This window comes from Pinus tabuliformis, chromosome 8 (genome assembly GCF_031772625.1).
Source record: "Pinus tabuliformis cultivar Carrire ecotype Pingquan chromosome 8, CPIR1, whole genome shotgun sequence".
NCBI classification, from domain to species: Eukaryota; Viridiplantae; Streptophyta; class Pinopsida; order Pinales; family Pinaceae; genus Pinus; species Pinus tabuliformis.
The window spans coordinates 1,805,561,269-1,805,633,357 of NC_142294.1; the positions used below are offsets into that span (position 1 = coordinate 1,805,561,269).

The 72,089-nt window shown below is 36.9% G+C and overlaps 2 protein-coding genes across 2 annotated transcripts; both read right to left on the bottom strand.

Annotated features, from left to right (window-relative positions):
- Window positions 1–32,281: 32,281 nt before the first annotated feature.
- Window positions 32,282–34,957, bottom strand: LOC149243455 (indole-3-pyruvate monooxygenase YUCCA1-like). Its single transcript, XM_089367814.1, has 4 exons — window positions 34,370–34,957; window positions 32,884–33,132; window positions 32,689–32,811; window positions 32,282–32,605 (listed from the first exon to the last, which is right to left on the bottom strand). The coding sequence occupies exons 1-4, from the start codon at window positions 34,832–34,834 to the stop codon at window positions 32,429–32,431; spliced, it is 1,014 nt and encodes a 337-aa protein (XP_089223940.1). The 5' UTR covers window positions 34,835–34,957; the 3' UTR covers window positions 32,282–32,428.
- A 5,924-nt stretch (window positions 34,958–40,881) lies between these two features.
- On the bottom strand, window positions 40,882–41,652 carry LOC149243456 (uncharacterized). The gene has a single exon (XM_089371217.1). The coding sequence runs from the start codon at window positions 41,650–41,652 to the stop codon at window positions 40,882–40,884; it is 771 nt and encodes a 256-aa protein (XP_089227343.1).
- Between the last annotated feature and the right edge of the window lie 30,437 nt (window positions 41,653–72,089).

Here is a 72,089-nt window from a genome sequence, read left to right on the forward strand (position 1 = left end):
CTGTCTCGACCTCAAATGGTTGTTGTAAATCTGGTAATGTGAGCACTAGTGCGATGCAGAGGCGATCTTTCAACTCTATGAATGCCAGATGTTGAGATTCAGACCAAAAGAATTTGCTTTCACTCCTCCCTTGGTGACTTGACTCAAGGGCCAAGTGACATGAGAAAACCCCAACACGAACCTGCGGTAGAAGTTGGCAAGACCCAGAAAGCTGCGGAGCTCTATCAGAGTGGTTGGAGATGGCCAATCCTGAATGAATTGGATCTTGGTTGGATCCACATGCACCCCTTGTTCATCAATAATGTATCTCAAATACTGAACCTAGGTAATGCCAAAAGTGCATTTCTCCAAATTGGTAAATAGGTTGTGTTTCTGCAGTGTTTGGAGAACCTGTCAGATGTGGTGGAGGTGCTCTTCCCAAATCTGGCTGAAGATCAAAATATCATCCAAGTATACTACTACAAATGAGTTGGTGAATGGCCGCAAGATGTCATCCATTAGCCTCATGAAGGTTGCAGGAGCATTCGTCAACCCGAAAAGCATAACCAACCATTCGAAAAGGCCCTACTTGACTTTGAAGGTAGTCTTCCACACATCAGAGGGCTTGATTGGTACCTGGTGATATCCTGACTTCAGATCGATCTTGATCAAATATGTTTCCCCCTTTAGTTGGTCCAGGAGGTCATCAATCCGCGGGATCGGGTACCTATTACAAATAGTGATCTTGTTCAGTGCCCGATAGTCAATACAGAGCCTCCAAGTCCCATCCTTCTTCTGTACCAACACAATCGGGCTCCCACAAGGTGATGAACTCGGACGGATGTGACCTTTTTGCAGCAGCTCCTGAAATTTCCTCTTGATTTCATCATTCTCCAGAAAAGAGCGCTGATAAATTGGTCCATTGGGTAGCGGCGCACCTGGGGTCAGATCGATGGAGTGCTTGACCTGACAGTGTAGAGGAACCCCTGCAGGGGAGGTGAAGATGTCCTCGTACTCCTCCATGACCTTTTCCATCTGTAGTTGTCATGCGGAGGGGCCCTGTCTAGAGGCCGTGGCCACCATCTTCTTCTTTCCTTAAGGGCGTATCATCAGGAAAACAAATTTCCCAGTTTTGGAAATGATCTTATTGCATTTTTTTGCAGTAATCAAAGAGATGGAGGTAGGTGGTACTACCTCTGGTATCCTGTACAACTTATTTCCCAATGTAATAATACAACACGGGGCCTTGATTCATACACAACATGTCGCTTCCACAAGTATGGTTGTCCTAATAATACATCACAAACTTCAAGGGGAGCAATGTCACACAATATCTCATCTGTGAAGGGCTTGATGTTGTATGGAAGGTGACACTGTTGGCTCACGTAAAGATCCCGTCCTTGGTGAAGCCACCTGATGGCATACGGTTGTGGATGCGTTGTGGTTGGTATGCCCAACTTCTTCATAACCTCTGCCGAAATGAGGTTCTTTTGGCTCTCGCTATCGACAATGAACTATAGCGGGGAGCCCTTTACCCACATTTGGGAGTGGAAGAGACGCTCCTCTTGTTGAGGGGAAAAATGCCTATGCAGGACGATCCTATCCACCTAAGGTGTGACAGTGCCTTAGCAACAAACAGAGACAACTATTCTAGTATTCTTCCTTTATGAATTAAGAATGAAGAGAGATAGATGGACTAACCGGTGTCTTCCGTTTGTCCCTCGATCCGGCTTCCCTTCTCTTGGAGAGTTCCCAGCTACTTGCCTTCTCGCTCGGCCAGCTTCAAGAGGTTTCTGCAAGATCACAAGAAGAGAATACTACACAAGACATGGATTCATATTCATAACTAGTTCAGGATTAGAAATAAACTAAACATACTAATGCAATCATACATCAAAGATACATCAGTATATAGGAGAAACCAAGATAGCTTTATTGATGAATAACAAGGTTCAGGAAGAGATACAACCCAGAGGGATCCAATCCAGCATCTCCTTCCCAGAAAATGGAATTCCTATCTTCACCCCCTTCAAAGCATTAAGAACCCAATGATTCCAATCTCAAACCAACAGCAATTCTTTGCAATAACAAAATTCCAGCCCCCAGATCTCATGGAGGAGAGATCCATATATAGATGTTTGGAGATAGGATGAGTCAGCTTGAGATCTGACTAGTTTCCTCTCCCTCTGTCAGTTGTTGATTCCACTTGGAGGTTCTTGCTTCCACTTGGAGATTTGGAACCTCTTACTCATCACCAGTCGAATTCCCTGAGGCAAGTGTCATTTTGGAAGCTTCCTGGGTTCTGACACCTTGAAAAATGCACTTGCCACATGTCCACTCTCGCTCAGTGTAGGTAGCCAGTGTTGCCTTTGACATTCAGCGCAGGTAGCCAGTGTTGGCTTTGACATTCAGCGCAAACAGCTAGTGGAGCCACTGAAATGATCCTGAATTGACTTGTTTTTTAGCAGTTTCTGGTGGAGAAATTCTGTGAATTGCTGTGGTTTGTTAGCCTTGTTCCTCTAGGGGTAGGAACAACATGTTTAGGGACTTTGGATCCCTTAGATTATGGACATTTCATGCTCAATGCTGTAAGGCACAAAAATGTCTATAACAGTTGCCCCCTAAAGTATGAGGTTGTTTATCGGGTGAAATGCTTTATCAGGGGGATCCGAAGTTCATCCAATGCTGGGAGGAGACCTGTAATAAGATACAATACAATACATTATTTTTCATACTGCTTTCATGATCTAGCTGAGACGGGCATTCCCATGCTCAGCTTTATAAATTCATTTTTCTGTACATAGAACAGACAATCGTCTGATGGTAGACTGATAATTTTGATGAAATTATCATCCTTTGAGTAGGATGATTATCTGCTGCAATGATGTACATGTCAATGTATTTATCTTTCCTGAATATATCTCGCAGCTCGGATGGATGAAACTAGATCCGGGGTCTTCAAACGTTCAATCTTCACTCTAAGTACAAGTCGATCCATGTGAGAAATGTTCTGAAGTCGAACATGGAAAGACATCGCTTGATTACCGGTCAATGATGTAAACCATTAACAAGCGCGAGAGGAATCACCGATAATGATAATGACCCTCAAGGTACTGCAGTACATTTCACGTGGTGTGAATAAAGGACTTGGCGTCGAACACCACACAAAATCTTTCAGTCGAAGGTCATTGATGTATACCTGTCGCTGGAAGTGAGAAACTTGCCATTGAGGCATGCAAGCTTCAAAGTACTGAAGGGGTTGTTCCTAGATCGACTTCTTCGATAATGAGCTGATGTCGACAAGAAGTGATCCGTCAAAGGAGGGCCTTAATGAATCCAACATCAGTGACACGGAACGGAGCTAATGATTTTGATGGAGGTGAAATCGATCTGTGACATATGATTCAGGGTGGCGGTCATGAAAGGATGAAGGATAATGTATGGCAGTGGATGGGACACGGTTGACTTTTCTGAACGAATTCTCTTGAACATATGGCGACACTGATGCGATGGATTGGTAGCATTACCCCAAATATGGATGGTATGGCGAGACCATGGATGTGACCGGTGAATGAAACAACCCAACCCGATTGTGGTACGGAGGAAAAGTGTCATGTTCAAGAGCGACTTGCTACCATCAAAGTTTTCTTGAGTTTCTCCCAATTTTTCCCCAGTCATTGCTGACCAGTACCTCTTTATTTTTGTCAAGCTTGAGGAGGATAACATATGCTTGTTCTATAACCTGCCCTTCGGGCAAGCCCATTGCTATGTTTTAACGAGCCTAGCAATAGTGAAACTCGTTCTCGTCTAAAGACAAGTTTGTCGCTATTTAATGATTTTAACGAGTCTAACGACAAAGATAACTCGGTCCTTTTCATTTTTAGAGAGTCTGAAAAGGTACATAAAGTTAACTCCAAAAGTCCTTTTTCGTCATCTAATCCCTTAAGTCCGAAAAAAGTATAAAACAATACAGAAGGGATGAGTTTTCAATAGTTTTAATGAGCCGAATAAAACAAGCGCTCGATCTTTTTGTGCAATAATCCCTCAGGTCCAAAAAGATTAAAATCTAGAGGAGGGATAGCACTTCCTGTCCCTTTAACGAGAAGGAAGGCCAAGGACTCGGCAATCCTTTCATATGTTACGAGTCAGTTGAAAAGAGCTTAAAGAAGACTCATCTTTTGAGGAACGAGTGATAAACAGGGTTAGCAGCTGATTCCAGGTATAGGTTGGAATTTTCCAATCACGGCAGTGTCACAAGGATGGCTAGTGAAATCACTCTTCACAGCTGTTCCTCAAAATGGGTAAACAATCATATGGAAGTGAACGGTCAGCCAAATGAAAAGTGGAGGTGACGGTGCAAACACGACCAAGGCTTTAATGGTTGATAAGGTTACATTCACAGTGGTTATTTACCGGGTAGGTTCATTTTTTATTTTAAAATGAGCTTAAACGCTGGTGGAAACACTTGCTCATTGCTTATGTTTATTTTTTAACGAGCACGAAGTCCGCGTTAAAACTGCTCGGATCTTGCGTTTATTTTTTAACGAGCATGAACTGTGTGCTAAAACTGCTCGAATCTTGCGTTTATTTTTTAACGAGCATGAATTGTGTGCTAAAACTGCTCAATGATAAGTTTGCATGCCCTCAGCATAACAACGCAAATCGAGGTGCATGCCCCCCAAGCTTCATTGCATTCAACTTGGTGTTTGGAATGAAGGTTTACCTTTGAGATTTGGAAAGGAGATTGTTTCATTTTTTAATGAGGTTGATACAGTAAAAGAACTATCCTCATGACTCCTTGTTTCATTTTTTAACGAGGTTGACACGAGATTAGAACCGTCCTCGGAGCCCACTGTATTTACAGTATTTCTATCAGGGCGATGATCCATGCTGACAAAATGTTTAGGAATCTTCCGAATCCATTAGATATAGAAGATTTCATATTGTAGGTTTCCACTGTGGCCACTCCCGCCAGATTACTTGCAGGCGGTAGCGCAAAAGTACCCATTAAGGCAGGGTCTTTTAGGAGACCTACTCCAATATTTTGAAGCAAATGATTACTTCCATGGATCATTGGAATGCTTCCCGTAACTTGTGAACTGTCGGGGAGGAAAGTTTGTTGGTCGATGACTGTAATTCCTCCTTGAAAGGGAAATGAAATCTTCCTGAAGTAGGTTGACACAACTGCGGCCATGGCATATATCCAGGGCCTTCCCAGTAGGATGTTGTAATCAAGGTTTCCATCAATTACTTCAACATCAATTCCTACTGTTTTGCCCCCTAGTTCAACTTGCAAGTTACTTAAAATCCCGTATGGAGTGTATGATCGTCCATCAAATGCTTTTAACGTCGTTGACGATCTCGACAAGGGTGGTGAGCCTAAATTATTCCAGCAACTCATCGACATAATACACGTAGATGCCCCCTCATCAATAATTGTTCGATGAACAGTTTTGTTGAGGGCTTTCACTTGAATAAGGAAAGCTAGTTGAGCTGGTAACTGAGGGTCATATCCTTTATGATCAAAGGCGACAAGATTGGAATCCCTTGGGCCAATCCCACCTATTGCTGATAATAAATCTTGCTCTTGGGAGGGGCAATTTTGCGGTACCTCAAGCGTCGACATAGCGGACGGCGATTGGGCCAGGTCCTCTATTATATTATAATTCTGTGCTATTTTTGCACGAGGATTAAATGTCGACTTGTACACTACTCCCTTTGGCGACTTTATCATTTGCTCAGGAATGGTGGGTGGCACAACTTTGGTCAAAGTTGTTGTCGAACTACTAGGTTGTTCATTAGCCTTGTTATTCGACACCTGTGGATTCTTGTAATCTTTATTCCTTGCCAAAGCATCATTTTGCTGCTTTGAGATAGACAACATAAGCACTTGGGATCGGGAAGCATTTTGATTAGCAACCAGTTTGGTACCCGGGCTTGGAAACAGATCAGTCCATATTGCCGAGGTTTTTGAACTCTTAAAGAGTTTCTTAACTTCAGCTATATGTGGACAATCTCTTGTCCAATGATCCTCATCGCATATATGACACCCCGCAAGGGGTTTCCTTTTTCTCCCTTTCTTTTTCTTCTTTCCCCCTGGTTTCTTCAGTTGTTTGCCCTTGTCGGTCGACGCGACATTTACTTCCGAGGCAAGAAGTTCCTCATTTGCATTTTGACTGGAAATCTTACGGGCCCTTTTAGATGTAGCCTTTGTCGATTTCGTGTCTGTCGTGCCAATCACGCCATCGATGGTATGAGAGTCATTGTTTGATTTAGGAGGTGGAGGAATTGAGAATTCCGGTCTAGGGGCGTCAGGTATTTTGTCGTAGAGCGTGCCAGATTGAGTATAGACCAAGTCCAAATATTGCGCATGAGCGATGACTTTCTCTTCCGTTACGACTCCCCCCTTTGTCACATCTTCCGTGATTGTAGGAAGTAAGGATTTGATAAACCATTCAGCTAATAGCTGATCAGGAACGTACATTTTTACCATCCTACGACGACGTCGCCACTCATGTATATGATCAGATATGTGAGTGGCCGTTGTCAGTTTGAAGTTGGTTAGGAGTTTCGTTCCCGTTTCATACCTTATCGGTAATTGAAAATGGGTTAAGAAAGTCGTGGCTAAGGTACTGAATTTGTTGAACGAAGCTCTAGGCAATTCAATATACCATTTTGCTGCTAGACTAGTTAACGTCCTCTGAAAAAGGCGAAGCCTAATTGAATCATCGTTTAGGGTGTTTGATGAACACCATAGATGAAAGGTCATCACGTGATTCGATGGATCTTCACCTGGATTTCCATTGAATTTAGGAATGTCAGATGGAAGTTTGTGAGGAATCTCTGGCCACCAAGGGGCGTAAGCAATTGGATTGTTTGTTAACCGGTGTAAATCGGGTAACTCTAAAGTTGCCACGAATGGTAACTGTTGATTCAGGTTAGGTGAAGCATACCCAGGGTATGATGGAATCAACTGAGCAGTGAGCCTTTGCGTACCAGCATAATGTAATTGATGTTGGTATGACTGATACGGTTGGTGGACTTGACCACTGTAAAGTGGTTGGTTTTGACCGTTTTAAATATATGGCTGTCCACTGTTCGTAAAGATTTGCTGCTCAAAACCTTGGTACACTTGCTGGAATTGTGGTTGTTGGTATTGCACCAGCCACGGTTGTGAAGCCATGTTCTGTTGTGCTATACTAACCGTTGGACCAAGGTGTGGGGTAATTGTACCTGTTTGGACTTGTGTCGCCCCACCAGTAGGCGATTGTGGTTGAGTCACAGGGTCAAGGGGCTGTTTCATTACAACCTGAGAAATCTGAGGTTGACATACAACAGGCGACGTTTGAACTTGTGACACTGTCACAATAGCCGGTGTGGTCGGGATGTTCGACATAGGTACACACTGTTGCATAGAATATACAACCCTCAGTTGTTGAGGTAGCATAGGTACCCAACCACTTGATGTAACTCCAGTATAACCTGAATACTGTTGTGAACTCCCGTACGAATACCCTCCCGGAGGGGGTAATGAAAGGGCATACTGCCCCCCATACGGTAGCAATCCGGAACTCAAGGGGATTGTTTGTCCTTGGGGACTGGATTGCCCAAATTGACCTCCAAATGGATCAATCTGGCAAGTTTCAACATAAGAGTTGCCGGATATTATTCCGGAGGAACAAACGGGAACAGACCACACTATCGAAATAGTCCCTGGGTGGACTCCTTCTAGCGGTTGTGAGCTAGTTGGGACAGATGGTATGCCGGCAAACATTGTCGGAGTGACGGTAGGTAGTTCTGCTGTCGCCGTGTCATTCGACACAGTCCTAGATGTTGACGGTTGTTCAGAAATTTTGAGTCTATCCAAGAGATTACCTAACGATTCTACAGGAACTTCCACTGGTGGTAGACTAACTTCTGATGTCGAAGGAAATAGAGTGACCCCGACTCCAAAATGTGTTGGAGTACTTGCTTGCGGATCCTCTACAATTTCCTCTATCGCAATCAAACCAGGTGGAAGGGGAAGACCGTCAGGTCCGTAAAATATTTCTGGTGCTGAAGAAGGGATTGAATCGACAACGACAGTTGTTTGAGGAGCAAGACTCTCTAAACCGGTCACAGATGGAACTGGTTCAGTAACGCAAGTATTTTCTCTCAGACTAGGATCAGTGTTACTGTTCCTCTGTGGCTGTTGAACTTCTTCTATAGAGGCAGGGTTTCGAGAAATGTTTGGAGTAACCGGAATCTCAGATGTCGTTGGAACACTTGTTCTAACTTTGATAGGAGATTTTGAACCGGTTAAACGAGTTCGCTTTGTCCGTACTGTTTTCGATTCCGGAGACAAAGACGGTTGACTCGTAAGCCTCCGCGAACGACGGGGTTTCAATTGACTTTCTTCCACGATTGCAGATTACTCGATCAACCAAAATACAAAAGGGGAAAATGTGTTTCCGAATTAAATGAATTTTTTAGACGCTTTTAGACACAACTTGCTTTTTCACTTTTAAAGAGTCGAGAAAAAGCTAAAGATGACTCTAGTCTCCTTCGATGTTTTAATGAGCCCGAAGTGACAAATGCTCAGATGGAATTTTTCTGTTATAGAGTCTGAAAAAGGCCAAAAGGAACTGCTCTGGAGTTCTAGGCAGAGGGTGTGCCAAACTTTTCGCAAAACCGCAGAATACTTTTTAGGGTACGGGCGGTCGATCTTCCTGAATGCTGTGTTCAGTGCATTGCGATCAGTAGGGCGGCCGACACAGCTTCCTAAGGATAAAGGTTTTATGCCTATAGGGGTCTCCCAATATATACTCGACGGTACGTGGGAGCACAATCCGTACTGGCGCTATCGTCCCTCAGGAGGAATCATCCACCATTAGCGAGATCGACAGTCACCAGGCTCTACGACGCCGGAACATGTCTCTAGCCTAGACCTCTATGTTGTGCGTTAAGTTACAAAGCGTTGTTAAGTTCATTCAATTTATTTTAGGTTGATCTTTCTTAGAAGTTTGCCTTTTTGGATCACCACGAGATGTATGATACAATTCCTAAATGCAGTCTAAAGATGATAAGCAAGCTTTTATATCTTTTCAACAATGAAAATCCTAGCTACAAAGGGAAAAGAAAGACACCATCTTTTCTCAAAGAGCAATCAGCACACTCTAAATGCACTTTTCCTAAATCAAGCATGCAAACTATCAAGATGCAAATGCACAATGCAGGTGTTTGTTTTCCGCTCTCTTAATATTGATGCCTAAAAAGAAAGCTTTTTGTACAACTTTGAATTTGCTTTTAAATGACAAATACAAACAAGTTTACTTTTTCGAAATCAGAAAGGGTAGAAGAGATTACAACACTTAACAATTTTCGAAATGAATACTTGTTTTGACACTCAAAAGAGACAAACTCAAACCAAAATAAAAAATGAATGTATAACCAACTGTAAACAGGCAATGAACTCTCTCCTAAGATCACAATCAACAGATCTGAATCAAGGGCTACAGGATGAATATTTCACTCTTGCAAAGGAAAACTGTAAACGACGCCACAAACACATAAAAACACTCACAGTCTTTTTGTACAAAAGGAGGCAGAATTTAAGCAGAGAAAAGGAGTTATCAGATAGGTACCTATGCTGGTTACAGGATGCAAAAAACAGAGATCAAAACAAGGCAAAACAGAGCAGAGAACCCCAGCTGCACAAGGCCTAACTGGATCAACGCACCCTCAACACAGAGGTTTTGACATTCAGCGCAGGTAGACTTCACGGGACCTGCGTTGAAATGCAGAACCTCTTCACAGGGTCTGCGTTGAAGGAGAAACGAGAGTTTCTCACTGGGTTCTGGGTCACAGTTTGCTGATTAATCTACAGTTTCAGGCCAAATCAAAGCAACAAGCAAGGTACAATCAAAGGGATGCTTTGAGGGAGGACTAAGATCTATCACAAAGGATCATCAAATCATTTGTGAGCCCATTGTTCAGATCATAGACAAATCCAGTGATTGGATCAAAGCATCAACTGTCTACTTTGCATCTGAGAATAGCAGATGCAGTTCAATTGTTGCTGTTGAGTCTATGAAACAAACAATGATAGAGATACAAATAAAATGACTAAGCAGATCTCCCCAGCGGAGTCGCCAATTTGTTGTGGGGAAAAATGCCTATGCAGGACGATCCTATCCACCTAAGGTGTGACAGTGCCTTAGCAACAAACAGAGACAACTATTCTAGTATTCTTCCTTTATGAATTAAGAATGAAGAGAGATAGATGGACTAACCGGTGTCTTCCGTTTGTCCCTCGATCCGGCTTCCCTTCTCTTGGAGAGTTCCCAGCTACTTGCCTTCTCGCTCGCCAAACTTCAAGAGGTTTCTGCAAGATCACAAGAAGAGAATACTACACAAGACATGGATTCATATTCATAACTAGTTCAGGATTAGAAATAAACTAAACATACTAATGTAATCATACATCAAAGATACATCAGTATATAGGAGAAACCAAGATAGCTTTATTGATGAATAACAAGGTTCAGGAAGAGATACAACCCAGAGGGCTCCAATCCAGCATCTCCTTCCCAGCAAATGGAATTCCTATCTTCACCCCCTTCAAAGCATTAAGCACCCAATGATTCCAATCTCAAACCAACAGCAATTCTTTGCAATAACAAAATTCCAGCCCCCAGATCTCATGGAGGAGAGATCCATATATAGATGTTTGGAGAGAGGATGACTCAGCTTGAGATCTGACTAGTGTCCTCTCCCTCTGTCAGTTGTTGATTCCACTTGGAGGTTCTTGCTTCCACTTGGAGATTTGGAACCTCTTACTCATCACCAGTCGAATTCCCTGAGGCAAGTGTCATTTTGGAAGCTTCCTGGGTTCTGACACCTTGAGAAATGAACTTGCCACATGTCCACTCTCGCTCAGCGCAGGTAGCCAGTGTTGCCTTTGACATTCAACGTAGGTAGCCAGTGTTGGCTTTGACATTCAGCGCAAACAGCTAGTGGAGCCACTGAAATGATCCTGAATTGACTTGTTTTTGAGCAGTTTCTGGTGGAGAACTTCTGTGAATTGCTGTGGTTTGTTAGCCTTGTTCCTCTAGGGGCAGGAACAACATGTTTAGGGACTTTGGATCCCTTATATTATGGACATTTCATGCTCAATGCTGTAAGGCACAAAAATGTCTATAACACCTCCTCCTTTGGATCTTTGGGTTCATTTTTCTGGATCTTGGCGGTAGCAACAGTGGCGGTGGGATCCACATCAATGATCTTCTTCCCTTTGTCATTCCCCTTGTTGGGTTCTGACTCTGAGTCGGAACATGCATCTGATTCTGAAACCTTTAGCTTAGCCACCAGTGACATTTTGGCCTGACACTCACTTGTGTTTTGAGTGGAGCTATTATGGAACTCACACCATTTTCCCGTGTCCTTTTTCGGCTTCGCGACACTGTTCTTTTCTTGCAGCTTCGGCGAGTTGTCTTAGGCTGCCCCGCCTTCACTTTGTCCTCTTTTCTGTGGTTTAGGGGCACCTTTCCCTTGCTTTGGATTCATAGATCCAAAGTCTCGCTTCTTTTGTTTAAACTTCTGCTAGACCTTGACGGCATATCGGTATGCTGTGCCAAGTGAGGAGATGTTCAGGAATTGTATTTCTTCTTGGATGTACTTGTGCAGGTAGCGGCGGTATTTGAGTATCAAATGTTGCTCTGGATCCTTGACACCCAACTTTTTGCGATGGGTATGGAAAATATTGGTGAACTCTGGCACGTCTTGGTCCCTTCCCTGCCGCAGCGTGGTCCACTTTGTGTATTCATCCTCATAGCTTCCGACAGGGTAGTATTGCTCCTTGATGGCATCCCTGAATGAATTCCAGGTGGGTGCGGTTGAAAATATTGAGCCGGTACTTTCATCCTTCTGCTCACAGTAGGTTTCCCACCATTCCTTGACGTGGGGGGCTTCTTTGAGAAGAGTGAAAACAATCTTTTCCTAACTCAAAAATTCATGAACAGAAAAATAACCCTCTAGTAGATTTAACCATTTATCTACAACCTCTACGTCTATCTAACCCTCGAATATGGGGATTTCAAAATTAACTTGTACCTTAAAGGGCGTGGCATTTCTACAGTAGCTGCTGGAAGCCGATGCATCGCTTCTGGGTAGCCGGTGAAGGATCTGGGCAAAGCTGTCCATCATCGTGTTTCGTTGTTGCTCGAGGGCTTCTTCGAGAAATATTTTGATAGGATCTCCTGCCCCCTCGTCTTTCTTCCCATCTGCCATGGGAAGCCGTCGAGATTTGCGAGGCTGGTATTGCAAAGGTTCGACCAGTTCAAGCCCTAACTCCTTATATCCCGACCGCGTTGGGGACATGCAAAGAAAAACAGAGAAAAAGAATACCGCTCTGATACCATTGATCCGGACTTAAACAGGAACACAACAAATTACAAGGATAACCATAAACATAGATATGCAGCGGAAATAATACTTCATTTCATTAATGTAAAATACTGAAATATACTTACAAACAGTAATGGATATAAACCAGCTAGGGCGATGGTAGCTTATCTCTGAGAAGAGATGTGGTTGCTACATGCCTTTGAACTATGTTACAATGAGGCTCGAAGGCCTGTTTATTGTTGAGAAACAATGGAAAACCCTTAACATTCCAAAACCTAACCCTAGAAGATGAAATGCCAAACTGTGGGCCTCGTTTGGGTAAATTGGTACATCAACTTCTCGAGGTCATAACTTTGGCATACGATCTCCGTTTGATGCGTACAATAGCTCGTTAGAAAGATCAATCCAAGAACTACCAATTTGGGAAGGGAAACAAAACATGGGTCGAAGGACCCATGTTACCCCCATATTTCCCAAAAAAGTGTCGTTTAGGGCCTCAAAAGGGCTCCAGAAGTTCAGGACCCGAAAAACTGCTAAAAATAGTAAGTTGTGCTACAATCAAGGAAACTTAAAATGCTGAGAGAAACAATGGTGGGGATCCATGTGGACTTGGCAGGTTGCCACCAATATCCACCTGGATCACTAGATCTACAATACTCCTGATATTTTGTAATAAAATCACTTTTCATTGCATCCCAGGAATTTTTATTACCTCCTCCTAACCCCATGAATCAACATAAAGCTTCCCCCTTGACGGTAGAAGGAAACAATTTCATCTTATGAGGATCAGTGGTGTAATAATACCATCTACAAAGAACATTGAACTAGAATAAGAATGCATCGGGATCTTCTGAAGACATCCCATGAAAATTTGGGATACTTTTTAATGGGATGGCTTTCATCAGAGCATTGGCCAATGGATCAACTATAGGATATTCTATGGCTGAGGTATAAGCTTGTGACACTTGGTTTTCCATTTGGTAATAAATTCACCAATATATTTTATGAATTTCTTGATCAAGAGTTACTGTTTGAGCATGGGGGTTTTCATTGATGTTCAACCCTTGAGGGGGCTTTACAACACTACTTAAATCAAGAATTTCATATGATTCTCTCTTAACAGGTGTCGTAAGGAGTCCAAGTCTAGGGCTTTGTGGATTTGTCTTAACATATCATAATTCTATTCCATTCTTTTCTCCCTCCCTTTCTTTCAAGTTATAAGAATGCCCCTCATATCTGTTAGAAGGACTGAAGTGTTTGATAGGCATATCTTGAAAGCTTTGTTCAAATCCTTCAATTTTATTATGAATCTCAGTGTGACTTGTAGTTGATGACTCTGCTACTTGAGGGGAAATGGTAGAGCCCTTCCTAGATATTTTTCGAGGACCTACTGATGTTTGAGATCCATATTTTCAAATGATTTCATCTATAAAGGTTGATCTCCTAAGGCTCACCAGATTTTCGTTTTTTCTGGGTTTCGATAAATAGTTGTGTTCTATATCTACTTGATTTCTATTCTTTTTCTTAGTCATACACAACTACATACTTTAAATGTATCATCCAAAGGTGGGCGCTGGCACAACCTCTTTACTTGGTGCATGTGTAGGTTCTTACCTCCAATCTTTAGTACCTAGCCCTTCAGAGACACAATCTATTACCTTTTTGACAACCTCCCCAGCATCGACACCAAATTTTTGGGTACTAATTTGTTCCTAAGGAATCAACTCCATCCTCTCTCCATGAATCTATCAACCTGAGGTCATATTTTTATTACAAGTCTATCACCATCGTCTACGCAAGAATAACACTTTAAATTACAGGAACATGTGTAAGACTACTACAAAGTAGAGGATAAAGAAGAATGTTGTTAGAATGATGACCAATTCACAAATCAAAGCTTTAGAATATATGATGATTTTCAATGGGAATTTACTAATTACTACAAGTACTCAGAAATGATAACAATAAATGGGAAATCACTTTGTTACGAGGAAATTATATAACTTCACATTGATAGATCATTACATAGTAAAAACTATTTATACAGAATAATAAACCTTAGGCATGCATATAGCTAAATCACACAACCAATCAACAAATTTAGGAATTTTCACAATGGAGTTGTAAATATCATAGCTTACAAAAATCACAACAATCATTCAACACAGAAAGGAAAAAATATTAATACTACAACAATCATTCAGTGTGGAAAGGAACGATTAATGATTCTACAACAATCATTCAATATGGAAAGGAACAAATAATAATAATAATAATAAAACGAATACAACAACTATAATAAATGGAATCCTTTGAGTTTTTATTAATGTCAGAGTTACAAAAAAGTTTGTAGAACCTTGAAGTAGTTCTGGTTTTCATGTTTTGCAGTGAATGAAAGTAATAATCATCTTCCCATCTTTTCTATTGAAGCTATCTATATATATATATATATATATATATATATATATATATATATATATATATATATTACAATGTAATTCTTATGATGGAGCTATCCTAAGAATCAAAAGATTCTCAAGATTTCTCATTAAACCATAAAATATTTCAAAATGGCGAATGATATCTTTTCTTTGACTATTTTTCTCGAGTAGGTACAAATCCTCAATTAGCATGCCAAAATTAGGCCAACGACTTGTCTGCGCTTGAGTTGTCTTCAACAATCCAGGGGAACAATAGTCATTCAACATATCTTTCTGCACATAAACTAACTTAGGTTATCGCTTTATGATATCTTAAATATCTAAATGAACTAATATTCTATTAACTTCTCTTCTAGAACTTCTACCTCTCGAATTATCATAAACTAAAAGTGAAAAGCTTTAAAAAGTCAATTACTAACTATCAAAATAAAGGGAAGAAACGTACCATTTCTATGGCCCCACACCTATAGGATCTTGTCATTATATCCCTTAGAACTCCTTATCTCACCCTTCAGGCTTCTCAATGTGTCTACCAAATTAGAAGCATTCCCTATGGCATGCTGCCCCTCTGACTCATATGGAGATTCTACGTAGTCTACCACCTTGCTAACCATTTCATGTCTTTCATGCAATGCATAATATGTCAGATAAACCAAATCATAATAAATCAACATACCTTAGTATAATTTCAGGAGATTACCTCGTCTGCAAGATAAACAAATTAGTGCAATACATGCACAACATAGTTATAACAATGAATAGATAAGTAACATCTAAGCATAGGACCATGAAACCTTCATTCTAGCTAAGGTCCAATCATTAATGTAAGGCCATATCAACAATGCATGCTATGACCCCATGCATGATAACAACCATTACTCCATTGTACACATTGCCACATGCAACTATCAACATGCATAAGAAATGCCAAATCAACTACACCTATGCATCAACACATGTAGTCGAGCATAAGTGATAAATTCTTCTAATATGTTATCCTCCATAATGTCCTAGGTTTAGGAGGAGATCAACTAATGTAACCTCCAACCACTTACAGTTCAACAGCTAGACCTATTAAACTAGAGAGGGACCTCTCTGTGAGTTCACAACCAAATATGGCTATAATGGGAAAGGATTTTAGGCTAGATATGTTAGGCTGAGGTAAGGTTTTGATTCTAGATAAGGGATAAGAACCAAGTAGCTAGGTCAAAGGATCAAGGGGTTATGACAGTAAAGATATATAAGAGCAAGGTAGCAATGCTTTTGTGATGGATTTATAGTTTGGTGGTGTAGTGTAGTCTTTGAAAGAAGAAAAAGGTTTTAATGAGCATGTGCACCATGAATTCATTAAGAAAGGAGGAAAATTACACAAAATGATATTCCCATCAAAAAATATCTTTATGCAAATAATTTGGCTTATAACCTTTAAGGAAAACCACTAAAGAAATAAGATATGAAAAGGAGAGATGTATATCATTCAAATAATACTAAAATAGAGAAAATACATCATCACAAACTCACTGCACATGAATTCCTAGATAATAGTTGCAAATTTCTCCTTTGATTTCCTAAATAAAGAGTTGAAATACAAGCTACAAGTGTTCCAAACTTTGATGTCCAACCTGTTCTATGACTGAGAAAATGATACATATAGACTGAAACAACACCTCCCTTTTCTCAAGGGTTGAATCCATGAGTCTAGGAATTGATAAATGAGGTGTTCCAACCAAACCCTAATATCTAGGGAGGTTAAAAAAACTTTTTCATTTAAAATTTGACTTAAACTACTCTAGTAAATGAGGCCTAAATTTACCTAAAAACAACTTAACAAGCCTATTTAACCTTAATTACATTGTAATTACATCAAAATAAAGTAATTACATCATCAAAGCATGAATCCAACTAATAAAACTGAGAAAAATCCATTATAGGCAAAATTCCATTGAAATGAGTCAAAAGTGTAGTGCAGTAGGAGAAAGCGCAGTGAATTTGGGAGAACTGATTTTTGAAAGCCTTCTCAAGGTCTAAATTCTGATATTGATGGCTCATTGGAAATTTGTGGATGTATTCTAAATTATGGAATATTCAAGAACTAGAAAAGTTTACTTCTATCCCCCTAAAACGGCATTCTCCCAGAGTTACTCTAAAATCGCAGCGTGCTCTTCAATAGGAGGGAAAAAGGGTGATTTTTAGGCAGTTTTTGGCCATTTCCACTTATCAAAATCTACTGAAGGTATTCTCCCAAAGGGTATATGTGATATAAAAGTCATGATAAATCTTAATATGTAAACAAAAATTCATTTGGAGCTCTCCATCAAAAGTGGAGCATGGGGCATGTTGCCTTTTTTATCTAATGACTATCTCAAAAATTGCAAAATATTCTAGGTTTTCTACAAAAATAGGGCTCAAATATGGAGCCATATCTATATAAAAATAACACATTTTAATAAAAGGAGAGAGGTTTTTATTATTTTTTTTGTTATGAACACAATGAACCTCCCGTTTCCAAAACTACATTACCATATGTTCATTACTAAAACTTTGATGTTTTTAGTTTGGCGTTTATCACTAAAAATTACAAAAGTGTAGCATGCTATGAGAAAAAACACATCGTGGTCTCTGAGAGGGTGTTTGGAGGCCTTCTTGGAGGGTGTTTGGAGGCCTTCCTAGAGGGTTTCTGGGCTACAATTGGTATGGATGGAAATATTATGATGTATTCTACACAATAGAGTCATCAAGAACTGCAAACTCTTTCTCCCAACCACCCAAAAATCCAATCTCCTAAGACTACTCTAGAAGTAAAGAAACTGTCCTATAGCAACTATATTTTGCAGATTTATCTCGAATAATAATACTTGTGCATAAACTAAAGGAGGTTTTTTTTCCTTGGCCTATCATTGACAAAAACTACTTTCACCTTTGTCAATTTCATCTCCATATGGTCAGAAACGTACTTTGAAGAAAAATTGTCCCTATGTGCAGGAACGAATTTTTAATGTCCCTTTGACTTAGTGGAGAAGATGGCTCATTATATTTCTCTTTATGCCACTTGATATCTCGTTTCATTGGAATCCTTTATGTTTCATATGATCAGTGGTTGTGGTCTCTAGAGCCATTGTGAAACCCTAGCTCACTAGGAAGGGAAATTATGGTTTAGTTTAGGAGAACAAGGGTTTTAGGGCAGTTTTAGGAATGGAGGGAGACAAAGAGTTTTGAAGATGTCTAAATTCTTAGGAAAATTAGGGGGGTAGGGATAAATATTAGGGAGTGTAGGGAGGTGGAATTTTATGGAATGAGTGAGGGGAAGGGGTCCAAAAGGGCAAAGCACAAGCCTAGACTAGGAAAGTGTAGTCTAGGCTAGGGTTTGTGGGTAAATGATGAAATTGAGGGATAGGAATGAGTGGAAGTCTTTAGGAAGGTGTATAACAGGTGGGGGAAGGTGAGGGAGGTATAAAATTAAGTATTTTCTCATAAATTTATCAATGAGATTATGAAACCAAACAATGCAAGCAAAACCTTAGTAGAGGGAATTGATCCTTCCAAGCATGAACTGAATTGAAACAAGGTATACGATGACTGAATTACTTGAAAATGATAGTTTGGAACCTGAAATTGATGAAGCAACCTTTTGTAATGATGATTTTGATGGTGAAATGACCAATTTTCATGATTTTAACCCTATGACCTAATGGTGACACAACATGGAAATATGAACTGAATGATGACCATGATGACTATGTGACTCTTTCAACAATGAATGGACTAACCATAATGATATCCAGTGAACATGGAGGTGAAAGGAATAATAATAACCTAATTGACCGAACCAGTGAGAACTGTTTTATTCGAATACCAACTAAAACATAAAAATTTGACCTAAGACCCTAACAAAAAACTTTATAGGATCATATTTGATCAGTGGTGATTGACAAGACTGATAGAAACTAACATTGGCTCCATCTGGGGATGGAAAATAGTTTAGGAGGTGTCAAGAACACTGTAGAGTAGGTAGCCTCATCCATTGGGCATAGAATTGTATATAAAATCTTGACACTTGAATCAAACTGAAAACTGAACTGTACACCATCAACTGCAAACTGAAACTGAAAAAACTACTCAGAATATTGATCTTATTCATCACACCTTAACTACGTTACTGATCCATAAGATTCTCACTCAAAGTATATGAAATTTCCAATAAACCAAAGAAATGAGATGGCCACTCACTAAAATCCTACTTACATCCTCTATAAAAAGACATAATGATTTATGCTGACAAAAAAAACAACATTCACCTTCTCCCATGCTTGCAAAACACTGCCCAAGGGGTCTTGAAAATCATGAAACATTGTCTTTTTAAATAACTGCAACAAATCAGCAAAAGGATCTTCAAATGGTGGATCTAACAAGTTACAATTCCTTTCTATGTGGTCTTCATACCATGGTTTTGAATTTTCATCCGCATCCTTTCTTTCCTGGAACTTCAACTTAAAATTGTCATACTAAGGCAACAAGGCTTCTAGTGACCTTTGTGATGAATGTGATGTGATTGTTGATGAAGAAGACAACAATTCTATTTGTTGAGCTAAATCTCCCTTGCCCCTATTTTCAAGCTCACAAAAAGCCAAAGGAGGACCACTCTGATTACAAAACTCATCCAAATAATTTCGTACCGGATCACTGCAAATATGAGGAAGTGGTTGTAACTTGTTTTGGATCGGTTCTGATGAAACTGCATGATCTTGTATAAGCTCTTCATGTTCAAAACTTTTAGCTTCATTTTCAAACTTAATTTTTCTTGGTAATTGTGATTTCTCACTAAAAAATGACTCTATATTACAAACAACATTTTCAACAATTTTAGGAGAAGGTTTCCAACTACTGTCAACTTCCTTATTTTCTTCCTTGGCAACCTTATAGTTTTCTCTTATTTTTTCAAATGAGTAGAAACATAAGGGTAAAGAGTGGAGATCAGGAATTTCATTGTCTTCTTCATGCTCAATATCAAAACTAAGGGACTGTTGATTCCTAACCTTGGGAAAGCATTCTCTCATAATTTGACATGAAGCGAAACACAAGGGAAATGACCTTTCACTTACTCTGAAATTTTAGCATTTTCTTCATTTCTGTCATGATTGATATGCACAGGTCGAGTGTTATATTTTTGTTTGTAGTTGAACTTCCTCCTCCCAAAACCATGTTGTTGATTTCCTTGAAGAGTCAGCCTCTATTTCGACAACATAATCATCATCATACTAATCATACTTGGGTAAATCATCAATATAAGGAATGTCATAAAGCATACACATTAGATAAGCAAACTGATTCTCCACGAGTTGATCTACAAATCCATTTTCATGATTGTCCATAAATGAATTCATAAAAAATATATTTTTTGATCTATGGTAAATGGAATGAGTAGGATAATTGTTAGGGTCAGCAACCTCTTCTTCTTATACAATAAGTGGGACATGGTGTTTTTGAACAGAAAAATCATCTCTCATGGCCATTCTTTGCATCATTTCTTCCATTGTGCTTACCAAAGTGTCGAGCTTCACTTTTGAAGATGTCAGGTGTTGCTTCTCTATGTTCTCCCTCTTTATTTCCTTCAATTTTGACCTTTTGACCAACAAATTAGCTAGCATATTTATTGCACTGCCCTAAATTTCTTCGAGTGTTGTAGTGTTCCTTTCTCTCAATTGAAATTCCATTTGAGGATCAAAGGCATCCGGTTAGTGTAAGAGAGCAAAACCGGGAGGTGGTTTTATATCAGCAGGCATTGAATGGTATACTTGATTGAATCTAGCTAAAAAGTGTTGCACTGTTTCTCCTGACTATATTTCCAAATGATCGTATTCTTCTGAAATCAGAAAAGGATTTCTGTTGATCACCCATCTATCAAATGAATACTTTCAAAAACTGATGAAAATCAGAAATTCTTGTAGCTAGCAAGTTTTTGAACCATTTCTTAGTTTTACATTGCAAAGATAAAGAAAAAATCATGATACTGACATCATCTTCCTCAACCTCAAAAAGGTCGAGAAAGTTTTCAAAATTTTGAATGTGTTTTTCAACAGTGAGGTTACCATATTCTTCGTTAAACCTAGGAATATATTTATAATATTTTTAAGGGAAATTATGGAGTATAGGAGGTAAGATGAGTGGCTTGTATCTATCTGTAATTTTACAACGTATAGGAGTATGTACAGAATCTGTAGGATTAGTCTTGATCTCTTGAGGCTCATCAAGTTGAATATGGTCATCACAAGATTTAGAAGAAGGGTCTTGATCAAGATCAAAATTTATATTCATAATATTAAAAGGAAAGGATTGAAATGAGGGTTTGGAATATTTTCGCAAATACAGTATGCTCTCGAAAACCTTCTTGACATTCTCATGAAAGAGAATAAACAATTTACAGTAAAGAACAATAATTCTTGGATGAAATTCCAATTTGAATACCTGATCTTCCCATATTTTCCTTTCATTTCTCTATTAGTAAGGTTCACCCTTGAGTGGAGTCTTTGAATTAAATTTGAAACTAATTTGGAGTCGCCATGAAAATTCTGAACCTTTGGATTCTTCGACACTCGAGTTGCAAGGTGAAAGATTCACAACCTTTCTTATGTCTGATCATTGCTCACCATCAACAAATCAGATCTCATTCTTGTTGTTCCTTCCTAGGGAAGATATGATCTTTTTTTCCCTGACAACAACACCAAAATGTTATCCTCCACAATGTCCCAAGCTGAGGAGGAGATCAGCAGAGGTAACCTCAAACCACTTACAATTCAAAATCTAGCGATGCTAAATCAATGAGGGATATCTCTCTAAATTCACATCCAAATATGACTAGAATGGGTTGTTAGGCTTAGGTAGGCTTTTGAAATTCTTAGGTTTTGATGCTAGATAAAGGATGAAAACTAGGTAGCTAGGTCAAAGGATCAAAGGGTTACAACAACAAAGATATAGAGGACCAAGGTAGTAATGTTTTTTTTATGGATTTAGATTTTGTTGATGTCCTGTAGTGCTAGAAAGAAGAAAAAGGTCTTAATGATCACATGCACATTGAATTCATTAAGAAAGGAGAAAAATTACAAAAAATGATATTCCAATAAAAAAAAAGCTTTATGCAAAGAAATTTTCTTATAACCTTTATGGAAAACCATCGAAGCAAAAATATATGAAAAGGAGATATGTATATCATTAAAATAAAACTAAAATAGAGAAAATACATCGTCAGAAACTCACTGCACATGAACTCCTAGATAATAGATGCAAACTACTTTGATTTGCTAAATAAAGAGTTTAAATACAAGCTACAAGTATTGTCACCTCTCACGTCCAACTTGTTCTACTGAGAAAATGATACATATAGACAAAATAAACATCTCCCTTCTCTTAGGGGTCGAATCCATGAGTCTAGGAATGGATACATGATGTGTTCCAACCAAACCCTAATTTCTAGGGAGATTAGAACAACTCCTTCATTTAAACTTTTACTCAAAGTACTCTCATAAATGAGGCCTAAATCTACATAAAAACTACTTAACAAGCCTATTCACCCTTAATTACATCATAATTACATCAAAATCAATTAACTACATCATGAAAAATGGAATCCAACTTATAAAACTGAGAAAAGGTTGTTACAGGAAAAAATGCAGTGAAATCAGTCAAGAGTGCAAGGTGCTAGGAGAAAGCACAATGAATTTGGGAGAAGTAATTTTTGAAGGCCTTCTCGAGGTCAAAATTGTGATATTGATGGATCATTGGAAATATGTGGATATCTGCTACATTACGGAATCTTAAAGATATGAAAAAGGTTACTTCAATCCCCCCAAAACCGCATTCTCCTAGAGGTTCTCTTAAAACTTTAGCTTGCTCTTCAACAAGAAGGTAGAAAGGTGATTTTTATGTAGTTTCTGGCCATTTCCACCTATCAAAACCTGTCGAAGTTATTCTCCAAAATGCTAGATGTGATATAAAACTCATGAGGAATATGAATATGTAAATGAAATCTCATTTGGAGGTCTCCATCAAAAGCGTAGCATGGGGCACACTACATTTTTGACCTAGTGATTGTCTCAAAAATTGCCAAAAATTATGGGTTTTCTACAAAATTAAGGCTCCATGATGGAGACATATCTCTCTAACCATAACACATTTTACAAAACCAAGAGAGGAATTTTTTCTTCAGTATGTTATGAACACAATATTCCTGAATTTTGAAAAAGTTCTTTCCCATCTGTTCATAATCCAAGTTTGATGTTTATGACTAAAAATTGCAAAATTGCAGCATGCTATCAACAAAAGTAAATCATGGTATTTGAGATGGCATCTGGAGGCCTTCCCAAAGGGTTTTTGGGCTGAAAATAGTATGGTTTTAAAGCGTGTGCTGCCTTCTATACAATGGGGTCATCAAGAATTGTAAACACTTTCTCCAAACAACCTAAAAATTCAACCTCCCAAGACTAATGCAGAAGTGAAAAAACTCTCATGTAGCAACTATATTTTGGGAATTTATCCCCAATAATAATACATGTGCATAAAATAAAGGAGGATTTTGTTCCTTTTCCTATCATTGACAAAAAATTCTTTCACTTTTGTCAAGTTCATCTCCATTTGGTCAAAAACATACTTTGAAGAAAAATTGTCCCTATGTGCAACAAATGATTTCTTAATGACCGTTTGATGTAGTGGAGGAGATGGCTCACTCTCTTGCTCTTTATGCCTCTTGATATCTCTTTTCCTTTGACTCCTTTATGCTTCCTCTTATTAGTGGTTTTGGTCTTGTTGAAGCCTCAAAATTTGTTGCGAAAACATGGGGGATTACCACCCAGTCTAGACTTTAAAAGCAACTCCTTTTCCATATGGTATAGTGGCTCTGACTATGGATAATGGGATCAGTTTCCTAGAGATGATTGATTTGATAATGTTGTTGGGGTGATATAATATATAATGGAGAATGATTCAACTAAGGATGATTTAATCTAAATAATAAACACATGCATCTATCTTAATATAACATTATCTTGCTATAAATATGTGTGGGAATAAACTAAGATATGTGATCTACAAAGATGTCTGAAAGAAACTGGTAATAAAGATTATTAAACTGCTAAAGGAAATGAATTTTGAATGATGATTGTTTTGGCTAAATGCTTGGATAAAATAATTGAGGAAACTTTATCACATATAATAATTGTTCATGTATTCAATAAGGAACCATAGCTGTTTCCATAATGTTAACTTAATCCATCTTTATATGTCAGAACCTTTTCCTGCAACTGTTATTGTCAACAACCTTTAATATCATTATTAAATACAGTATTAATCAAACCAATTCATAAATCTATACTAGTGGTGTTTCACCAACTATTCATGTACATTCATGAAATTTAAAAAAATATCGCAACATGTTTCCTTTAACAACATTTCATATGCATTAGTTATAAGCGTATAACCATCAATGCGTTTCTATAAACAAATACCACGTTAAGTAATATTCCCCTTGCATAAGCACACATTCTTGCAAGACCAATCACTACAACTACACAGACATTCCTTTAAAGGAAACTAACACATCAGTTATGATTTTCATGGATGTGAATTACATAAACTTTATCAAAAGAACTAGTCCTTCAATTATTAATTTTGGTGCATGCAAATACGTAAAGAAAGCTAACACAACGAATGGTGTTCCTATGCATGCAAATGCATATACTTTCCAAAAGAATGCTTAACGCAATAGAACATGCAAACACATGTTTCCTTTTCGAGGAAATCTAGCATAATAGGGAATGCAAAAACATGTTTCTTTTCCATAAAACTAATGCAATAAAGCATACACATACATGTCTTCTTTTCCAAATAGTATACCAACGTTACCCATATATATATTCCAAGTAAACCAACACATTACTATGGTTGTTGTGCATGTAATTCATTTTCTTTCCCAAAGAATATTTTCCAATGTAGGCTAACACAACATTCTATCAGTTCCCAGATACAAATGTTTATTATTTCCAATTAAAGCTAATACAAATCTTGCATGCTTATACATGGTCTTATTCCAAAATAAACTAACATAATAGTTATGATAGCATAAAAGTAATCACATATCTTTTTTTATAAAAAAATATAGCTCAATAGTTCTTCTATTAATGTGAAGAACATATCGCTATAACTCAATGACTATTCTTTGTACATGCAAGCAATTACCATGATATCCCTTCTTAAATGTACTAACACATATTCCCTTCTCTAGAATTCTACTATCATTAGCTATTATTTTCATGTAAAGGAATACATGCTTCATTTTCAAAAGGAAGTTTAGTATAACCTCATTTTTCTATCTTTCTACATGCAAGTTTCTCATGCTTCCCATTTTAAGAAATTACCATGTAGATAAGCATCTTTTATGCATAAAACCCAGGCAAATAATAACAAGGTTATCTTAATCTTTTATGCACCTAAATAAAAAAATTAACACAATTCATCTAGCGAGGAAATCTTTTCAAGACATTATTCTTTTCAAGAAAATTAACATGATAACTTTCTTATCTACACACAAAAACATATTTTCTATATCACAATGACTACCCTTTTGTGCATGCAATATATATATATATATATATATATATATCTCTAACACAATGACCCTTACTTCAATGCACATAATATTTTTAAGAAAGAAGCATGCATTCTTGTTATTGTATGAGCAAGGTTCATATGCAGCTTTAAGAAAAAAATATTTATTTTCAACAATTCATGCACAAAAATCTTATGCAATTATTTCTGCACTCAAATCCTTGCAGTCTATACATAAACATGGGTAATATATGCATACAAAGTCATGAAAACCCTTCCAAGAAAATTATTCTAATTAACTTTTCTTTTTTCCAAGAATATGCTAATTTAAGCAAAGGTATTTCACTTTGAAATCTAATACAATGATGCATTCAATTAATATTTTATTTTCAACAATTAACATAGAAATTTATTTCAAGGATTCCCATATAATGGGTATTATTATTGTGCATATATTTCTATTAAAATTCTATAGGAATCATGCTAATATATCCAAGGAAATTAATAATATGATTTTCTCTCATATTTTCCTGGGAATCTTTCCTTTATGATACAACTTATTTTCTTTCTCTTTTCATAAGAAAAGTTTACATATATTATTTTCATGAAAAATATCATGATTTCTTTAATCTTTTTGTGTGAAAGTTCCACTTGTGTTTTCCTTCCAAGAAAACAACGTCCCTAAATTATCTTTTACTATGAAATTTTTCTTTTAGTATATTATAAATGACTTATTTATCTTTTACCATGCAATTTTCTTTCAATAAAGTAATATGGTTTCTTTATATTATACCATGGATAGTTCACATGCATTCTTTATGAAAAGTGGTATGACTTCTTAAATCTTTTTGTTTGGAAGATTCATATGAATTACCTTTTCAAGAGGAACAACATCCATGCAATATATAATTTAATAAAACATCAAGATTTCTTTATTTTTAATATGTAAATTTCTCATGCATGTTTTTCGAAAGTTATTGCATAGAAACCATATGAAACCTTCCAATGAAATAATTAATTCCTCTACACAAAAATCCCTGCAACTTTCAAGAGTCTAGAGCAATATTTCCAATTAATAAAATAACCTGTAATTCCTTGCACAAAACATATGCAATTTATTTCCAAATAAATTCATGGTTACTTATAGTTTGTGGAAAATAACCATGAATTCCCATGTGCATACCTCATGTTCACGACTACCTTTCGTTGGAGCGACACCATTCTTCACCAAAGTTGTGATGATCAATGCCTTGAGACTTCATATGATGAAAACTCCAGTAGATGAAGATGAAAGTTGTTTTTCTAGTTTACGAATGCATTTAAAGAACATTTACAATTTTCTTTATCCCAATGAGTTATAATTTTCTTTATTTGATTCAAATTATTTTCCAACTAAATCATAACGATTCTCTTTTACAACCATTCCATCAAACATGGTAAAAATAATCTTTTCCATTGTGAATGTGAATATAAATGCATTTTATAGGGATATTACATACTCCTCCTTGAAGTAAACACCTTCCTTGTTGTTTATCATTAACTTTTACTCATGATATAATGATCTAAACAACCAAAAGAGAAGCCTTTCCCTTTAAAATGAAGGACTTTATTTCTAGGCAATATTTATAAGCAAAAAAAGAGCAATGATGTTTATCAATAGTCATAAGCATTTACACTTGCAAAAATATGCAATTTCTACTTTCCGTCATATATACATTATTCAAATGCATAAATTACAAAACAAAATCTCTATATCAACTTGCCATTACTTACCAATTACTCTTGAAAGTCATTGTCACTTGTATGCAAGTTTTCTAAGAATTTTTTGACAACCCATCCACACTCAATTGCTAGCACCCTGTAATATATGACTAACAAATCCAACATAATCATATTAGTCACAAAATTTTCAATTAAATGAAATACTTTTAACTATCAATCAATTATGTAATGTTTGGTGATATTTCAATCACAATACTTCTACAAGTACTTATAGAGTACCAACACTCCAACCATCAAAATGATAAATCACTACAACACGTGTACATTGTCTTAGCTCCCACTAAAGACATCCACACAGTATTTCTAAAAGTACTCAGAGAGAACCTAACTCTCTAATCATTGAAATGATCAATAAATGCACCGAGTCCATACTTTTCTAACCCTTGCTAGAAACATTCATAAGTTTGGTAATACAATAAAGAAACTACACTTCCAATAATTTCTTACCGAGCACTAGTCTCCTTTCCAGTCAAGTTGTACATACAATATTTACACAATTATATAGAAAATTCATAACACATAAATGATTAGTTAGTAGTTATGCTATGATAACTATAGTGGCAAAATAATTCTCATCCTAACCAGTGGGAACTTGTTTCCACAACCAGATCGAGTCATTTTCACATCCATACAATTCTTTAACAAAGACCATACTAGGTCCAGACTAGAATTCTACTGACCAACCAACTCAAGAATTCCAAAGACCACATAGGGTCCATTACAGGATTCCTGTTCGTAGTGTCCTTCCTATTCTTGTGATAACATCTCGTCTATGACGAATTTTGGGCCTCCTCAACTAAGCTCCAAAATCAATAGAGTTGCCTCAGGATTTTCCCCTCTTCACCATATTGATATCATCTATCTCTAGAGAGAGGAATTCCAGGTAGGAAAGTGCTATCAACCCCTCTAGGAAGGAAACCGCCATCAACCCAAGGCCTCTTGGGCTTTCACAACTGTCTGACATGTAAAATTATCTTTTAACACTATTTCCATAGTGATTTACATAATAAACCATATGCACATTATCATTAAAAAAACAAATATTTATGTACATCATGCATCCATACTACATGGGTCCCCAATATCTAGAGTGACAGGAAACATAACTGACATACAAGTGGTATACATTATGATTTTCCAAATAATACAATTGTGCATATCATAAAATTATACTTTCTCGTTTATAGTTCCAATTCACATTGCAATGTTTTACCTTCACAAGTTTTCATGTTGCCACTAAGCTACTCCTACTTAATCCCATCAACAACGTTAGTCATAAATATGCATTGTTTAAATAAGTATTCACTTTTGCAATCATTTTAGTTTCATGCATTAAATACTATCATGCATACAAGTATATGCAAATATTCATTAATGTGTAAATGTCAATAACAGTTAGGATACCAATCCAAACATTTCCAATTCCCATAATGTAATGTTACCAACAGAACAACACATCAAGTAACTACCATAATCACTTGTTAAACTTGAAATATGCTTCAATTAAATCAATCCATGCATATAAGTTTTATTATTTAGTCATGCAACATTAACTAATCAATTCTATTGCCCATCTTCATGTAGCCATGCCAAGACTCAATCAACAACTAGCTATTACAATCAAGTCTTACTACTTGATTCATTGTTTAACATATAAAGGGGTTCTTCCAATGTCCTATTAAAACACTTTATCGTCTTCTTCAAGGTCATTCCCCATATTTTACATTCATGCATTCACTCATTAAAAGTAATGCATTGAAACTTTAGTTATATTAATTAAATGTATCATTAATATTGTCCTATATGCAAAGGTTCATAGTCAATTTTCACTTTCACTAGTGAGTGCTCAAAATTGTTCATAGGTGCAACAAAGGTGTTATTGTTTTTTATCTTCAACAAAATTCAAATGTCACGAACGTATTTTTCCAATAGACTTTATTACTTACTACTCTTTAATGTGGTTATAAACATGAATCACACATCTCATTTCAAGTGTAGTCTATTACATATATCAATATGTATATTGTTAGAATCATACATGAGTCGATGTCCACTAGTAGCATACCTCTATTTTTTATGCTTAAGAATTCCTAAAGGCGCCAATTTTGTAACCTTCAGATCTGATACCACTTATAACATCCCCTCGTAACCTCACATGAAAATGTATGGAGTTAATTTTATTTTACACAATTTACCCAGAGGTAACTATCCAAATTACTATTCCAGATTCCTCATTAACCATTAGATAGAATCTTCATCATTATATAGAGTAAATTTAATAAGGGAATAGTAAATTACAAGAAAATTAACAATCACTATTATAGCATATTAACATAAACTTTCTGATGTAACCTTGCTTCATTTCCATGATTCATTTAACATATTTATTTAATCTTGTTCGTAATAATAAAAACATCACATCATGCAAGGAATCATCATCATTAAACCAACACAATATGCCATCACATTATTGAACATTGATATACATTGAAAACCATGTAGGGTGAAAACCAACAAATGTTTAATTTTATTATTAAACGCTCGTGAGGGCATTCACCCCTCACTCAATGACTAGAATGGAGTCTATCCCCTCAACATCGTCATAAAATATTACAAATAATATCATCTCAAAAACAAGATAACTTGTTATAAGCTATTATAATCACCATGACATCATTTACCCACAAACCCTTGAGCATTGTGTCTTTAGGGTCTGGTTCTTTCCATCAATGTATTATCCTGTAGACGACATTCTTTCAATCTGCATAGACCACTAACTTATTGCCTGTCATAATGATAACTTAATCTATCTTTATATGTCGCAACATTTTCCTGCCATTGCTAACAACCTTTAATATAATGATTAAATCAAGTATTAATCAAACCAAATAATAAATATATACTAGTGGTGTTTCACCATCTATTCATGTACATTCATGAAATGCAAACAAAATATCATGACATGCTTGCTTTAAAAACATTGCATATGCATTATTTATAAGCATATAGCCATCAATGCATTTCTATAACAAAATACCACATTAACTAATATTCCCCTCACATAAGCACACATTCTTGCAAGACAAATCACTACAACTATCTAGACATTCCTTTAATGGAACCTATCACAGCAGTTATGATTTTCGTGGATGTGAATTACATAAGATTTATCAAAAATCCTATTCATTCAACTATTAATTTTGGTGCATGCAAATATGCAAAGAAAGATAACACAACGAATGTTGTTCCTATGCATGCAAATGCATATACTTCCCAAAAGAATGCTTAACACAATAGAACATGAAAACACATGTTTCCTTTTCAAGGAAATCTAGCATAATAGGGCATGCAAAAACATGTTTTCTTTTCCATAAAACTAATGCAATAAAGCACACAAATACATGTCTTCTTTTCCAAAGATTATACCAATGTTTCCCATATATATATTAGAAGTAAGCCAACACATTACTATGGTTTTTGTGCATGTAATTCATCTTCTTTCTAAAGAATCTTTTCCAGCGTAGGCTAACACAATACGTTATCATTTCCCACATAAAAATCTATATTCTTTCCAACGAAAACTAATACAAATCTTGCATGCTTATACATGGTCTTATTCCAAAAGAAACTAACATAATAGTTATAATGGCATAAAAGTAATCACATATATTTTTTTGTAAAGAAATATAGCTCAAAATGTTTTCTATCCATGTGAAAAACATATCTCTATAACTCAGTGACTATTATTTGTACATGCAAGAGCTTATCATAATAGCCCTTATTAAATGTACTTAACACATATTCCCTTATCTAATATTCCACCATCATTAGCTATTATTTCCATGTAAAGAATTACATATTTCATTTTCAAAAGGAAGTTAATATAACCTTGTTTTTCTATATTTCTACATGCAAGTTTCTCATGCTTCTTGTTTCAAGAAATTACCATAGATAAACATATTTTATGCATAAAACTTAAACAAAATAACAAGGTTAACTTAACCTTTTATGTACCTAAATCAAGAAATTAACACAATTCATCTAGATAGGAAATATTTTCAAGAGATCATTCTTTTTCAAGAAAATTAACATGATAACTTTCTTTATCTACACACAAAAACATATTTTCTATATCACCATGGCTACCCTTTTGGGCATGCCACATATTTTTTCAGTTTTTGCTAATGCAATGACCCTTACTTATATATCACAATGACTACCCATTTGTGCATGCCACATATTTTTTCATTTTTTGCTGACACAATGACCCTTACTTCAGTGCACATACTCTTTTTAAGAAAGAAGCATGCATTCTTGTTCTTGTATGAACAAGGTTCATATGCATCTTTAAGAAAACAATATTTACTTTTCATCAATTCATTCCACAAAATTACATAAACAACATGGGTAATATACCCATATAGATTCATCAAAGCCCTTCCAAGAAAATTATTCTAATTAACTTTTCTCTTTTCCAAATACAATGATGCATTCAATTAATATTTTACTTTCAAGAATTAACATAGAAATTTATTTCAAGGATTCCAATATAATGGATATTATTATTGTGCACATATTTCTATTAAAAGTATATAGGGATCATGCTAATATGTCCAAGGAAATTAATAATAATTCTCTCTCATAATTTCCTTCCAATCTTTTCTTTAATGATATAACTTATTTTTTTTCTATTCTCATAAGAAAAGTTTACATACATTCTTTTCATGAAAAATATCATGATTTCTTTAATGTTTTTGTGTGTGGGTTTCACTTGTGTTTTTTTCCCAAGAAAACAACATCCCTAAGTTATCTTTTACCATGAAATTTTTCTTTTGCTAAAATAATATGATTTCTTTATATTTTACCATGCAATTTTCTTTCCAGAAAGTAATATGGTTTCTTTATTTCATGCATGTTTTTAGAAAATTATGGCATAGAACCATGTAGAACTTTCCAATGAAATAATTAATTCATCTACACAAAAATCCCTCCAACTTTCAAGAGCCTAGAGCAATATTTCCATTTAATAAGCTAACATATAATTCCTTACCCAAAACACATGTAGTTTTTTACAAAGAAAGTCATGGTTAATTATATTTTGTGGGAAATAACCATAAAATCCCATGTACATACCTCATGTTCCCGAACCTTTCATTGGAACCACAACATTCCTCACCAAAATCCTGACTTCACATCATAAAAACATTCCTCACCAAAATTTATATCCCCGCATTATGTAAGTTGCAGGATCATGATGCATTCTTGAGGGACTGAAAAATATCTTGCGAGATCCGTCGAGCATCCTCCGAAGTTCCGAGCAGACCTTTTTTTCCGAAGCCAGCGATGTACAGACCGTCGCTTCCCTTCCAGTCGCTGGGAGGCCGATTGCCTGGACGTCCGTGCTCCGGAAAAAGCTCTTTGCCATTCTGCAAATTAAATGCCAATTTTCAAAACCAGAGATATCCGGACAAACACAGTTCGAAAGCAGAAAATGAATGTTCAGGCATACCTTGAGCCAGCGGCGCACTTCATTCTTGTAACCAGTCGCAAAGATTAGGGCGTCGAAATCCTCTTCAACACCGTCTTCGAACACGACACCAGTAGCCGTTACGCGGATGAAATTTGGGACGACCTGCGATTAAAGAATGTATTTGAGAACTTGCATTGACTTCGAATTTCTGAGCGAAGAATGGAGTCTATTTACCTTAATCTTGTGTTGCCTTATTTTTTCAACAGTGCCGTCGTCAATCACCAGGGTTTTGCCGGTCTTAAGCTTGAATTCTAAAGGTCCTTCCACGGGCCGGGGTAGTCCGTAAGAAGCAGTGTTGCCTAGGGCTAGATTACTGCACAACAGGAGCAAATTGTCCACCACTCGGAGAGGCAGCAGTTTATACAGCTGCAATGCAATCGGCATTGTGTGTATTCCGAAAAACTCTCGCGGCAGGATATGATTCTTACATGCAAAGGAAAAACACGGACCAAATTATCGTTTGGACAAGGAAGATGAAGGTGCATGAACTGGAAATTCAAGATTATAGGATCAAAATATACAAGTATTAATAATATGCCAAAAACAGTGAAACCTCGAAGAACACGTTTACTGCGACGAATTAGTTATCTGGATGCCGGTTAAATAAAACTTGAAAATTTTATAGGAATTAGAGGGTTTAACTATTAAATTTTTTTCAGACTGTCAGCTCTCCTTGGGGGACTGTTTTTATTCCTATTTTAGCACTGTTCCGTCACTTTCAGCAGAAGGTCTGTAGTTCTGTGGAATTTTTTTTTGGTTTAAAGCTGTATATGCTATTGCTGTTTTTATTTCAGAGTTGGGAGGCTGCTTGGACTCGGCTTATGCAATGAGATTATATTACCCAGGCTGACGAATTGTCCGGCGGATAAAAGTAGCTGGAATTTGAGAAGCAAAATTTTTTTGCAGAAGTAGTGTTTGAATTTGTTTTTATGATGGAAACATCTAAAATTGTGAAGTTTAACAAGTATAATTTGGATTTACAAAAAAATGTGGCTAAATTTTCTCTAAATATGACTAAAATTTCCATAATTTTCCAGTAAATTCCTCCAACTAGTTAGACTACCGCATATTTTTTGATAATTAAAAGTATGTTTTTTTATGGATTAGAAAAAAGAAAGACATTAAGAAATTAAATTGGGATAGAACAAGCCACTATCTAAAATAGGTTTAGGCCTCCCGTTTTTTCGGCCTCCCGTTTCCATCGCTGGCAGGAAACTTGAAAAACGAAAAAAATTCACCACGGCTTTGCAGAAAATCCGGATTTAACTTGAAAGACGAAAAATATTCACCACGGCTTTGCAGAAAATCCGGATTTACGACAAAAATTGTCACAGTTTAACGATTCCGGCATATTTTTGTCAAAGATCTATAAATTGCTTCACGCAGATATAAATATTTTTTTCCTGGATTCGGTTCTTGTCTGCATATTCACAGCTTTGCAGAATTTTTTTATTTACGAGTAAGATTTGGTGATTCATGCATAAAGATTCATAAATCGCTGCATGTAATTGCAAACATTCACTTCTAAAACGAATATAATGTTGAATTCTTGCATTTCAGCTTTAAATTTCTGGCTGAAGATGCAAAAGATTTAAAACCTAGCGAAAAAATTGAAAGGGCTGTCGAGAAGGAAGATTTGGGGGTTTTGACATATGTTTACCGGACTACGAACTACCATGGACGGCCTCGGCCCTGCGTCGTTGTTTACAAGCTCCAGCGCTATTTCCATGCCAGAATTTCCGCATCCCACGACAAGAACTCTCTTGCCTTCGAAAGCTTTTTCGTTTTTGTAATCAATCGAATGGATAACAGTTCCTCGAAAGCTGTCTAGCCCGGGAATATCTGGCATGAACTTTTCACTGAATTCTCCTGTCGCCACAACTAGAAACCTTCCGTGATACTCCCTCTCAGAATTATCCGAAGAACACTTTGTAATGACATGCCATCTTCCCGTCTCTTGACTGAAGCTCGCAGACTCCACGGACTGGCAGAACTGCGGCTGAATGTTAAATCTTCTAGCATATTTTTCCATGTAGGCAACAAAATTGTCCCTGGTAAGATACATAGGGAATTCATCAGGAACGGGCATGAGAGGAAGGTTGGAGAGTTGCTTGCCGCCCTGCATCGTCACCCTATCGTATGTCCGGTTTTTCCACAGGGAACCCACGCAGGAATCTCGCTCCAGAACAAGACTGGAAATTCCGAGGTCTGCAAGGCATGCTGCGACGGCCCAGCCCCAACTATTATAACTTTTTCTTCCCTATTTTCATCGAATGATGATTTGTCGTATTCCTTTTTCCCAACCTGTGGTGAAACGTTTGGCATTTGGTGAACTATTCGACTTTTGCACAATCCTTCAGCTTGCACGATCTTGTCACACACCAAGGACGAAAAGGCAGCCTATCCTGCCATTACTCATTTTGTAACAAAAATAATATTCCTATAATCTATGTGCGTTGAATGTGGCCATATTAATATAATTCTAAGTTAAGTGCGTTGAATGTGGCCATATTAATATAATTCTAAGTTATAAATAGAGAGGAAAGAGGGGAAAGCTGTGTTGAAAAATGACACCTTACATTATCACAATTATAATGGAATGAGAGAATAACTCCCCTATGAGCTAATTTAGTTTTAAGTCAACAATCCCTTAAAACCAAACCATGTGATACCCCTGTTTACTTAATATGGTTATAGTTCTCCATATTTATAACTATTTTTTAATTTTATTTTGATAATAGTTTTTATAATAGTAAATTTATTAAATATTAATACGAAACTTATATATATATGTTTATAATTATTATTATTATTATTATTTTGGTATTTATTAAACTATTTATTATAATAAATTTCTTTTAACATTTTAAAAATGATTTTATATTACAATTTTTTTTTTTCTGGTATGATATAATATTTGTATGGCATGGATTTAGTATAAAGTTTTAAATTCCATATAAAAGAAATGCCCACTTAAAAATATAGAGGGATTCTGAGTATTTATATAATAATAATAATATTCCTTCACTTATATAGTTTATTCAGCGTCTTGATAAACTATTAAATGTGCAAATAACTTTGTCAATAATTTCCAAAAAATTAATTAATGCAATTGTAAAATCTTGCTCTCTATAGACATATATTCCTTAAATATTGCATGATTAGATTCAGACACACCTATGTCAACATCACCACAGAATCTATGTCCATCAACCTCCCCTTAAGGAAGCTCAACAATGAACATCAAACATCTACATAATGTGACAGAAACATTGTCGAACATTGAAACATAACCAAACCATTGGTGAACAACCTCCCCTTAAGGAAGCTCAACAATGAACATCAAACATCTACATAAGCGACAGAAACATTGTCAAACATTTAACCATAACCAAACCATAAGTATGCATACAAATATACAGTTTACTACCATATGCTCAATTAAATTATGTAAATGTTAAACCCTACCCTAAATACCATAGAAGGCTCATATTTTCATTTGTGGATTTGTGCTTCTTTATATTCCTTGAAATAATGGATATATTTGGTATCTCCATCTTTAGCTTCTAGATTATATAATTTTTGGAGTGTTTAATTCAATATAGATGAATCATTGCAATATTAAGTTACCTAATTGAATTTTACTTCCCATCATAAATCACTTCCCAAGACTTACAAAGTTTTGGCCCTTTCTTTGCAAACAAGAGCTTTTTCCTACTTTAAGTACTCTCGCTTACATTCATTTCAATTATAACTTAGTCAAAGCACATATAAAAAGACATTGTATAGTGTCCCTTCCTTAGTTGTATTTTAGTGTTTACAAAATTTTCTCTCGCTCAAATAATCACCATTAAAGCATCATGGTATATGAAAATGGACTATCTTGCATGTGATAACCCACAACACAAAATACACTTTCACTACAACATGGCATAATTTTTTATGACCTCTAAGTTACCTCATTCCATAAAATTGGTAACTTTAGACCTTCACTAAAATCATGACGCTATCCATACATGAATATGCTCTTTACATCCTTGATCAATTATACAATGGATCTAAAATTAATGTATAATCTCTCCTAATATCTCCTTTGGCCATTTCTTCTAACAATCACACTAGTAATCATTTGTATTTGCTACCAATTCTTATTACTCAGATCTATATATCTTATTGCCCATATCTGTATACCATCTTCACCAATTTCTCACTACTCCCACAATATACTAACTATATAAAAATATAATATTATATAATTCTTTAATAAAAATTATACTCAAACAACTTAAATATAGAATAATACATATTCACTACCCATAAATATCACCTCATGGAAAAGGTAAAATAAAATACCAAATTTATAAGATCTTTACTTCATGAACAACATACAAATATTTAATCCTTTCAACTTCCTCAAAGCTCCCTATGAAAATAGAAGGATGTTTATGAATAATGGTTAGAAGTATATTTAAGTGTTTTTCCTATTCTCCAACGAATTCTAATAATAATTATATTTAAATATCATTTATTTTTTTCATTTTAATAATAATTATATTTAAATATATTTATTTTTTTATGTGAAATATTATCTTTCAAGTTGTTATTCTTCATTTTGTGTGAAGAAAGCATTTCACATAAATTTTAGCTTTTAGAAGTTTTAATGGCTTTAATATCACATTAGAATTAAAGAAAATCTATAATAAAAAATTGGTGATCATTATCGTATCAAAAATACATATGTGTGTTTTTGTCTCTTTAAGTGTCACTTTTTGGAAAGTTTTCTGGTTTAATGTTTATATTAAAGTAATTATTATTCACAACAACAAAAACATTACTACTACTACTATTATTATTTGGACTCATGAATGTCCAACATTCAACATAATTTAAAATGATACATCATGTACAAATGATATAAATAAAAATGTAGAATCAGTTTATTTCTATTGGCCTTTTCAAATTTGTTCAATAAAAAGTCACTACGCGTAGTGGTGCCTTTAGACCCTGCAGAAGGATCGCACTACACAGAGCCAGGGTATGACTACGAAAGAAACGATGATCTAGACTGTATCTACAAGATAAAAGGATGGGAGCAGGACTGGGTAAATCCAACCGCGGATGGTAGAATCTCATGGGAGCGAAAAAACTCCTGCACCTCAGATTTGGACGAGGAAATAGAACGATGGCAGAACCGGTTACACGAGGTAACCATGCTTCACTCTAACATGATGACAAGGTCGTTGCGTTGCGTGACCATAGAAGTCAGAGATCTTCCTACGTATGATGGGTTGAGCGAAGTGAATGATTTCTTGAACAAATTTGAAAAGGCCAATGCATGTGTATAGGTGGATAAACACTGGTGGGTTGGGCTTCGGTGGTTTCGCTGACTGTTTTTCGAAACGTTGACGGTTGGCGGTTACCTTAGCCTGTTCACATGCAATAACTCTGCTACGGTTAATGCGATTTCTCCATGTGGTTTCCAAGCTCGATGGTCAAGCCTTATGCCATTAACCCTGACAGTTTATCCACTCACATGTGCTCTTGTTCGCTGCAGTCTTCTCCCCGCACGGCTAGAGTCGCTGTTAACTTCCAAGCCTGCGGTTACCTCTGCTCACATGATCCCGCTACGGTTAAAGTCTCCACGTGGTCTATCTCTGGCGGTTAAGACTGATATATGGTTTTTTTTGTAATGTTTTTACAATTTGCAAAGGCTGAGAAGGTTTAGGCTTAGGGTTTAGGTTCCTAGGTGTAAGTTAAGATTTTGTCCACCATGGATATGTAGTGCTAGGTGTTAGGCTTAGTTTTAATGCATTTAAAATACATTTGATTTGTACCATAGCTATTTTTAGTGCTAGGACTTAGGTTTTAGCATTTTCATAAAAAAAACCCATTTACAATCAATTGTCACAAACCATCATCGACACCAAATCCTGGTGAACTTTCGATGAACTCATGTCGACAACCAGGTGTCGAACCATATCAACTAAACACCAGGAAAACCTATTACCTGAACAACCTGATCCATAACCAACACTGTCGAAGATGAACTGAAGTGACGACAACGCTGAACACTGATGGCGACACTTTGAACCCCTGTGCAATTGAATCAATGGATCCTCTTGGATCAAAAGGCTGGGTCTTCCTTCTTGGGAATGAGGGATATGAAGGTAGCATTAAGAGGGGCATAAATTACACCTTTTCTTTTAGACTCTTCAACCACTTCAGTCAATTCACTACCCACTGTCTTGAAGAAATGTTGAAACAGCTGCATTGTCCAGCCATCTGGTCCAGGACTCTTATCCTTTGGCATTGATTTTATGATTCCTTCAACCTCCCCCATGATCTCATTAGATTCCTCCTCATCCACATAGCAAGGGAAAGCCTGAGCTGTCAGGATCGCTTTAGCTAGTGACAATTCCGAAGGAGCTGTAAAGAGATTTTGGAAGTGTCTTATTCCCATTGATGATAGTTCCTTGAAAGTTCTTGCTTGCCTTCCCTCCTCTGATTTTAAGTACCAAATGGTGTTTGAGTTTTTCCTTCCTTTTGTATAATTTTGGAATAAGTTAGTGTTTTCATCCCCATCCCTTAACCAGATGGCCCTACTTTTCAATCGCCACTATTATTCTCTTATTAAAAGGATATTTCCCCTTTGGGTTTCCAGCAGCTTGATCATATCCCTTTTTTCCAGTGTCTCATATCCATTAGCTTCTGGTCTTTCGGGCTCATCGAGTTCCATCCCTATTTGGATTAGGTATTCATCTTCTTTCATTTTCTTGGCTCTGGTCCATTCCGTCGTTGCCTTCTTAAGGCGTTTTAGGTTCTCCATAAAGTGGTAAGCTTTATTCCCAGTCTCACTGAACCTCACAGGTCTCCACGCTTCTTTAAATAGAGTGTTATATGAATCCTCCATTAGCCTAGATGGATTAAATTTGAAGGGGGCTACTGGATTTTTGGGGTTCCTTTTTAGTTCTAATAAGACTACCAGATGATCAAAATCACCTCCTTCCCCAACCCACTGATGTAAAGCTGGCATCTTTTCCACTACCTCATCTCTCATGAGGAACTGATGCAGTCTTTTGGCCACCCGATCTTCCCCTATTCTCCTATTCCTCCATGTAGGCCTTAGTTTCAGCAGATTAATGTCTAGTAACTTATTTTCTCTTATGATTTTTGTGAAAAGTTCGAGAGCAGGTCTTCTCTAGTAGAGGGGCCCCAAGTTTGAAGTTTAAGTCTCCCCCAATCACCAGATTTGGGTTATCCATAAGAGACTTAGAACAAAGGTTATTCTAGAAATGGACTCTATCATGACAGGGCCCATAAACATTGAGAATCAACAGGTTAGTGAAGAGCTCTAGGGAGTAAACTTCTATCCCAATCACCTGGTCCAGCCCCCAAGTGTTCAGGACACATAACTTCCCTTCTTTTACTCCCAATGTTAGTCCCCCTGAGTGGCCTTTGGCAAATGATGCCTGGATGAACCATCCTGGCATTAATTTAGAAAGAGATTTTAAAACTTCTTCTCTTGCTCCCAATGTTTCTTGAAGTAGAAGAATGTCCTGATTATAATTGCGGATTACCTCTTTTAGAGCTATTTTTTTAGGATTACTGGCTAAACCCCTACAGTTCAGGGATAGGATGATCATTAGATTACCTCAAGGGGGGATTTCACTACTCTAAGCGCCTCAGAGATGGAAATTTTCTTCCCATCGGAAATGTCCAGTTTGGCTCTCAACTAAGCCTTAGACAAGTTCGTTTTCCTCCCTCTAACCTTCCAGTCCCCTGCTTGGGGATTCTGCATTTCGATCCCACCCACCACCTCCCATGGAGGAGGCTTTTTCTCTCGGGGTCTGAGGTTGTAGGAGGGTTTCACAACATGGGTATCTACGAGAATTGGGTCATCCTCACCCTTTGCAATCTTTCGATCAAATATGGATCATGGATAGATGTAATGATGCTCTCCAATTATTCATTTGCTATTTTTGAAATGGGAATAACAATATTTTGAGGCCTGGAGGGACCAGGCATTGATTATGAAATAATCAAAGAATGAGCAGGAGTAAAAAGAGGAAGGGAAGAGACCGGACCCGTACCCTCTTTTGGGTGAGTGTGACTCCCAGTCTTTTCAGTTGCTGGTTCTGGTTCCTGCCTTGTCTCCTCCTGCTACTGAAATGGCTAGATTGTTGGGTACCCTTCTTGCTGCACCTCCATATTCTGCACTGAGTCATCCTGAGGCCTATCTATGTCCATTTGATCGTCTCCCACTCCTTTATTCAAGTTTCCTTCCTTGGTCTCCTCCTCTTCTGCTACCCCTCCCTTTGTCTTCCTCTGCTTTCTTCTTCGCCTAAACCCTAATGGACATTCTTTTGTCAGGTATCCATAATTGTGACACCTGTGACATCTAAACGACAGGTGTTCATAGTCTAAAATTTTGGCATACTTGAAATCCTTGTACTGTAAGTTAATTTCCTCTGCCAAGCTTGAACGAGGGTTTAAAATTACCAATATACGGGCCATCCCTTGATCTCTTATTTGTAGAAACGACATGTCTGCTTCCATGAATTTACCCAGGTGGTTGCCAATGGCCTTGAATACTGATTCGACCAAAAGAAATGGTGGTAGTCCGGGCATGCAGACCCAAATAGGTAATTCGTCCACCCTTTCCCTCTGTGTGTCAAACATAGGGTTCCATTTCTTGAATAAGATCAGGTGTCTCTCGAAACACCAATTCCTCACCATGACCCATTCCACTGATTCTCTCTTCCTGAACTTAACCATGAACCATCCTTTTGCCAATGTCGTGACCAGAAAAGTTGTGTCCAGCACTTCATGCCAATTTTTTGAGGTCCATTCTTGAATAAAGTTGGCGAAGTATTTCTTACCTCTAGCCCTTCCTACCAGTGTTAGTTCTGTAACTTCCATGGCCTCGTCAATTTGAACATCCATTCCCAGGACCAAATTAGCTACAATTTTGCTTTTCTTGATTATTTTGTGTTTTTTCCTCTTCTCCCCCACCTGCCACTATCGAAACCCTTCCTCCTTGTTCTGTGAGTTTTCTTCCAAATTGGTTGTTACTTCTGAGAGCATTCCAGCACTCCCCTCTTTCCTAAATTTGTTGAGCCCTTCGATAATCCTTCCTCCTACTTGATTTGGGTCTTCCGCTCTAGTTATTGGTGCCTTGTTCGTTGCTTGTCCTTCCTTTCCAGTTACACTCCCTTTCCTAGCCTCTGTTAACTTAATTCCTCTTTTCTTCTTCAGACTATCCCTAGCTACCTTCCAGCCCTCTGTAATTTCTAGCAAGCTAGCAATCCCTGCCCCTATAACTGGGTTTTTTTGGAGGGCTTTGTTCCATCCGATTGTGTAAGGGCTACTGTTTGCATGTGCATGAGACAGACTCTGCATGATCTCCTCTTTCCCGAACTATAACCACGCCGCTCAGCAGGTGCTCTAGCCTTCATTTATTTTAAACTCACAACTAATTATGATGTCCTCTAATCCTCCTGAATAGAAATGACTGAGAGGACAAGATGGGTCATTACTTACTTGGAAACCTTCGTTATCCGCTGCTCCATGCTCCGATAAGGAAGGTCTCTCTTGCAGCTGCTTCCCTTCCCAATTTTCCAGACACGACAGCCCTAGAATTTATTCTAGGAGCCCTAGGGTTTTACTTTGCTTCCAACCTGCTTCCGAACCTCCTTTCTTCCTCCCTGATGGTCCATCTGGACAAATATACTACTCTATATTCTGTTCTATTACCTCCAGAACCTATACCGACAGTATGTCCCTAGGTTCGGAGTCCAGGTCAATAGAATCGCCTGGTTTGACCATCTTTTGCCTTTCTGTTCCTTGTTAACTACTTAGCGGGAAAAACGGCCCTCCCTGTTCCAGCTTCAAGTGCATGCTGAGGGTAGGAGATGACATCGCATCTCAGCTTCAACCTGAACTTCATTCCATCGCCGATTTCCATTCTCTATTTACATACATGTGCTTATGGAACTTCCTACCCCAAATGTCATTCACTCATGTCGTCTTCCACCTGTCCGCCTCTGTCCTCCCATGCCTAACAACCTTGGGTTTATCGATGCCAATTGGTCACCTCTCGTACTACCTCCCTGTCGATTTCTCGGCCCTGCAGGCCTCTCGCATGCAGTCAGTACCCAACTCCTAAACCCTAGTTCCATCCATAAGCCTAACTCTAGATCCGTCCCTCATAGCTCTTCTTGTTTTGCATTGATGATCGAATGAGAAACATTTAACATGTCTCATATATATATATATATATATATATAATATATATATATATATATATATATATATATATATATATATATATCATTTTTTTCCATGTTTTATGTGTTATTTTTGGTTGTTTTTTTTTTGTTTTTTAATATATGTGTGTGTCTTTTTTTTTGGTCAATTTTAATTTTTAACTTATCAATTTTCAATGTTTTACTTTTATTTTGTTTTATTTTTTACTTGTTATTATTTGTTGTGATTACTTTTGTTTTTTGTTTTTTATTTTTTATTAATTTTATTTATTTTTTGCTGTAGGGGTTGTGTTGATGTTACACTAGCAACCTAACCCCAATATGTGTCAATTTGATAGTTGCTTTTTCAATTTTCATTTGAATGAATTAAGTTCACCTCCACTATGTGTTAATTTGATGGTCAACAACTGATAAAATTCTAAGAGCTGGTTTCTATTGGCCTAGAAAGTATGCCGCTTTAATGAAGCTTATTATGAAATATTTTACAAATGAAGGTAGATTCTCCATATTATAGAGGTATCATGTTAGGTTACTTATGCACTTCACCTCTACAAGGACACCTAACTTGTGCAAATTTCTGTTTAGAAGTGTGTTGAATATGATCGAAAAAATTCACTCCAAGGGAAAACCTCATATCACCAATTTATTTCACCATAGAATGATCAATATTGTGGTTATGCATCAACTTTCAATCAAGAAAATCACTTGGGAAACCTTCCTAGATAAACTAAAAAATGCTTCTCGTATTAGCCCCACTATTTCTCCTAGCAAAACAACACCATCAGGGTCGAGGTCCACATGCCAAATGGAGCATTGTTTGACAAGAAAACTGGTGGAGGTTTAAGAGGAACATAGACATAAGGTAGCCATGACATATCAAATAGGGAACAAGCTTGTGTTTTCTCCATAGATTCTGGAAGGGGCCAAGCCTTCTACATCAGCACAACAGGGATCACATTTGCAGGATGAGGAGATCATCCATCATGACATACACATAATGGATTTTGAGTCCCAAGATGATCATCAAATCCTACAACAAGTTATCAAAGAGAAGGATTCTCACATCATGGACCTCCTCGACAATTTGGCAAGGGCCAAATTCATCATTTCCTTCCTTGAGCAAGAAAATGAGCAGCTGAAGGCAAAGCAACTGCTTTTAGAGAAGGACTTGTTTAAAGCTAGTATGCAACAAGTCATAGGTAAAGCAGTGCTAGAGCATGATAAGCATCATGAACAATAAAAGGAGGTTGGAAGGAAGAGGCCTAGGAAAATGAGTCTCAAAAGGGCATTGCAGAAGGAAAGAGACCAAAACCTACTAAATGAGGATTTGAGTATTGAAGACAGAATTGCTATGGAAATCAATGAAGTCAAGGAATATTTTCGAGGCAAATTCAATGGCCATCTAGAGATTATTCTGGGCAAGGCTAATAGGGACAATTTGATGTTAACGAACATGGCCCACCACTATCAAACAAGGAATCAAATTACACAAATCAAAATTGAGAATTTGAAAACAAGACTGAAAGGAGTTCAAGACAAGAAAAGGGAGTTAAGAAAAGTGGGTAAAAGAGTGAAATTGTTGGATAAAACATCATTGGATGTTTATCCTATCATCCATAGAAGCCAAGGAGAAAATTTTGAAAATTTTGGAGCAATTTGAATTTTTTCTAAATTTTTGTAGGAAATGACACACAGAAGCACTATGTAGAGGCACGACCCTTTTTCCATGGACATCCAAATGAAATATTTCCTACATGGATGAGTGCATAATGATGAGTACATGCCAAATATTAGCTTATTTTTGCATGAAATTTTCCTACTTTGATCAAAATCTCAAGAAACCTAACCTTTTTCGTGCCTCTTCCATTAAATTTGGATTAGTGTGGCACTTCTATCTAAGGTTGGAAAAATAGATTTTTGGAGGCTTGACCATGGGTATTGTTTGGGCTTGATGAACCATTGGAAAGCAGACACATGGGGATACTTCACCCAACTTTTATTATGCATATTGGACTCCAAAAAGTCTTCCAAAAGAAGCTCTCAACAGGTGTGACCCTTCTGAAAATTTCTTGTTTTCCTGCATGTTGGTGCTAACTTTTTGTTGGCTGGTGTGATCCTTCTGGTCCTGGCACGACCCATCTGTTGTACTAACCTTTTTAGCACTGAAAGGTGGAAAATTTGAGATATTTTGATCTAATAATTTTACTTTAGTTTCTTATTTGGTCTTTGCTTCACTTTATGAGGAAATTTTTAATTAATGAGGAGATATGCTCTCCTAAAATTTAGCTTAAATTGTGGAAACTGTCTCAAATATCCTAGTTTTTAGGTTAGGACTCATCAAAGCCATTTATGATGAACCTTGAATAGAATTTTTGACATGATGAGATGTTAGATGTTGTATTTTCCTATATGAGATGGGGAAGAATCATTTTCTAGATGTTGGACATCTGAGGAGAGAACTATTGTAGCCTGTATTTGACATTTCTGGAAATCAAAGGAAACAATTTTCAGCTATTGTTTAGGACTTCATGTGCAGTAAGCTTTTGATGTCTTTTTCCTCTGTTATTACTTTATATGAATGATATTTATCTTCTCTTTCCGTTTATCATCTCTTGAATAATTTTCCCTGTAGTTTATAAACAGAATTCGTTTCACTAAGCTCTGTTGTGATGGAAAAGTATTATATGTTATTTTCACTCTTGCTGAATGAATTCATGTTTCATGGTCATTAAGACTTCTATGTTTCTTCTTAACACCATATTACACCAAAAAAACCTTAAATCCATCACAAACATCCTGCTACCTTGCTCCTTCATATATTTGTCACTGTAATCATTTAACCCTCTGACCTAGCTACTTGGTTTTTCTCCCTTATTGAGCAACAAAACCCACCTGAGCCTAGCTATCTGGCCTAAAATCCTTTACAATATAGCCATGTCTTGGTTGTGACTTCATAGAGATAACGCTCTTTGTTTTGGTAGGGCTAGCTACCAAAATGAAATATTGGTCTGTGGTTGCCTTCATTGATTTCTCTCAACCTGGGACATTGTAGAGGATAGAATTTTGGCGCCCTCATCGGGGAAACGACTCTTATATCATTCCTGGGAATTAGTTCTATTAGCGCTTTCAAGACTGGTTCTGCCGGTGACAGATTCTATCACACAAGGAAGGTTGATTTAAGAAATCACATCAAGTTCAAGTTGTAAAAAACTTTGGATCCTAAAAGATACACCAGGTCAAATCGTGACCCAAATCCATCTACTATTATTGATGATCCAGATGATTTTCTTAAGAAAATTGAAACTCCTATTCCTGAAAGTGAACCTAGAAAATTGGTAAAAACTACATCTCTACCTGATCAATTATTGATTTTTGAAGATATTTATTTTGATATTCAGTTTGATCAATCTTTGCTTCGATATAAATTTGTGTCTTCCCTTTTGGAAGTGGTTTTTGACCCTATTAGGTTTGATTTCTATGCCACTTCTACTAAATCTCTCTTTTCCAAAACTGATCATGAGTTGTCATTAAATTTTGATAAACTTCAAAGCCTAGTAGAGCAACTTCAAATCAATACTAAGAAAGCTTACATTAATTATCAGCTCGAAAATTTGGCTATTACTTCATCCTCTACTTCATCTCCAAACACATCAACAACATCATCTACCATTGTTAGTTTAACACTATCTCCGCTAGTGTCATCATCTCCATCAAAAAATCCTAGTGTAATGCCTACACAACCCATTATAGTACATCTACTACATCCTCTAGTAGTCATGGCATGGTTTTCTCCTTTACTATTACCTAGTCAACTTGCTTCCCTACCTTAGAACTATAGTCAAAGACTCCATCTTTTTGATGTAACATTAGAGATTACAACATAGCAACATGTTTACAAACTGATAGATTTTGTTGAGCTTGAAAAGGTTGATGAGGAGGACGTAAAGATGAGAAGCATAGCCCAGATGTTTTCTGGAGATGCAAAGAAATGGTTTTGTAGTTTGGTAACCAATTCCATCAATATTTCCCAACAGTTGATAGAGTTATTCTTAGATCACTGGCAGGAGAATAAAAATCCATTACATGTTTTTGTTGAGTACAGTTCTATGAAAAGAAACACAAGTGAGACAATTCAGGATTTTACAACAAGGTTCAATCTGTTTTACAATTCCATTCCTCATGATATCAAACTTCCCCCTCGTTTAGCCCTCCTCCACTATCTTGATGCCATTGATCAAGACATGGAATATCAGCTTAGGGAGAGAGATCCTGCAAATTTGGAAGAAATGCAGTGAAATGCTATAAGTGTGGAAGCTAATTTTCTTATCAAAAAGTCGAAAATCATATCAAAGAAACCTAAAATTTTTTTACTACTAAGGCATCATCTTCTTCCTCTAGGGTAAATCTTGACACTCTGATAAAAACAATGGAAAGAATGATGGACAAATTTTCTATTGTTGATAGGAAAATGGTGCCTTCAATAAGAAATTTGAACTACAGGGGCTAACAACAATCACAGTTCCAAAATAAGCAGAAAGAATAGAAAAATCAGGATACTTAGGGACATATTAGAACACCATTTCAGCAAAAATATGCACAAGGCCTGGAAGATGATGAAGAAAAAATTGTTGAGGCTAATCATTTCTTTGAGGAAGATGAATCACCTATCTTTCTGACTAAGGAAGATCAGTTTTTCGAGAATCAATAACACCAAGTGATCAAAAACTTGCCCTTCCCAATCATGACTGATGGGAAATGTAGACTGGAGAGTATCAACGTGGATATCAGAATGTGCTCAATCATTTGCAGAAAAAATACAACTTGAGGAGCAAAAATGTCCCTATCACATTACATCAGAAAATGCAGAATGTTCAAAAAGATACACTTGATAAAGAAGCAGCTCCTGCAGATCGAAATAGAGAAAAAGAAATTGTCATTCTGAGTTGAGATAAAAATAATGAAGCTTCTACCAGCAATGTGAGGAAGGACAGGGAGGTTCAAACTAAAAGTCAGAAAAAGGAATCTAAAGCCAAAGGATAGTCTGAAAGGAAGGACACTGTAGAAAAAGTGGTAGACAAACAATCCAATTTGTTTAGCTTAGAGAATGAAATTTCCAAATTTAAGGTTTCAATTCCTCTAAATAATCTAGTAAAAAATGAAAGGTATAAATTCCATATGTTATCTTTTAGGTTTCTGCGATCTTCATAATTTTGTATATTGATCCAGGTGGATATTGGTGGCCACCTGCCAAGTCCACCTGGACCCCCACCATTGTCTTTCTCATCATTTTCAGTTTCCTTAATTGTAGCACAACTTACTATTTTTAGCAGTTTTTCGGGTCCTGAACTTCCAGAGCCGTTTTGAGGCCCTAAACGACGTTTTTTGGGGAATCCGGAGGCAACATGGGTCTATGCAATGGATCGATGTTGCCCGTTCCAACAATGATAGTGCTCGGATAGATCTTTCTAATGAGCTATTGTATGCGTCAAACGGAGATCATTACCCCGGGAAGTTGGTATCACAAACGGAAGTTGAAGTTACGACCCCGGGAAGTTGATGTACCAACTTACCCCCCAAACGGGGCCCACAGTTTGGCGTTTCATCTTCGTTTGACGCGTACAATAGCTCATTAGAAAGATCTATCCGAGCACTATCATTGTTGGAACGGGCAACATCGGTCCATTCCATGGACCCATGTTGCCCCCGGATTCCCCAAAAAACGTCGTTTAGGGCCTCAAAATGGCTCCGGAAGTTCAGGACCCGAAAAACTACTAAAAATAGTAAGTTGTGCTACAATTAAGGAAACTGAAAATGCTGAGAAAGACAATGGTGGGGGTCCAGGTGGACTTGGCAGGTGGCCACCAATATCCACCTGGATCATATATTATCTTCCAGATTCATCACATTAGGTTTGTTTAGATCGACGTTTCGAACCAGCAACGATGGTTCATCTTTAGGATATGAAAGATTAATGGAAAACTAGTCGTATTATTCCTTTTAATAAATAGATGTAAGAGATGAATTGCCAACAGATATTAGGGATTATTAATTTATTAATTTATTTATTGAATTTATATTCTATTATTTTAATTATTTTTTGTTTTAATTGTTTTACTTTATATTTTATTATTGAATTTTAATTATAAATATGATTTGTTTATTGAATGTAATTATTGTTAATTTATTAATTTATTATTTGATTATAATTTATTAGGGTCATATTTGTTTTATTTTATATTTTATTATTTTAATTATGTTCTATTTTAATTGCTTTATTATATATTTTGTTATTTTAATCAATTTCATTTTACTTGTATATTATGATTATTTCATAATAGTTTATGTGATTTATTTATTTATTTTTATTTTAATTGTTTTACTTTATGTTTTCTTTTTTAAATTAAGTTTCATTTAATTGTATCCAGTGCTATTATCTCCAACACTGCAATTGAACACACTACAGCAACCAACGGCCCCTCTCCTCGCCATTACACTTCTCAATGACCAACTCACGGCTACACCTGTCAACAAACAACCCACCACATCTACGCATATACAATTAGATATCCCACCCTATTCCAAACAAACCAACCCGCATTTTACACAATCCTCCAAATCTGCGCTCCAACCCAACCTACCCAGTCTAATCTCCTTACCCACGCAACCTGGAAGCCAGCTCTCACAATTAAACCATGATCCAATAAAACCTACTGATATTTCCATAAAAAACTACACTTATGATTCTCCACCAAGTAACACAAACACAATCAATACAACCCCTTCAGGGCAACCTATTAATACTAAACCTACGTCACACACCAATAATAATAACAAGAATAACAATGACAATCTGGTCATAAATCTATCCAACCTCCAACTAAATGAACATATCCTCAACTTATTAAGGAAAGGCTTAAATTTCTCTATCACCCCTCGCAAGATCCCTGTTGAAGATATTTTGTGCAACATTGAATATGGCATTAAAAACCTTCCTGACACCATAAAAGAACAAATAAGACAAGATTGTTCCATCACTCTTAGGAAATCAAAACCCCCCAAAAGCAACATTAGTAAACATGAATATCTAGCTCTCAAAACCTTGAACTCTAACCCTGATGTTGTAGTGTTGAAAGCAGACAAAGGAGGAGCCATTGTTATCATGAACAAAAGTGACTACAAAATAAAAATGCTAGACCATCTAAACAACAGTGGTTGCAACAAAAAAATCAATAAAAACCTATTAAACAAGATCTCCAAGAAAGTATGCGACTTAATCAAAACAAGTAAGATATAAGACAACAAAAATCTAATAGTTAACAGTCCATACACACCTAGAATCTATGGAGATCCAAAGATTCACAAGGAAGGCATCCCTCTTAGACCAATAATAAACACCATTAATGGGCCCACACACCAGCTAGAAAAACACCTGGCTAAAAAAATAAACCTCTAGTGGGAAACACTGACTCATTTTTCAAAGACTCGACCCAATTCATTGAAGAAATTAAGAACATCAAACTTGACCAAAATGACATTTTGATTAGTTTTGATGTCACCTCACTATATACCAATATCCCTATCAATGATGCCATGGAAGTCATCAGTAAACTAATAGATCCTGACACATCAAAGCTCACATAAATTTACCTAAGATCCACCTTCTTCAGTTTCATGGAAGATGTTTATGAACAAACATGCGGAGTAGCCATGGGGTTGCCTTTATCTCGCATTATTGCCAATTTATTCATGGAAGACTTTGAAAACAAAGCCCTCATGACCTCACCCCTAAAACCTAAATTATAAAAAATATATGTGGATAACACATTTATCATATGGCCTCATGGAAGTGAAACCCTAGAAACCTTAAAACAACACGTAAATAGTTTATCCTGTTGAATAAAATTCACTATGGAAGTTGAGGTCAACAACAACTTCCCCTTCCTTGATATCCTTATCACTAGGAAGGATGATGACTCCATATATCACCAGGTATTGTTATAGATACATCTGGTCACTGCAACCCCAATCACTTATGTCGATAAACCAAGGGCCCCTAAAAGTGTTGTTTCACACCCTAAAAGATCAAGGTCAACTGATTACATCATTTCCCAGAAGTTTCCCCTGAAAAACTACTTAGAACTGGTCAAAACTAGACCATACAGACTGCTCCATGCTGAGGGTGTGATGCATCTCACCTATTACACACAAGGGGTGAAATTCATACTGAAAATCCCTTCTGTAGGGTGCGATGAGTGAGAGAAGACAAATGGTAGAGGCAGTTTGCTAGGTGGAAACTTAGAGAATATTCTAGAAACTTCTCATATGACACCTGCCTCTCTGAATTCACCTAGGGATGAGTAAGAGAACATGAAATCTCCAATTTGAACGAAGAACTAACTCTGAATTCACCCAGGGATGAGTAAGAGATCATGAAATCTCCCAGAAGCTAACTCATCCCTTTGCAAATATCTATATATGGATCCCTCATCCTAGAGATCTGAAGGCTGGAATTTTGTAATCTGTAAGGAAGTGCTATTGGTTTCTCTTTGAGACATTGTATTGTTGGGTGATCTTACTTTTCATGAGGTGAAGAGGGCTTTCATGCTGGGAGGATGGCACTGGATCAGACAGTTGGGTTGTAATCCTCTCTTCTACTTCTATCAATAAAGTTATTTGAGTTTTCCTCCATATAGTTGTGTATTCCTGAATCTTGTATTTGTGTATGCATTTGTATGATTAATGTACTTCTGATTCTACATTGTTTATGGTATTATAGATCTCTATTCTTTGATGGTGTTTTGTTTCTTTATCTCCACAAGTGTTTTTTGAAGTGGGACAAGTGAGAAAGGAGTGGCGAAGCTCTATCAAAGGAGAGAGTAAATGAGCAAGGAGCCAAGCGAAAGACTAAGGTTGGTGCTCTCTGCTTCCCTCTTATCTATCTCCCATAAAGGAAAACACAAGTTACTTTGATTTGTTTGTTTCTAAGATAGCTACCCATCTTAGTGGGATTAGTAGATCTGAATAGACAATAGTTTTCCCAGAAACAAAATGGCGACTCCACTGGTGAGCGAATAGTTTTTTTATTTGTTAGTGTTGTTTGCTTTATAAACTATAGATGGAGACTAAAGTTAAGCCAGTTAGCCTTCGAACTACTTTTGCTATGCAACAACAAAGTAGACCAACGCTGCTTCAGTCAATCTCCGGGTTGGTTTATGAATTGAACATCTGACTTGAAAACATCCTAAGTGCCCTGGTGGTAGCTCAATAACCTCATAAGATTATACCCCTATACTTTGTGTTTATTTTCTATCATATCTTGACTGAAATAGCTGAACTTAGCTGCAAATTTTGAGCAAAAACCAAGCTTAGTTTCATTCTCTGGATCCATCGCACCTCCCATGTGTTGTAGGTGGGATGCATCCCTATTTCCCTTAAGGATAGGTGCGATGATTGAATGAGACTGTTTCCTTCTCTGGATTTTAGTTTTTTCTTCATTGTTTTCAGCTCTATTAAGTGGTTTTGCAGCCTATGATCAGTATGTCATTGTTGAAACCTTCTTCCTTCACATTACTCAGCCTCCCTTGATAAGGAATTATGAATGTTTTTATGTATTTTTCATCATTTACAGTCCTCCTTCGCAAATAATAGCTTAATCGAATTGTCGTCTTTTGATTCGAAAGTGTCGCAACCATCGTTTTGAGTCAAGAAAAAGAGTGTCGTAAAGTCTTCCTCTTTTAGATAGTTTATTGTACTTTTTCCATTGTATTGATTTGAACTATTAGTGTTTAAAGTGTCGAAAGCAGTTTTCCATTCGGAATTGAAAGTTTCATCTTAGTCTTCCTTTCGTTTTGAAAAGAAATTGTTAAAGTGTCGCTTTGAAGAAAGTAGTTCAGATCTGTATTTAGTTTTCCTTTTTGGCATTCACACATTAAGGAAGCATAAAAACAAATACATGCATGTGCATTTGCATTTAGATTGCATGTGGAAATTGATTTAGGAAAAGTGCATTTAGTGTGTGCTCTCTGCTCTCTGTAGAAATAATCGTACTCTTCTTTCCTTAGTAGCTAGGATTTTCATTGCTAAAAGAAAACAAACGACTGTTTATCATTTTAGATTGCATATTTAGGAATTTTACATCTACATCATTCAGTGAACCTTGAAAGGAAAACTTCCTAAGAAAGATCAACTATAAAATAAACTTCAATGAACATAAAAATGCTTTGGAATCTAATGAACAACATCTCGAAGTCTAGGCTAGAGACATATTCCAGCATCATAAAGCCTGGTAACTATCATTTTCATCATAGGTTGGGTGATTACTCCTCTTTGATATGACAAGTGGCAATACAGACTTGTGCTCCCACGTACCATCGAGTATATATTGCGAGACCACAATAGGCTGATATCCTTTATCCTTAGGAGGTTTTGTCTTCCACCCTATCGATCGCAATGCACTGAACATAGCATTCGGGAAGATTTACTGTTGTACATTAAATCCTTGGTAATTTCTCTTTAATTTACCACCAAGGTGTATATTGCAGTTTTGCGATTGGTTTGGTAATCCCTCTATCTAGACTTCTAGAGTAGTCACTTTCATTCCTTTTCGACTCCATAAATGAAAAGGTCCATCTGAGCACTTGTCACTTCAGGCTCATTAAAAATAGAAGGCGAATGGAGTCATCTTTATCTTTTTCTCGACTCTTAAAAATTGGAAAGGCAAGTTGTGTCAAAGCATCATAAAATTCATTTAATTCGGAATAACATTTTCCCCTTTTAATTTTGAGTTGATCAAGTAATCCACAATTGTGGAAGAAAGTCAATCAAAACCTCATCATTCATGGAGGCTAACGAGTCAACCATCTTTGACTTTGGAAACAAATCCATTCCGGGCCAAACGGTCTCATTTAACCGTGTCAAAATCTCCTGGTTTATTTGAAACTTGTGTTTCAACATCATCAGAGACTCCAATTACTCCAATTATTTCTGGTACCCCTACCTTTACAGAAGAAGTTCTGCAGTTACAAGAGGACATTAGAACTGATCCTAGTGCAATGGTAAACAATTCTATCCCTGAACCAGCTCCCACTAGGGCTGATTCGGAAGGTGTCACCCCTCCAGTATCTATCGCTGCAGAAACTATACCTTCTTCAGCACTGAAAATATTTTATGGACTTGACGGTCTATCTCTTCCAACTGTACTGATTGCTATAGAAGAGACTGTAGAGGATCTTCCATCTAGTACCCCATTGCATTTTGGAACTAGGATCCACCTATATCCTTCTATTATAGAACTTAGTTCTTTTAATCACCCTTCATCACAAGTTCCTGTCAAATTGCTAGGAAACCTTTTGGATAGACTTAATATGTATGAACAACCATCAATATCTAGGACTGTTTCATCTAATGCAGTAGCAACAGAGCCTCCTTCCACTACTCCGATAATGTTTGCTAGTATACCATTTGTCCCAACTAATTCTCAACCACTAGATGGAGTCCACCCAAGGACTGTTTCGATAGCAAGGTCTGTTCCTATTTGTTCATCTGGAATCTTATTTGGAATTTCTTATGTTGATACTTAGCAAATTGATCCTTCACATTAGTATCAATTTGGGCAATCTAGTCTCCAAAGACCAATTTACCCTTTGAACACTAGATTGCCACCTTATGGGGGGCATTATGCCTTTTCATTGTTCCCTCCAGGAGAACAACCATATGATAGTTCATAACAAAATTTGGCTCAACTTGGAATTGCATCTGGTGCTTCGGTACCAATACTGCCTCAACAACCAAGAATTGTATATTCAATGCAAACAAATAAACCTGTGTCAAACATTCCCACTACACCTGCTATTGTGAGGGTGTCACAAGTACAAGCACTGTCTATTGTATGTCAACCTCAAGCCTCTTAGGTTGTAATACAACAGCCCCTTGTCTCTATGACTCAATCGCAACCTCATATTAGTGCCTTCTTAACTGGAGCGACTCAGGCTCAAATGGGTACTATCACCCCTCATCTTGGTCAAACATCTAGTATAGGACAACAACAAATGGTCCAACAACCATGGTTGGTACAATATCAACAATCACAATTCCAGCAAGCTTACTAAGGACCTGAGAAACAAATCTTTGCATGTAATGGGAAACGATATGTTCAAAATGGTTACCAACAATCATATTATAATGGTTATGCCGATCAATATTATCAAAGTTATTAGCATCAAATACATTATGCTGGTATGTGAAGACCCACTTCTTAGGAAATCCCATCTTATCCTTGGTATGCTTCACCAAACTTGAATCAACAGTTGCCTTTCGTAACAACTTTAGAATTACCATATCTGAATCGGCTAACAAATGATCCAATTGCTTATGCCCCTTGGTTGCCAGTGATTCCTCATAAACTTTTGTCAGATATTCCTAAATTCAATGGAAATCCAGGTGAAGATCCATCGAATCAGGTAATGACCTTTCATTTATGGTGTTCGTCCAACACCCTCAATGATGATTCAATTAGGCTTTGCCTTTTTTAGCGAACGCTAACTGGTCCGATAGTGAAATGGCACATCAAATTTCTTAGAGCTTCATTCGATAACTTTAGCACCCTTGCCAATATGTTTTAACCCATTTTCAGTTACCTATAAGGTACGAAATAGGAACAGAGCTCCTTACCAATTTTAAACAGATAACAGCCACTCACATATCTGATCATATTCATGAGTGGTGACATCGTCGTCGAATGGCAAAGACATATGTTCCTGATCAACTTCGAGTTGAATGGTTTATTAAGTCATTGTTACCTTCTATTACAGAAGATGTCACCAAGGGAGGCGTTGTCACTGAAGAGCAAGTCATTTCTCGTGCACAATATCTAGACTTGATCTATACTTAGTCAAGCATGTTCTATGAAAAAATCCTGATGCTCCTAGACCAGAATTTTCCATTCCTCCCCCTCCTAAATCAAACAGTGACACTCATGCTGGCGATGGCGTGATTGGCACGTCAAGTACACAAACCATAAAGGCCCCATCTGGTAAGGCCCTTGCAGTTTCCAGTAAAAAGAAAATGACAAACTTCCTGCCTCGGAGGTTAATGCCGTGTCATCAAACAAAGGCAAAGAACCAAAGCAACCAAGGGGAAAGAAGAAAGGGAAAAACAAAAATAAGAAACAAGAAGATTCGACTCCTAAAAAGTATTCTGAAAACCATGTTGGGCGAAAGAAACCTACTCAGCCATGTTTCATATGTGATGGGGACCATTGCACGAAAGATTGTTCACATCAAGCTAAGGTCACAAAGTTATTCAAAACTTCAAGTACCTCGGTGGTATTGATTGATCCATTTCGAAACCCAAAAACCAATCTGGTTGTTATCGATCATGTTTCCCCATCCCAAGTGCTTATGTTGCCCATTTCGAAATAGCAAAGTGATGCTTTGATATCAACAAGGAATTAAAATTATGGGAATCCACAGATGCCGAACAACAAGGCTACAGATCAACCTAGTAGTTCGACAACAACTTCGTCAGAAGTTGTGCCACCCATCATTCCTGAACTAACAATGAATCTGCCAAAGGGAGTAGAACATAAATCGACATTTAATCCTTATGTTCAAGCGGCACAGAATTATAATATAGTAGATGATTTGGCTCAATCATCATCCTCTATGTTGACACTTTAAGTACTACAAAATTTCCCCTCCCAAAAGAAATCTTTATTATCAGCAATAGGTGGGATTGACCCAACGGATTCTAATCTTGTGGCCTCTAATCATAAAGGATATGAACCTCAGTTACCGATTCAACTCGCTTTCCTCGTACAGGTAAAATACCTCAACAAAACTGTTCATCGAACAATCATTGATGAGGGGGCATCTACCTGTATTATGTCGATGAGTTGCTGGAAAACTTTTGGCTCACCACCCTTGTTGAGATCATCAATGACATTAAAAGCATTCGATGGATGAACATACATGCCATATGGGATTTTAAGTAACTTGCAAGTTGAACTGGGGGGAAGATAGTAGAAATTGAAGTCGAAGTTATCGATGGAAACCTTGACTTCAATATCGTACTGGGTAGGCCCTGGATTTTCGCTATGGTTGCTATTGTGTCAACATATTTTAGAAAGATTGCATTTCCCTTCCAAGGTCAAATTACAATCGTTGACCAACTAACCTTTTTCCCCAATAGTTCACAAGCTACGAGAAGCATTCCAATGATCCATGGAAGCTCTCAATTGCTACAAAATATCATAGTAGGCCTCCTAAAAGACCCTACCTTAATGGGTAATTTTGCCCTATCGCCTTCGAGTAATCTAGCGGAAGTGGCCACGGTGGAATCCTGTAATATGGTATCTTCTATATCAACAAAGAATAAGAATATTTCCAAACATTTTGTTAGCATGGTTCATCGCCAAGTATTGTTCCAAGCCCCATAGAAATTTTGTACCAATAAATTTTCTTGGCCTCGGTGGCAAACCCAAATCAACGCTCCATGAGTGTTTGGATAGATAGGTCTAAAGAATATGGCACCTCTTCAGATCCTTGGTCGCATGTACATTCTACAGACGAAGGAATCATTCCGTCAATGATGATATGAGAGGCACCATGGGAAGATTACCACCATCGTTCCCATCTTCAAAACAACAATGAAGATTATTCCAGCGACCTTGGACATCCTTCAGTTTTTGATTTTCTATCAAATACTATAAATATGGTGGATTCTGAGTGAAATCTGTCCAACATTGAAGAAACTATCGCCATAAATATCTCGACCAAACCTAATGTTGTAGAGAATATTCATGTCGGAAAATCTTGCTCTTCTTCAGAACTGCAAATACACTCCGCTCTCTTTCACGAATTTAGAGATGTCTTTGCATGGTCATATGAAGAAATGCCAGGCATTGACTTAAGAATCATTGAACATGAAATCAAGATGTATCCAAATGTCAAACCAGTAATACAACAGCTTCGACAAGTTCACCTGAAGAAAGCCGCCGCCATCAAGGCAGCAGTTGAAAAACCTTTACATGTGGGTTTCATTTACCTTGTTCCTCTAACTGATTGGGTATCGAGTATTGTTCCTGTAATGAAAAATAAAAGAACGATTAGAGTGTGCATCGATTATAGGGATGTAAATCAAGCTTGTCCAAAGGAAAACTACCCTACACCCTTCATCAACCAGATAATTGATGAATGCACCAGATGTGAAATCTTTTCATTCATGGATGGATTTTCCGAATACAATCAAATAAACATCCACCCATAGGACTAGTCGAAGACTGCATTTATATGTCTGTGGGGCACATTTTCATACGGTAAACTACCTTTCAGTTTAAAGAACGCAGGGAAAATTTTCAGAGGGCTATGAATTATGCCTTCCACAACATCAAACACATCATTCAACCATATCTCGATGATATATCGGCTCATTCGTGAAAGCGGACTGACCATCCATAGCGTTTGAGAGCTATATTTCTACATTTCCGACACTACAAAATACGACTCAATCCACACAAGTGTGTGTTTTGTGTCAGTTCTATCGTTTACTTGGTTTCGTAGTTTCTAAGGACGGGATTCAACACGTCACATGTAAGGTTTAGGCAATCATCGACATCCCTCCACCTTCAAATTTGTTTCAGATTCAGAAACTCCAAGGGAAGGAAAACTTTCTAAGGAGGTTCATTCCAAATCATGCTGAACTTGCTAAAGGTTATACGCATCTTTTGAAAAAATAAGTGCCCTTCAATTGGGATCAGGTTGCGCACGCTGCCTTTGATGCTATAAAGGAATCCCTAATAAAAGCATCATCAATGTGAGCTCCTGACAATCAAACAGATTTTAACCTGTATCTAGCTATAGCAGATACAACCATCGCAATGGTTTTAGTGCAAGAAGACAATGGAATTCAACATCTGGTCTATTATTTAAGTCAAAACTTAGATGACATAGAAAGCAAGTACTCTTATGTTGAAAAGTTGGCTCTTGCAACTATTGAAGTAGTACAGAGATTTCGACACTATATCCTCTTTCGCAAAACTACCATTTTGTTAGATTGCAACCTTATGACTTGCATTCTGTCACGTCAATTACCAGGGGGCAAATATTCAAAATGGATAGCCATTTTGCAAGAGTTTGATATGGAATTCACAAAATCCAAATCAAAGATATCTCTAGTTTTCAGGGAGTTACTATGCGACCTCCCATTGTTGTCCAATGATTCAACATCCAAAGCATCAATCGTGGATGAATATTTGTTTATGATATTGTTAAGCGATCCATGGTATGGAGATATACTGATCTATCTCCAAACCCAAACATATAGGCATAATACCTCTTGCTCTGAACAATGATGTACTCGATACCAAGCAAAGGACTACATGATCACCAGTCATACACTTTACCGTCGAGGTATCGATATAGTTCTGCGAAGGTGCCTCACGCATGAGGAGGCCAAAAAATTCCTGAATGATTATCATTCACGTGCGTGTGGGGGCATAAATCTAGTTATGCTACGGCGCAAAAGATCTTACGAGTAGGTTATTCCTAGCCTACTATATTTGGAGATTTCATAATCGTAATAAGAAGTTGCCATGGTTGTTAGATTTTCGACCACAAAACTAGATTACCACCCACACCTCTACATCCAGTAGTTGGTGTTGGGCCATTCACCAAATGGGGCATAGGTTTCATGACATGTAACCCCACCTCGGCTAGGGGGCATGGGTATATCATACTCGCAATAGACTATTTTACAAAATGGGCCGAGGCAATGCCCACATTAAACAACAGTGACGAAATGGCTGCTCTTTTCTTTCTCAATCATGTAGTCTCTAGATTCGGTGTTCCACAGGCTATAGTCACAGATCATGGATCGCATTTTCATAATCACATGATGGTTGATTTAGCTACCAAACTAGGACTGTCCCACGACAGTTCTACACCATATTATCCACAAGCTAATGGACAAGTTGAAGCCATCAACAAAGTCCTGAAATGCATGCTGCAAAGGATGATCGGAGTCCACAAATGGCATTGGAACTTAATCCTGTACTCAGATTTGTGGGCAAATAGGACATTGGTGAGAAATGTGACTAGATTTACACCATTTCAGCTAGTGTATGGCCTGGAAATGGTCCTACCGATTCAGTGTGAAATTTCATCTCTCAAGCTTCCAGTCGATCTACTTCCTGAAACTTCAAAAGAAGAGGCTTGGTTCTTGGAACTAATCCAATTGGATGAAACCCATCGTGATGTCGCTTTGGCTAATGAAGCTCATAAGAAATGAGTCAAGGTGTAATTTGACAAAAATGTCAAACCCCGTGTATTCTCAGAAGGTGACCTGGTCTTGCTATACGATCAGGAATCCGATAAGTTGGGAGTAGGCATGTTTGAACCATTGTATATGGGCCCCTACATTGTTAAAAGAGTATTGGCGAAAGGAGACTATGAGCTAGTAGACTACGATGGGATTCCACTATCGTAACCCTAAAACGGGTTGTATCATAAGTGTTACTATGCTTGATTAAGTGTGGTAATCTCTTAATATGCTTTTGTTAAGTTTTTGTTTTCATCAAGAGTTATCATTTTCGTGAAGATAATCCACTTTTCATTTGTTGCAGATGTTAGACCTGTTAGAGTCATTCGTTGGATATGCCGACAGAGCTAGTCATAGTACGTGGAACCTATCTTCTGCACCCTGGGCCATTTTTGGTCCAAGCGGTGAGTTAGTGAGTTTTAGATAAGTATTGGTCGATCAATGAAAAAAATTGCTGAGTAAAACACATTGATGGAGCTTCTCTCTGATGCCATTGCACATTGCATACACCGACTTGTTGTCAGGCTAGACTCACAACTCATCATCCTACAGCTTACTGGCATCTATTCCATTTGGGATCCAACTATCTATCGTATGTTACTAAGGGTCAGGATTTTGGAAAGGCAATTTGATTCTATTCAATATCAACACATTTCCAGAAACTTAAACACATTAATTGATTCATTAGCAAATTATGTGTTAGATAGACATTTGCAACATTTATAAAGGAGAAAGCATTTCAATTAACATTTGCATCAGGATCACATAACTTAACCGAAATAAGGCTCTAAAAATAAAAATATATATAAATGTTTATAGTTTTTACAGAATGTTCTGTGTCGAGGACAAAATAGGTCATACGACCTTAAAACTAAAAAATACAGAAAAGCACCCTAGACTAATGGTGATGTTGATAACAAGTCATTGCCTATGCGATCATATGTAAGAGCCTATTCCATCGACTCAGCACGTCAGTGGTATGGTGTTGTAATCTCAGAGGTAAATCATCGTTCCTCAAATCATGAATACCAAGGGTGAGACCCTTGATCTGATCCTGCAATACTACAAGGGTCTCTGTTATGTCCAAATAACGAAGGACAGCCCTCCCTACAGCCCCTCCTGCTAGAATGGTAGCTGCTACCCTTGGGCACGCTATCAGTTGCTCTGGCCCAAGATATGCACAAATATATGAGTTTAATTAGTCTTAATAACATTTAAAAAACATGAGAACATTATAAAAGAATTAAATATAGATATGGTGAGATAATTTTACCTATAATACCCCACTGCTCGCCAGTTGGTAACACCAAATCTGGGTCGCCTCAGAAATCCATCCCAATATATGGATACTTGGTGAAGACCATCTCCTGATGGTCTAACCACTCAAATAAGGCATCAGAGAATTAAATCTGTGACTGAATAGCATGTCTGGCCATGAGATCGACCCATCTCTGCATCCATGGTTCCCTCAGTGCTGGCAATCCAAGTGAAATGTACTGTGGTTGCATCAGTGGAATCATCTCCAAGGTGAAAGCGGTCAGAATGGAACCATAACCAAAGTTCTTGGATCTTCCATTCTTCACCTCGGAAATTTGTTCTTTTATAACTGGAAGTACTATGTCACATCAGTTGAATGCCTTTGGTTCAAAGCATTTGAGGGCATACTACATATAGAATCTATTAGCCAAATGAAGAGTCACACTACCAGCCAATCTAGCAAAGGTGAAAATAGTCCTCAAGGACCAGTCAGTGACATATCGAATACAGATGTTACTGTCCCTGCTCGGCTAAGATCCATCTCTATGAAACTGACGAATATAATCCCTCACGGATTCACCCGCATGGGCAGATCCTGATAGTGAGAGAGGGGCACCACGCTTTGATAACCCAGTCAAAAAGTAGACATCCTCAACTATCAAAGGGATGGATCTACCTCTAATCTGGAACACTTGGTTGGTAGGATCCCATGCATCGAGAAGATATTGCAACAAATTGATTTATTGCCTCATGCTGGATATGCGGAAGAATATGAGCAAGCCACAGTTTCGCAATGCAGTAACCGTACATGGATCATGTTAGAAAATCATATATTCTTCTTCATGCTCGCATTCATGCCATGTAATGACCATCTTGATCCGACAAATCTCTAAAAACAAACAAGAGAAGAATTAGGATCCTGATTTGGGCAAAAATAGGCAAAATTTCCATGAAAAAACAGTGTATAAAATTCTCCTCCTGTGCCCATCGCACCTTGGCTGTGTACAAGGTGGGATGCATACTGACATGCCAATGGCCAGCTTAGTATGCATCGCACCTTTTGATGCATACCAGATGTGATGGGGATAGAACGAATTGTGTAAACCCCTGAGGCCTAGAAAAATAGGAAAAGTTTCTCAAAATCAGAAAAGGAAAGAATGCAATTGAAGAGCTCAAGGTTAGCTCCTACCTGGTCTAGACAGCACCGAAAATAGTCCACCTAATCTCCCAGAATCAGATGATGAAAATCAAGGGTGAAAACACCTCAAGAGCTCCAACAATCCCAAATTTGAATGAAATGGTAAAAATGAGAGGTAAAACTACTTTTATGTTACTATTCGCGTAATTCAAGTAAGATGTTGGTTTTTAACTCATTTTTCAAACATGTATTTACATTTCTAATCAATTTGATGGAACAATTGAACAAGTAGTACGATCGTCAAAAGAACATAGTGTTAATGGTGAATTGAACATCTCTGACTATTATCACGAGCAATGTTTCTGCAAAGTTCAAGCTCATTGAAAAATAAACCTAGCAACAAGCAATGTTACCGCAGGGTTCAAGCTCATTAAAAAATAAACCCGCCACTGAGCATAGCTTCTAAAGATTCAAGCTCATTAAAAAATGAATCCACCCTCGGTAAATAACCTTTGTGATCGCATCGTTATCATCCTTTTGAGCCTTGGTCGTGTTCTTACCATCACCTCCACTCTTTTAGCCGATCATATGCCTCCACTTGATTGTTTACCCTTTTGAGGAACAGCTTCGATGAGTGGTTCTACTAGTCACCCTCATTACGCTGCCGTGTTTGAGAAGTTCCAAACTTACTTGGAACCAGTTGCTACCGAATACATCACTCATTCCTCAAAAACAAGTCTCTTTTAAGCTCTTTTTAGACTCGTAAAATATGAAAAAATTGCCGAGCTACTGCCCTCTCCAGCTCGTTAAAGTAAAGGAAAGTGCCATCCCTCTATATTTTAATCTTTTTGGACTTGAGGGATCATTACACAAAAAGATCAAGTGCTTGTCTTGTTCAGCTAGCTAAAACTATCGAAAATTCATCCCTTTCATATTATTCTATACTTTTTCAGAATTAAGGGATTATACCACAAAAAAGGACTACTGGAGTTTCCTTTTTGTCTATTTTCAAACTCTCTAAATATGAAAAGGACCGAGTTGTCTTTATTGTTAAACTCGTTAAAACAATAGCGACAAACTTGTTTTCCCTAGATAAGAGTGAGTTTCATTCTCGCTAGACTCGCTTAAATAGAGTGGCAGGTTTGCCCGAAGGGAAAATAATAGAACAAGCATATGTTATCCTCCTCAAGCTTGACAAAAATAAAGAGGTATTGGTCAGCAATGACGGGGGAAAAAGGGAAGAAAACTTGAAGAACTTCATTGGTACCAAGTCACTATTCAACATGACACTTTCACTCCATCACCATGATTGAGTCGGATTGAGTTATTCCATTTACCATCACCATTGGTCCTCCGTACCATCCATGGGGTTAACACTACTGATCCATCACAGTGTCGCCAATATGTTCAAGATAAGTCGCTCAGAGAATTCACCAACCCAGCTAATGCCTCATCCAATTCAATGTGTTCACGCTCCATTTTTCATGACCACCACCCTGAACCTTGTATCATCAGATCGTTTTAACCTCGAGAAAATCATTTGCTTCGTTTCATGTCATAGATGTGGGATTCATTAAGGCCCTCCTACGATGGGTTACTTCTTGTCGACATCAGCTCATTATCCAAGAAGTTGACTTAGAAACAACCCTTTCAGTACTTTGAAGCTTGCATGCCTCAATGGCAAGTTTCTCACTTCCGGCAATAGGTTTACATCAATGGCCTTTGACCGAACGATTTTGTGTGGTGTTCGACATCAAGTCCTATATTCACACCACGTGAATTGTACTATAGTACCTTGAGGGTCATTATCATTATCGGTGATTCCTCTCGTGTCTGTTAATAGCTTACATCATTGGCTAGTAATCAAGCGATGTCTTTCCATGTTCGACTTTAGGACATCTTTTCACGTGGATCGACTTGTACATCGGTTTAAGATTGAACAAGTTTGAAGATATTGGATCTAGTTTCATCCATCCAGGCTGCAATATATTTAGGAAAATAAAGACATCAAATGTACTTCATAGCTGCACAGCTGATCATCCAAGCTAAAGGATGATGGCTCTACCAAAATCATCAGTCTGCCACACAAACAATTGTCTGTCCTATGCACATGAAAATGAATTTATAAAGCTGAGCATGGGAATTCCCACCTCAGCTAGATCATGAAAGTAATATGAAGATAATGTATTGTATTATATTTTATATAGGTCACCTTCCAGTTCAATAAACCTCGGATCCTTATGATAAAGCATTTCACCCGACATTAGAAGATTTACGACCTCATGCTTTAGGGGGCAAATGTTATAAACATATTTGGGCACTACAACCCCAATCAAATATGTCGATCAAACAAGGGCTCTCAAACCCCTAAAAGTGTTGTTTCACACCCTAAAAGATCAAGGTCAACTGATTACATCATTTCCCAGAAGTTCTCCCTGAAAAACTACTCAGAACTAGTCAAAACTAGACCATACAGACTACTCCATGCTAAGGGTACGATGCATCTCACCTGTTACACACAAGGGGTGTGATGCATACTAAAAAGCCCTTCTGTAGGGTGCGATGAGCGAGAGCGACAAATGGCAGAGGCAGTTTGCTAGGTGGAAACTCAGAGAATCTTCTAGAAACTGCTCATATGACACTTGCCTCTCTGAATTCACCCAAGGATGAGTAAGAGATCATGAAATCTCCCAATGGAATGAATAACTATTAGTGAAATGACACTAATCAAAAACCCAGAAGCTGACTCACCCCCTTGCAAATATCTATATATGGATCCCTCATCCTAGAGATTTGGAGGCTAGAATTTTGTAATATGTAAGGAAGTGTTGTTGGTTTCTCTTTGAGACATTGTATTGTTGGGTGATCTTGCTTTTCATGAGGTGAAGAGGGCTTTCATGCTAGGACAATGGCGCTGGATTAGAGAGTTGGGCTGTAATCCTCTCTTCTACTTGTATCAATAAAGTTATTTGAGTTTTCCTCCATATACTTGTGTATTCCTGAATCTTGTATTTGTGTATGCATTTTTATGGTTGATGTACTTCTGATTCTACATTGTTTATGGTATTATAGATCTCTATGCTTTGATGGTATTTTGCTTCTTTCCCTCTATAGGTGTTCTTTGAAGCAGGACAAGTGGGAAAGGAGTGGTGAAGCTCTATCAAAGGAGAGAGGAAACAAGCAAGGAGCCAAGTGAAAGACTAAGGTTGGTGCTCTCTGCATCTCTGTTATCTTTCTTCCATAAAGGAAAACACAAGTTACTTTGAGTTGTTTGTTTCTAAGATAGCTACCTGTCTTAGTGGGACTAGAAGATCTTAATAGAAACTAGTTTTCTCGGAAACAGGTATATAGAAAAAAGATTAACACTGAACAATATTTACATGACACCTCACATCATCACCCAACCCACAAACTAGGAGTCCTCAACACATTAGCAATGAGAGCCCTCAGAATCTCTGACAAGGACACCTAGAAAAATAAATAGAACAACTTATTAAAGTTTTCCTAAAAAACAGATACAACAAACATCAAGCTACCAAATCCATAAATAAAGCAAACACTTGACCTAATAAGAATAAAAATTTTGATAATATTATAGGAAAATTTAACCTCCCTTACATATTAGGGACTACGGATAAAATCTCCCGCATCCTAAACAATAGAATTCAAACCACCTTCAAACCCTTAAACACCATCCGTAGCTGCCTTAAGCCAATTAAAGAAAAAATAGATCCAAAATGTCATAAGGGTGTCTACTTAATTCCTTGCTCGTGTAGCAAGTCCTATGTAGGTGAAACGGGAAGATCCTTTGGCACAAGAATCCAGGAACAATTTGCTAACATTAAACACAATCGATCCAAATCATCAGCTTTAGCAGAACATTCAAATAAAACTAAACACCAAATTTGTATAGAAGATACCTGCATCTTAGCTAGATGTGATCATTACTTTATAAGGAAATTCAGAGAAGCCATAGAAATCAGCAAGCACCCAATAACCTCAACAAAGACGACAGATAGACCATAAGTGAAAACTGGATTCCAATCCTATCATCCAACCTTACCCCTACCTAACCACAATCCTTCTATATATTATCCAAATGTTTAATCCATAAAATATCATCTAACAAGAAGTAAACTTAACAATAAAAATCTTTAAACAAACCTCAAACTAACTACATAATAAATAAATAAATAAACAAAATTGTTACATAAACTTCAATAATATGAAAAAAGAAAAAAAAACCTTTATATACAATTAAAATGAAACTTAATTAAAATAACAAAACATAAAGTAAAATAATTAAACTAAAAATCAACTTTAAAAAAAACGACCTTAAACAAATCACATAAGCTATTATGAAATAATCATAATATACAAGTAAAATGAAACTTAATTGAAATAACAAAATATAAAAGAAAACAATTAAATTAGAACATAATTAAAATAATAAAATATAAAATAAAACAAATATGACTAATAAACTATAATCCAATAATAAATTAATAAATGAACAATAGTTACATTCATAATTATTATTAATTTATTAATAAATCAATAATTAATTAATAATAATCATATTTATAATTAAAATTCAATAATAAAGTAAAACAATCAAAACAAAAATATAATTAAAACAATAGAATATAAATTCAATAAATAAATTTATAAATTAATAATCCCTAATATCTGTCAGCAATGCATCTCTTACATCTATTTATTAAAAGGAATAATAAGACCAGTTTTCCACTAATATTTCATATCCTGAAGATGAACCATTGTTGCTGGTTCGAAACGTCGATCTAAAAAACCTAATGCGATGAATCTGGAAGATAATATACACAAATTCCATATTGCTAAGATGTTGAAAGTAGATCGAATGTGATATGTTGTCAATTTTTACGATGATGAGCCTGCAATTTTATTTGGTCCAGCTTTAGAGGGAAGTCCTAAGCATAATGAAGTTCCCCCTTTCTATCTTAGTTTGAAATTCCATGGTTATATACTCCATAATGCCATGTTAGATTTGGTGCCTCACATAACCTAATGCCAAAAGCTATTATGGACAACCTAGGACTAGATATTACTCGACCTTACCATGAATTGCATTCTTTTGATTCGGGAAGAGTGAAATGCCTTGGCCTTGTCACATATAGTAGTGTCCCTCGACAAAATCCTAGACAAAAATGTATTAATGGATATAGTGGTCGTTGATAAACCTCCACAGTTTGGCATGCTACTTTCATAGTCTTAGGGGGCAAAGCTAAAAGGAACCTTGCAACTTAATTTTTCATATGCTACTATATGGGTATTTGGGCAACTCATAAAAATTTACTGGTAGAAGAAGATGAAATTCATGATTAGTAGCAAAGAAAGGCCAAATAATCACCCTATCCACGTTGTACATACTGATCTAGAGTCTTTCATTTTATATAGTGATTTGAATGAGTTGATGATGATAGTCAAACTGTTCAGATTTCAGAAGTTTTAGGTGTCATAAATAGTGTATAGGAAAAATTCATTGCAGAAAAATAGGAAAATAATGCAAAAAGTTTGAACCAGAAAATTCATCCAAAGATATTGTTGGATCAGCTCTAGAAACTCATATTGTTGAGAGAGCAAGTCATCCTCCAAAAAACCAAAAAGATCAGTCTTAAAAAATTATGTTTCTCAATGAAGAAGAAGGTCTTTGGACCATGGATTTTGATGGTGGATTGCAACAGGAAGGAGTTGGAATCGACATGTGGATTCATTTCCCCTTGCATCATTCATGTAAAATTCCTCAAAATGTAAGACTAAGTTCTTATAAATTGGCCTTTGATTGCTCAAATAATGAGGCAGAGTACGAATCACTCATTGCTAACCTTAAAATTCTGAAAAAACAGGGAGCAAAGAGAATTTCATTTTATGGTGACTCTGAGTTGATAATTAAACACGTTAAAGGGGTGTACGAGACCAAGAATCCAAGGATGCGAAATTATATAAATGTTTTCCTTGAAATTATTAAGACCTTTTCAAAATTTACTTTGTCTTTGGTCCATAGAAATCAGAATATTATGGTTGATTCCCTTGGTAGTGCAACAATTATGGTTAAGATTCCCACCCATTCAAGTAAGAAGTATTCAATTCATGTCAAGCACCGCCGAGCTGTCCCTCACAGTCTGAGTTATTACAAGGTGTTTTGGGATGACAAATAGATTACTAACTTTTTGTAGATGAAGGATGAATTTCTAAATTCCCATATTGATGATACACGTGATGAAGATGATCAGGAAATTGAATAAACAGAGGTTGAAATGTGGGAGTTGAAAACAATAAAATTCTGTGAGGTCTTGTACCTTTGGAAGAGTTATTTGATTGTCACGATGTTTATAGAAAGCCCACCATGGTCCCTACAAAAAAAGGTGTTGAAGATGTAAACATTGGTACAACAGATAAGCACAAGATGGTCAAATTAGAAAAGTCTCTATCTCTTGAGATCAAAAGTAAGTATATTTCTTTGATGACAAAATATTCCAATGTATTTGCTTGGGAATATTTGGACTTAAAGGAGTATAATAAGAACATCATTGAGCACTCTATACTGGTAAAACTTGATCAAAATCCATTATGCCAAAATATGAGGAGGATTAATCCTAAGTGGCTGCCATCCATCAGAAAATAGGTATATATGCTTTATAAATCTAGTATTATAATTCCTATCCATCTTTCTAAATGGATTTCAAATCTTGTGTCGATGAGAAAAAAGACTAGGAATATTTGTCTTTGTATGGATTTCAAAAATTTGAACAAAGTGTCCTTAAAGGACAAGTATCCCCTGGGCCATGGACATTGCTTTCGCAAAATGAAAAGGATGTTTTCTCTAGTTATTTATTTAGATGATCTCACAATTTTTTCTAAATATGATGAGGAACACTTACATCATCTATGAATTGTGTTTCAAAGATGCAAAAGAGTTGAAGTCAATCAATAGATTGATTTTTTGAGGAAAAAATTAGAAATTCAGTCATCCAATGGAAAAATTAACTTTTTAAGAATATTCAACCCGAACCTCACTGAACATTTGAGAGAGATGACAGACATGCTGAAAAAGGACAGTGAGGTAAGATGGTTTGAAGATTCCAAGAAGTCTTCCAATGTAGTCAAATTTTCATTATCTACTGCTCCTACTTTAATCAGTCCTGAAGATAGTTTATATTTTATCATATTTTCATTCGCCTCAGAGAATACTTTAGTAGTCATCTTGATGCAAAAGAAGGATCAGGAAAACGAACAACCCATGGCATTTCTTAGTTAGACAATAAGGACACAACACTAAAATAAAACATTATTGAGAAGAAGGCTTTGGCTTTGGTAAAAGTGCTTAAAGACTTCCACATATATATTATGCATTCTCATACTATAGCTTATGTTCCAACATAACTAGTAGAGGAAGTCCTTATGCAAACTGATCCAGAAGGTAGGAGAGGAAAATGGATAGCAACAATGTTAGAATATGATCTGGAAATGAAGCCAACAAATCTCATTAAGGGATAGGTTTTGGCAAAGCTCATGGCTGAATCTAATTTGCATGCATTATATATCAATTTTATTGCAACGCTCTCTGAAGAAGAAGCAAAAGACTCATAGGTACATGTGCCAAATATGTTCACTTCATCTCCATGTTCCTCCGATATAGTTCATGTATTGCAACATTTAAATCCTTCGCCAGAATTACCCAAAGGTAACAGTAGATCATTAAAACTAAAATCTTCAAAATATTGCATTCTTGATGGCATTTTGTTTTGGAAAGATCTAAGTGGTGTATTGATGAACTGTCTTGTTGAAAATGAAGCTAAGGATGTAATGACTGATTTCCACAAAGGATATTGAGGTGGCCATCTCTTTTGGAAAACTACAGCCAACAAAATCTTGAGGGCTCGGTTTTATTGGCCTAATATTTTTGCTGATGTGTACAAAACAGTAATGAGTTGCCATGAGTGCCAGATTTTTCAAGGGAAAATAAAACTTTTTCCATTACCTTTCTAGCTAGTTTCGATCTCAGCTCCATTTCAGTAGTGGGGTTTTGATTTTGTTGGAGAAATAGATCCTTCATTGTCTACAACACAAGTGGATCATGACAGCCACAAACTACTTTACAAAATGGATTGAAGAAATTCCAACCAGGCAAGCTATTGATTATGTTGTCATTCAGTTTATTAAAACTAATATCTTGTCTAGATTTGGTTTCCCATAGAAAATAATCAATGACAATGATAGGAAGAAAGAAATATCAGAGAGAAGACACTAATCAAATCACAAGTTGACTCATCTCTCTTGCAGACATCTATATATCGATCCCTCATCCCAGAGATCCAGAGGCTAGAATTTTGCATCTTGTAAGGAATTGTTGTTGGTTTCTTGAGGCAACATCATAGTGTTGGGTGATCTAATATTTTCATGAGGTGAAGAAGGGCTTACTTGCTGAGAGGATGATGCTGGGTCAGAACAACTGGTTGTAACTCTCTTGGCTCTTTCTTGATTATCAATAAAGCTATTTAAGTTTTCCTCCATACTCTTGTGTAATTTATGTTTCATGCATTTGTAAGGTCAATTTACATCTGATCCTAGATTGTTTATGATAATAGATCCATGTTCTTGTATAGTGTTATGCTGCTTTGATTCTACAGGTACTCTGTGAAGCTGGGTATACGAGAAATCAAGTAGCAAAGGACTATCAGAAGAGAGAGGAATCGAGCAAGGAACCAAGTGCAAGATAGAGGTTGGTCTCCTTTATTCTTCTCTCATCTATCTTTCATAAAGGAAAACGAAAGTAGTTTTACTTTGTTTGTTTCTAAGGTAGCTATCAGCCTTAGTGGGATTAACAGTTTTGCATAGACACTTTTCCCTGTAACACGGCCCCTCGGCCCAATGACTTACAGGTCCTAAGTACTAAAAATCCCCTCATTAATAGTCACCCCCTTCAAATCACTCATTTTCCCAAACAAATCCCTTTTCCTAAGAAAAAACACCATTTTTTCTAAAGAAAAGTCATTTCCCCCAATAAACCTCTTTTTCTAAGGATAACACCTTGTTACCTAGGAAAAGTGAATCCCCCCATATAAATCCCTTTCCACTCAAACAACTCATAAAAACCATCTTACACTAAGTATTTTTTGTATATGATAAAGTACGACAATCATGTGTTATACATTAAACTTATGGTAAAAATCCTTTCCGTCCATTTCATATTATTTTATTAACTTTATTATCTAGATCTCTATAAAACTCTTTTTTCCGTATATTTATTAAATCCCTATGTAAAATAACCCTACCCTTAGTTTTCATAAAAACTATATTACAACCCCTTACCCCGACAAATCAAATTAATTAATCAATCTGCGACTAATTACAGTTAATCCATCCAA

What these genes read in the sequence shown, in the direction of transcription:
- LOC149243455 (XM_089367814.1), bottom strand. Translation starts at nt 34,834, where the DNA reads ATGCAGGGCGGCAAGCAACTCTCCAACCTTCCTCTCATGCCCGTTCCT. An exon ending in TAAGGCAACACAAGATTAAG is followed by an intron (nt 32,812 to 32,883) that starts GTAAATAGACTC and finishes CTTTAATCGCAG; the next exon opens with GTCGTCCCAAATTTCATCCG. An exon ending in AAGTGCGCCGCTGGCTCAAG is followed by an intron (nt 32,606 to 32,688) that starts GTATGCCTGAAC and finishes TTTAATTTGCAG; the next exon opens with AATGGCAAAGAGCTTTTTCC.
- LOC149243456 (XM_089371217.1), bottom strand. Translation starts at nt 41,652, where the DNA reads ATGGATGTTCAAATTGACGAGGCCATGGAAGTTACAGAACTAACACTG.